This window comes from Salvelinus sp. IW2-2015, linkage group LG20, assembly GCF_002910315.2.
Source record: "Salvelinus sp. IW2-2015 linkage group LG20, ASM291031v2, whole genome shotgun sequence".
In the NCBI taxonomy this organism is placed as follows: Eukaryota; Metazoa; Chordata; class Actinopteri; order Salmoniformes; family Salmonidae; genus Salvelinus; species Salvelinus sp. IW2-2015.
Genome location: NC_036860.1, coordinates 696879 through 766632, shown reverse-complemented (window position 1 = coordinate 766632; position 69754 = coordinate 696879). Strand labels below are relative to the sequence as shown.

Genomic DNA, 69754 nt, shown 5'->3' with positions numbered 1-69754 from the left:
ATAGCTGCACATATTTACCTATAGTAGGACTAAATGCGCAGTGAACTTGATTGCATCTTTCAGCAGGAAAACCATTCAATTCAACATTTTGTTGAGTGTGTAGATGATGCGTGGGTTAAATTATGTTCAGAACTTTTTACCAAATTAGGGTAATTTTAGTTTGGCTGGTTAGCATTTCTCTCATAATAAAATTTTATTTTATTCAATTATATGATGTTTAGGCCTACATGTAAAACATGTAAGCCTATATTAAGTCAAATAAAATTCTTAAAATAATTGTTACATTTTGACGGTTATAGCTTTAAAAGTGTCTGTCGAAACAGCGACTGAGGATCAAGCGATGTGCGGAATCAAACGATATAAAGATCACATGAACGAGATGCAATATTGGGTTGACTCTAATCTAGGCTAAATCAAATATCCTGGAATGTTAGGACTACATGTTGAGGATTTTCTGATACTACAATTGAAACATTTTATTTTTGTCCTTTTTTTTATTGCTACAATATAGGCCCTACTGCAATTATTTATATATTATGAAAATCTCTCAATGTGGTTGTTCTGCAGCATCTCGCTGTCGTTTGCCATTCATCGCCAAAAACTGACGGTTAAACACATTGTAAATTAATGCTCTTTCTAAATTTGAAGTCTAGAAGTAACGGTCTGTGTAGCTGCGCAGCTTTCAGATTGTCAGTTGAGTTACACCACATCCATCCATTAGTTCAACATCGTATTATAATTGCCTGATTTTGCGTCATGGGGCCACACAGCCTGCTCGTTCTCAAACCAAAAATTGAACAAATCTGTGCAACACATTCAAAGACTTCATATTTTCATGTCAGATTGTGAGGTAATTTCTAAACCCGCATTTGGTTGTCTCTCCAAAGCATTCCTTATAAGAATTTTTTTATAGAAATATTTTAATATGTTTGTATGGGAGATGTAGCTTGAGCCTATAGCTTACTATTCAAAGAGGTATACCACAAACGAACCGTTGCCAGTTGAGGATTTATTCAAATATGTGGTTAAATAGACATCGACAAGACCTGATTTAACTCGGTTTTGCTACAACCAGATTCGTGGAATATAGATCTATTAGTCAGAAAATAAAAGCAATATTACATTCTAAGAAAGCCCTATTAAAGCCCTGAGAATTATGGATGTTTTAAAACAATATTTTAAAGTAATTAATAACAAATCTATCAAGTTATGAAGATACATCACAATCAAGTTAAATTGTGATACTGTGTGCTATATATTTGTAAACATAAAAGGAACAAAACATAAAAGGAATATAAGGTTTCCTTACCCTCTTAATATCGTTTGAAATATCTGGAGCCACATTGGAGATGATTCTAGTACCGTTTCAACCCAAAGTAACAGACATTTCTCATGGATTATAATGAAGATTGAGTATTTGAGACAGATTATTCATGTAAATGTTGAATTATATAATTAACCATATTTGTTGTTTTCTTTTAACATCCTTGTTTAGATTTATTGTGTTTTTCTTTTACTTCTATGCCAGACTGTGCTGTGTTACACTGAAAATGACAGGAAGAAAATAATGTTAGGTTTCATGGGAGGAAAGTATTTATTTCATTCTATTCTAAGTCTAGTTTAGATTGATGACTACTCTAAAGCTTTTGGAAAGGGCTGATGGATAGAAGTACAATATCCAATTCAGTCTAATGCCGTTTGGCAACCATTGAAGGAGTAACATTTTTWAAAAGATTGTTGCCTGATGGCGAATTGTTAAAATGCTTGAATGAGAGAGAAATACACATAGATTTTCTTTGTTGGTCCCCGTTGGAATACGTTTGATTCCTTAAATGTACAGACTCGCTCATACTGGTTCATACTGTTTATTTGATCCTTTTTGTGGTCATATATTTTTCTGCACATAAAACACTAAACGTTTATTATTGCTATTGATAATCTTAAACAGTGTGGTGGGAATTGTGGTGAAGTAGCCTTAATAGATCCAGCATGAGATTCATATAATCTGACAGTAAATATTTAGTGTTCGAATGATACTTATTTGCTTGAAAGAAAACTGAAAATGGGTAAAATTACCCACTAATGGGTCATTTTAGCCCATGTATCGAATAGAGACTGTATGATAACAGTGTCAGAGCCGTAATGCAATCTTTTATTATGTGGTCAGTCATGATTAATCTCAGAACTCTGATAAATTAGAAAATAGATCAAGTGTAAACTCTTGGACAGCCAGTGCCTTCATTGATTACACTAGCATCATCAGGCCTCGGCACATATAGAAGCTGCAGATGCGCGCCATTGAAACGTCTACATTTTAACCAGGCGTTATGGTTGAGAGTCACTTTCCCTGGTCAGGTATGAGACCTCAAAGTCAAGCGCTCCTCATGCGTCAGTCAATGGGTCTGTGTGAAAGCTTTGTAGATGAGGCAGAAGTCAATCCTCTTTTATCAAGAACAAATAGAGAAAGAGACAAACAAACTATCAGAAAAGCAGAGGAGTGCTGTTTATTGACAGAGAGAGAAAGGAGTGACATTTATCTGCGGGGAAAGTCACTGCACCTGACAAAATAAGCAAGACAGAAACTGTGCATGTATGTCCTCTTGTATGTGTGTTCAGCTGTCCTTTAACATACATGACTTCTCCACCCCAGTCGTAAGGGAAGAAGAAACTTGCCAATAATCAGTTGTGTTTGACTTTATTTTATTTCCTTCAAGATGGCTGTCTAACAGGATGTGAGAGAAACTGTTACTACCTCCTCTCTGTCTGTCAGTGGAGACCTGTTGCATTAACCCCTGGTCAGCACCACCTCTCTCCTACATTCTCTCTCTTATAGTCTCACTTTTGTTCTTGTTAAATGGCATGTGAAAGAATGTACCTTGAGACTGCCAATTCATTTAGATATTAAATATGTAAAAGGGCTCAGCAATTGTAACAACAATGACACTGGGCCTTAAATTGAATACATCACTACAGAAGACTCCAATCRATGTCACATTATGGTTATTCATRACAYTATGAACTTGATGAATGTAGGTTTATGTGACTCCYATCAGTGATGCGTGCCMYKTTACCGCTCCAGGTTTCTACTCAGTTCCACGTGGATKATCAGTTATGACTTATYATAACTCACATCTTCCCTCTGATGTAGAGGCCATTTCYTGGGMAAAGTCTGTYGATTTAGTCAGAAGTCCATTCATGCCTGACACGGTTGCTATGCCATGCTTTCATTCTAGCATTATTAAGGCCAAGCCAAACAGGCAAGGTAAACTCATTCCTCCAACACCCACCCTCCCCTTTCTTCCTTTCCACAGCCAGATCACGGTGCAGAGAGTGGTGCATTGTGGGATAGCCTTAGCTAATTCAGTCATTAGAGAAAAAACAATGTTTCAATGTTATTCCTACATTTGAAATGCGTCATTTGGAATGAGTTCCCTTGAATGTTTTTATTTTCCTGAACTGTTGAGAGTGGTTTGTAAATTACTTAAACTGATTGAATTGAAATTGAATTGAAAGAGACCAAAGACAATGCAAGCATTTAAGTGCAGCACAATTTCAAAGGGATTATCTGTTGGCTACAGTGATCAGAATTGAGGGGGTGGTAGTATCAATGTATAGAGGGGGAAGCTACAGTAAGTAGGTGGCATTTTGAGTTAGCCTTTGAAAAGCTAGCCCTTTGCTACGGCTGATCAGAGCGGAGGTTTTCTTCTCTCACTTTAATGGCTGACTTCCACAGGCCCGGCTTGTTGGCGTTTGCTTTTCCTGGCAGGGCTGATCCCTGCTGCCCCGCTTTTCAGAGTTATTCAATTATATATCTTCCACCCTCCGCGTCTCCCTCTCTCCCCTGCTTCATAGGTCTGTGCTTCACCCTGCCAGGCCCAGTAAAAAAGAGTGCTGCGTTGGTGCACCATTCTCCAGTCTCGTGCCCAAGAATTTATGTGTGTGGCGCGGTGGAGGGCAGTGTGTTTTCGGAAAAGGGACCCCCCCCCAACCCTCGGTGCCAGCAGATGACAGTGACATATAGCAGGAAAGCCACCCAGAAGGAGAATGATCTCACACCTCAGCCACGCGCTGAGAGAGAGAGAGGGAGGAAGAAAAAGAGGGAGAGAGTGGTAGAGAGAGAGGGAGGGAGAAAAAGAGAGAGAGAGCGGGGTAGAGAGAGGTAGCGAGAAGGCTTTACAGAGATGGAGATAAAGAGATTGCAAGACAGGAAAAGACTAGTAGACATGGGGTCTGATGGGTGCCTGATAAGACAAGGGTGAAGTTCTCAGAGTTGGTGTCGAGCCTTAGATTTCCTGGTGTTAATCATAGAACCCTAATGGACTTTGCCTCTATACCCATGAATTGACTAACCACACCCTCCACCCACTGACTATGTTCCAGAAGAAATACCCAACTTCTCTCACGAAACACCAAGATCAAAATATTCTCGCAAACAACATCAAAATATCCGCAGTTGTGCTCTGGGTTTTATTGTTAATCGAATCAGCCTCATTATAACATCTGTGAGACAAAAACACAGGCCCTCTAATGCAGCCATTATGCAGTTCAATGGGTGGCATTTGGTCATGACCCCCCTACTCTTCTCAATGCCCCCCTTCAATCTTCCTGGTACCCTGCTGCGTCCCAGCTGGCGACCTCATGCCCTCACCATTCTCTTGCAGCCTGGCACCTCTTAGGGCTGGTGGGTGAAGAGAGCTCTACCCAATGTGCCCAATGATTGGGCAACAAGAATCGGGCAATATCATGTACTCTACCTTCTTGTCATCATCAAGTCCAGACCCCAGGTATGGACCAACAGCTCTAACCCTAGCACAACCGTGGCCAACAAGAAACGCTAGCTAGCGTATCCTCAGAGAGCTCAGATCAAAGGCACTCTGAGGGGTGATGTCACCCACAGCAGCCCCTAAACCGCTTATTGCACCAAATGAGCGCAATTAGCCATACAAACAAAGACTGAAACCTGCTGTCATTTAATCAAAAAGAAGCAGGAAGCACAATTAACATCTGGTCCAAGACGTGTCAGAGTGGGGTCAGGCTAGCCGGGCTCTGATTACAGTTGTAGTAGGCCTATGGCTTAACGAGAATAACTCAGTAACCCCAACCTGGCCCAGGTCTCGCTCTGGCCAACTGATCTCTGAGCAAGACAGAGTGGCCTGCCTGCTCCACCAGACATCACCATGGAGACGTGATGAATTTGGAAACTGAAGTTAAAGGGTAACAGTAGGGGATAGGTCTCCTTACAACCCTCCTCTGTCCAGTTCTGGTTTTCTTTCTTCTCTCAATAACGTCTGCAGTGGCATATTACAACTTGGAAGTGGATTTTAAAAGGGCATTGAAAATGTTGCCAGAATGGGAAAAACATGGACTGGCTCAATCGAAGCAGATTAGGCAGGCGAGCCAAACCTCACGCTTTGTAAAAAAAACTTTACGTGGTGCTCAGACCAACCGCATAGCAGGGAAGCCAAACCTAGCCCTCTCCCTTTACTGAAAAATGGCATCAATGACATAAAGAGAGTACATCCATTGAATTGGCACCTCATATCTCTCACCCGTTGCTACATAATGTCAACAAAGTCACTGCATCCCTGAGGGTGCTGGTTGGAGAAAAGCTTTATTTGATCAGTGCTGCAGGTCTGGGTTGGGGAAATTACAAAGCTAATTCAAAGGCTTGTAAACAATGGAACAGTAACATAAGTCCAGTAATTCTTACTGTATGTAATGAATGTTGTGTTATACTATTTAGCAGTGATGTGATAAAGCTGATTGCTGTGAAGATCAGAGATTAGAGAGTAAGCGTAAAAGCACCGCCCTGCCACCCAATCTGTCGGCCAGCGAGCTGTTCATCCCATGTTGCCTCCGTGTGTGGTCCCTGGTGTAAGCTACATTTTCCCCTTGCTTCTCTCTCCCCTTTTTTTTTTTATAGCAAACACAAAATTGTTCCTAATTCGCTGCTGCTAGAGGGGGGTAATTTGCGGCTTTTGGCTGAGTGTCGCAAGCCCCAAATTTGAAAAAGCTGCTCTGGGGAAGGATTCTATAAGGCAGTAGAGCTACAGTAGGGAGAATCACTTCAATGCATCCAAAGGAAAACAGACACAGCAAAACAATGATGTATCTCCATACTCAAAAGGCATTTATGTATAATAACTTGGGGAGACTGAAACCCTTCCTTCTGAGCTTCTGCCAACAATCAGAGCTATTTTAATTCATTGATCATTGTAATATGTGCTCACTCCAAGTAACTCTTGTGTTTTAAATTGCATACACAAACATTGTGTTTGAAATGCAGTATGGACACCATTGTATGTCTGTTACTTTCATTTTCATAGCAGACTCTTACTTTTGACAGTAGAGCAGCAGTAGAGTTTGTAGATTTAAAACCAACTGGCGAAACGTAAAAATTCTGGTTAAGATACATTTGATATGTGATCGTTCCAATTTCCGGAAGGATCTATCAGATGCCAACTGAAGTCCTCCCTCATTGTGCTGACAAATGTGAGAAAACAGTTCTTCATATAATAGACTATTTATCATTTCTAGCAGGATACACTGACAAAATATGACGTCAATATCAATATTCAACATGTTGGAAAAGTAAGCAAAGAAGAGAAAACAATTAATACAACAGAAACCTACAATTGGTGGGGTGATATCTGTCTGTGTGTGCGAGAGAATCTGGATCTCTCTTCACACTCTGAGCAAGCAGGACTACAGCCCAGGGTTTCTGAGCGCTCTAGCTCAGTCGACACAAAGGCCCTAAGAGGTGCTCATTCATTTGATTAACAGGGTCCTCCTCTCTCTCATCCTCTCCTCGATGGCTTCCTCTCTCCTCAGGGAAAGCCTGCAGGGTGTTTGTCTTTTTATCCGGCATGGTTTTTCACTTCCACAACAGCACGTCATTACCCAGAGTGTTTAAACGCTTAAGTACGGTTTAAAGGAGAAGAAAAACACTTGCAGTGCACAGCTCTACATTAACTCTACATCACTCAGGGGAGAAAGTAAACCTGCCCTCTGAGCAAAATGAAGTCAATAAATAAAGGAGCGTTGTCAGATGTCTGGAACAGCTTGAGAGGATTTGAACAACAGGGTAGCCCACCGTGTTGAAATGAGCACTGCTAAGTTTGGGCGTCTCTTCAGAACTCCCCACTACCAGTTTGCTGAGCGCTATTGACTAATGAGGTTGGGCCTGGTGCATGATAAGATAGACAGGTTTAGAGGAGCATGTAATCCATTTAAAACACAGTCTGTTGAATGACACAAAGTCGCAAGCAGTGCAGAAAGGGAAGAGAGAGCAACATCTTAAAACAGATGGGGTAGGTAGAGCCTGATTACTCCATTGCAAGAATATAAGAGAACATAAAATGTGTTCCTGGGTTAGTTTGATGGGAATAACACTTTGATAATTAAACTGTGCTCAGGATGTTGTTCATCCACAGGTTGCTGGAACCACAGGCAGAACTCATAAAGCATGGGGCGCAGCTGCCTCTGCTACTATTTTCCCAAGTCAATGCGATTGATCATAGGTCTCAGGTAGGTCCAGAGGAAGCTGCAGGTGTGGGGAAGGGAAAACACAGTCACATCTCAAGTCAAACACAATGGCGTCTCCACTGATGGAGATGGATGAGGAGCAGCATTCCAATCGATGTGGAGATCTCCACTCCTCAGCCCTGGGTGCACTCGGCTGCATGGGCCAAACATCTGGAGAGGGAAGGAGGGAGGAGGATGAGGGAGGTGAAAGCTGTTAACTGATCCGCTGTGTTTATCTAAAGAGGCACGGGACTCCTGCGGAGGAGGGAGCCCACAGTGAGGAGAGTTCACGCCCTCGTCCCTTTTCTCTCTCTTTTTTCTGCATCCTCATCCCCCACCCCTCCTGGTCAGCTGAATGGAGGAATGCCAGTCGAAGAGGGGATGCTGTCTGGTCTCTGGTGCAGACACTGGTGGCAGGCTGCTGCAAAACACAGCATGACCACTTCCAGCAAACTGCTCCTCTCTTCTCCGCAGTCTTCCCTCTTCGTTCCACTTTCCCTCCCTCTATCACCCTCCCATGTCTCTCTCTGATGCTCAGGGAGCAGGAGACTAAACCATACTTTTCCTTTTTTGGGCCTTTCCCCTGTCTTTTCCCCAGCAGCCCTATAAAAGGCTGCCCCGGTCTTGTTTCTCTACAAGTCAAGGGATGAGCTGGGGCTCATAAAGTGGGAGCTCAGAGGGCAAGCGGAGGTCTCGGCTCTGTAAAAGAGTGCATGGTAGTGGGGGGGGGGGGGGTCTGGCAGAGGGAAAATATAGAGTTATAGTAGGACACCTTGGGAGCATTTGATCCCTGGAACGGGGGGTAGGACACCTCTGTAAATTTCCCTCCCATGTGCGTGTTCTCAGTAACGGCAGCCCGCGCTCTAAAAAAGGAAACAAAAAATATAGGGATGACAGGTCCAAAAGCGGGAATGTGAAAAAAAGTTAATGATGAAAAACTATCACTGTGTGTGTTTTCTCTCTGTGTGTGTGTGTGTGTGTGTGTGTGGTGTGTGTGTGTGTGTGTGTGTGTGTGTGTGTGTGTGTGTGTGTGTGTGTGTGTGTGTGTGTGTGTGTGTGTGTGTGTGTGTGTGTGTGTGTGTGTGTGTGTGTGTGTGTTGTGTGTGTGTGTGTGTGTGTGTGTGTTGTGTGTGTGTGTGTGTGTGTGTGTGTGTGTGTGTGTGTGTGTGATGTGTGTTTATACTGCTGATGGCACGTGGAGGATTTATTTAAACAGATGTGAACCCTCAGTGCCAGGTTGACCTCAGGTCCTACTTGGCTACACTGACTGATTATTTGCCCTGGAAAAATAACACTCCATTTAACAGACTGACCTGTGGAAAAAGAGCTCGCAAACACTGTAACAAGTCCAGAAATAAAGACTACATGTCGCTCAGTTTCACATTTTGCACATTCTACTTTTGTAATTGAATATTAATATGAACCAACATACAGTATACTGGATTGCAGACAGAAACAATATATGAGTCATTCTTTGTCCTTGTCCTCTGTACAGGATTTGAGCAGAGTTACAGTAAACCTGGGAGGTATATATCCTTTCAGAATCAAATATAAAACACTGGATTTATACACTCATTGACCGACGACAAACTTTATACCAAATGTACTGCACGTTAACCACACTGAGCATGAGAGTGGGTAGTGCAGGGGCTGCAGACAAGAGCCATAAAGAGAGGAAATTTATGTGGCGGTGTGGCAGAGGGGAGGTCAGAGCAAGAGTGAAGTGTGGAGGAGTCAAAAAGAATGGGGAGACAGCAATGTTTGGAGAGGAGACAGGAGAGAGCAATGCTAATTTATACCCTGCTAATTAGAAACAGCACAGCTCTCCACCTGAACCGCATTCCGGGGCCCTATGGCCAGCCCAGCACTGGGTCCGGGCGGGCAACGTGGGAGGGTGATGAGGACCAGGGGGATGGAGGGGTGGAGGAAGGAGGTTAGGGTCAGTGTCAATGGCGGCTTTGTTATTGGGGAGGATTGCTCCCTCGCCCTACAGATGAGACAGGGGTGAGTGTGTGTTGGAAATGTTCAGGGGGTCAMGTTGTTGTGACAGTCCCAGACACTAGGCTGTAGAGAGACCACCCTGCCTCAAATAAGGAAAAATCGTCACAATCTGTTACTTCTTCAATCTGACACGATCTAACAATCTACACGACGCAGTGAGCGCACTGACCAACCGACTTCAGCAGTCTAAAATTACTAGGCAAATAAATATGACAGCCTYCATAGATAATTACTGTTGTACAGAGACCATGTTGAACCACGTTGAGTMATGGCAATAGACGTGAATACACAGATGAATWTTTCAAACTATGGCTGTGAGTTACWGAGCTTAGTGTCTGTAATATTTCAATGAATGATGAAGTGTTCAGATGTTGGCTGCAACTCTAGTCTGGCGKTGTGATGGAAATGAAGTAATCTTGGAATGTAGATTGAAAAAACATTGAYGTTTCTTGATGTGCTTCATATCTGAACTGCAGTTCTACATGATCTGTTTACAGGGCTCTGTCTGTGTCTAATGTAGGCCTATGGCCCCATTTAGGCCCATTTTCCTAATAGTGCTRTATGTGCTATTGATAAAGCAAACCATACAGTCACTGCTAAGTGATGGGCTGTCAGCATCCACACAAMGACAGGCTTCACTTAATACRCTGGGTATATAAGAGCAAAGAATAGATAAMTAGATATGTGCAGAAAAGCCAAATTCCTCYAAAACAAAAACAAGACCRGAGTTGAAAGACACAACGCTRAAGTCAGACATATGGGGAGCATATTGGTCGCAGATWTCTGATCACACAAATACTACTTTTCCTTCTCCTTCTGGAGGGAACATAATACAACAAAGATTGAAATGTGGTGGAGGCTGTTTTGATGCCCTTTAAAGGCGTGTCGGTTGTCTGYCTCGCTTGAGGATATTTGGGAGAAAAAGGGTTTTCTTCTTTTCTTTTTTTTTCAGTTCACGTGATTGACAACTTGAGTCTGCACACATGGATGAGTGTGAGTCTCTTGTGAGTTATTGTGCGACACACACACAGTTCTACTGTAGTGGTCTGTAGACAAACATTTGTCCATTGAATCTGCGATGTGTGCTTTTTTTCTATCSAGCATCTATTCCTAGCAGCACCGAAGCACATCAAAGTAGCCCCGATCTGTCTGTTTCTCACACGGTTTGTCTCTCACACTCTGATTTCTCTCTCAAGCCCACGCCTTTAAACAAACCATATACAAACTGAAACACATGTGTAGGAATATGCTATGTGAGGGATTAAACATTTTCTTTAGATCATGTTTAGATTATATTTTCATATTTTCATGGCAGTCTTGCAAACGCTTTCTCAGACTGACACATTGATTTAAATGTGACCAAAATKAACGTGCCAAAGCATGGACATTCTATTTGACAAAATCAGGAATGACAGATTACTACCATATTGATTATTGACTATCACCAATAATGTCTTTAGAATGTTGCCTTAAAGTGATGCTACAGAGGTGTGTATCATTTCAGCCAGTAGATTTGAAAGTAGCGGTCACGAGCCAAAGTGGTTCCCTGAAAATTGTGCAGAATTGGTGTACCACCAGGACTCTAAAGTCAGCCATTTTGGTCGCAGATGCTCCTAAATATTTTGCTGTGCAACCTGGAATTTGAGTTCTACCGTTGTTTCAGCTCTGGCACTTCTCAGAATGGTGATCGATTAATAAAGTTTAGATCAAAGCTGATTCAGTGTCTCGCAAGATCACTTAACGATTAAGAAGTATTCTACATATGCCTAACATACCGAAAATAATAGTATAGTATAAAGTTACTGTTAGACCAAAAACACCAATTAATTTATTTTAGGATGAATAGGGTGACACTTTATTTGGATATTTGCTACTATCTTTAAGAAGTTAGGAGCCCAGTACTACCAATAAAAAATATAAATATGGGGTACAACTTCATCCATTTCGTATGATATGTTCCCACTAAGCACTTTTTTTTGGTGCAGTCCAAGGAAGTTGATTTTTGATGCGGTCCGGACCTACCTTTATTTGGCCCAAACATAGACGTCTATAATTTGTTCAGATTTGGTCCGGTCCGGACCAGCCTTGATTTGGCCCAATCATAGACATCTATGTTTCACAGGTTTGGACAGCATAGCACAATACAATACATTAGAGCATAGCAGAGTACCTACAGTACATTACAGAACGCAGTACRGTAAATAAAAGTAGAGTATAGTACAGTAGAGTAGAGTACAATACAGTAGAGCATACWAGAGTACAGTAAATTATGGTGTACTGTGTTGTACCCTACCGTACTTTACTCTAATGTAGGCTACTCTACTCTACTGAACTAAACTGTACTGTACTCTACCGAATTAAACTATACTTTACTGTAATGTACTCTACTGAATTAAACTGTACTGTTTGGTACCGTACTGTACTGTACTCTACTGTACTCTACTGAATTAAACTGTACTGTTTGGTACCGTACTGTACTGTACTGTACTCTACTGAATTAAACTGTACTGTTTGGTACCGTACTGTACTGTACTCTACTCTCTACTCTGCTGTACTAAACTGCGCCATACTGTACTGTGATGTTCAAACTTGTGAAACATAGCCTAGACGTCTATGATTTGTTCAGATTTGGATCTGATCAGCACCAACCAAATGTGTACTTGTTTGGGGGTGGAGCTCATTAGAATAATACCTAGCATTCTTTGCAGCTGTTTGTTTTTGCATTTCAATAATAGCAGACGCTATTATCCTGAGCGACGTACAGTCAGTGCATTGAACTAAACAATAAGTGGTCTGTTGGTTTATTTTGAAGGTTGGACTGTCAGTTTGAAAGATTCTGATAAAGCTAACATACGTAAGTGTATGTGTGACAAGTTGGAGCAATACTAATTATTCTGTTGTGTTCTTCAGCTGGCTCCTCTTCCCATATTAAAAATGATTATTGTGATATAATGCTTACTTCGTCTGGAAAAGACATCTAACGTCATTTTGCTTACTGGGTTGTGTCCTGCAAATGAATAAACAAATGCAATTTATATGATGTGTTACGAATTCCAATTCATAAAATATGTTACGAATTGTAAGTGCTTAAGATCCCCTTCAATCTCTTTAAAGAGAATACTATTCTAATTGCTATCAGAAACGGTACGTTATTGTGTTTTAACTGTACGTTATTGTGTTTTAACTGTACGTTATATTAGTTTATCACTCTCAGCTTGACTCCCTTGCCCTCTCTGGGGAGGCTGTGACCGAAGTGCAGCAATTGAAGCTCCATGGATTAAAACCTGTTTTCCCCAAGACCTGTCTCTGTCATCTTTTATTGTTTCCTTCTCTTCTGTAGGATGCATGCTATCAAAGGAACCACAGAACAAATCAGAGGGCCGTCCCTGAGTGCCGACGGCCTGTCTCTCATTTCAAACTCAGCTTAAAGCCCCCTCCCCCCCTCCGCGATTATCAGGGGCCTCAGTAGCACCCACCTCTCCGGGACCCCTGGTTTCAACTGCGTGGGAGCCGGACCGAGTCACACACCAAACGGCAACCAACCGCAACCACAACCGCCGCTATCCGCTGCCTGCTGCGCAGTCACTGGAAAAGCCTGCCTCGCCCGGGCCCCGTTCTCATTAGCTAGCTCAAGGTTGAGTGTGAGTATGTTTTGTGTTTGGCCCCTTTGAAATGATAATACAAGATAGGGCCTTTGAACAGGAGTTATTATGTGTTTTGGAGAAAGGCCTGTATTTCTGGGATGGAATTTGGATGTTTCGCAGAGTGCTCGGAGATGCCTTAGTTTAGTCATAGCTCACAGTAAACGCCTCATAAGGCTCTGCTGTTTAGGGACGGTTTGGCGCATTATTCCTGTGAAGAGGTGTGATGGGTCAGCCACTAGTTTATCTGGTGCAGTGTAGGCCTACAGTAGGCCTATGTGTGGTTGTGGCAACGCAACCTTCAGAATTTCTCCAGAATAATGGTTCCCCGTTTCTAAACAGTCAAATATGAATACCCCTGTCGAACGAAGTACGACATGTCAAACCGTAGCTCATGGTTTACTAGATGTTAACAGGCTCTTCGCACATTGCCTCTGGTGACAAGTACTTGCCATGTTAATACATCAACTTGCCACCAAGTAACTTCAGCATTGTAAAAGGCATGGACAGAGTGTAATCCACTGAATCTTGGGCTGGGTTGTGGATCTGTGCAAACAGCAGTCACAGAGCTCCAAGTTGATTCTGTGTCAATGTGGCGTGGCACCATTCGTCCTACTTGTCTGTCTTCTCCTCTCGTCTCTGTAGATCTCTGTTAAGCTCCCTCAACTTTCAGATGAAATGGTATCATCATGAGCCACATGACTTGCATGTGGACCAGAGTGACATTTGACGTATGCGGTAAGAACGAGTGCATCGCCCCTCTGTGTCTTATTCATGTGGTTGAGGCAGGATTATGACTTGATCCAATGAGTTGAACTGGAGAAGTGAGGCTGGGGTCAGATCTGCCTTGAATTAAACCAGTGTTGTAGCAGAAATAATACCATCACCTCCCCCAAGCCCAGTAATACAATTGGAGGAAAGTGTGTGCTTGTGTTGGCCTGYCGGAGCCCCTGATCRAACCACAGGTCGGTGTCCATTACAGAGAGCAGGGTCTCTGCTGATGGTTCAAACACAGCCCACGGCCCCAGCTTCAAAAGGCTCTGCTCACCGCACCCACTTATAGCCAACGGCGCATGTCAGTTAGTGTGGACCACACTATTCATCAGTTATGGCCAGCTCTGGGGCCATCCAGCACCCACAGCCCATAGTGAGTCGTCATTAGTTCGGAGTCAGGCCCCTCCCCCCCCTGTAAATTCTCAAGCACTGGCTTTTGTAGGAGATGTGGTGTAAAACCACAAACCTTTAAGAACTGTCACACAAACAACAACCCAGCCCTTTATCCCAAGTTCTAAAACTTTCACCGTTCTAAAAGTTTTGCCTCCTCCTTATGTAATTGCCTCTTGTCCATCCACACCCCTCTTCCCTCCTGTGGTACCACTCTCACACACATAAAACATTTCACAGTAGGACCATATACTGTACACTCCTCCTGGCAGAGATGTAGTCTCCTCTCTCTCACTCTCACTCTCACTCTCACTCACACACATATATATATATATTCAATTCAAGGGGCTTTATTGGCATGGGAAACATGTTTACATTGCCAAAGCAAGTGAAATAGATAATAAACATTACACTCACAAAAGTTCCAAAAGAAAGTCCTAATTCTCTCTCTTAATTTCTCTTTCGCTACACTCCCCCTCTTCTGTCTCCATCTCCGTCCCTCTCCGCTAGCGTCCTCTCCACATCTGGCTCAGGTCCAAGGCAGTCCAGCAATGTGTGAGGGGATGAATAGTGACTCTCATATTGGCTGGCTGCACCAGTCCACTTCCAGTCGTGCTTCTCCCATCCTAAACATCAGTCCAGCTGTTGGTGCATGTGAGGCTGACTGCGTGCGTGCGTGCGTGCGTGCGTCCGTCCACTGAATCGTGCTAGCTCCCCTAACCTCGGCAGATGTACGTGATTGTAGGCCTACAGTCATGTTGGCTGTGGTCTCTTCTTTGTCCTGACACTTACATTGATTTGCGTGAAAGCATGCACTAATTGTACTCTACGAAAATTAGTGCTGTCCTTGCTTTCAGTTGTGCATTATAATACATTTTGTTAATAGCTACAGAATATGTATTGCATGCTTTACCAATCATAGCAATGTCAAATGGTCTGGATAACTGAAATAAACAGATTCATTTGGAAGTTCTATGTTGACTGTTCCATGTGATTATTGACAGAGGTAGGCTTACCCCTTCTAAGGTAAAAGATGTCAAAAGCCATAATAGTAAATCATGTGTTTGGCATGACATATTACCTCATGAAGCAATAAACTGCCACTACCATTCAACGTCAACTACTTTAATATTGCCAGCCAGCTATAAACATCTTCAAACCCTTCACTGCGCCATTACAATGGACACATCTTCCTTGCATTATTATTTGCTAACTTGGCCGAAGCTTTCATCTTGGCTTTATGAGTTGTCGCACCAACCCACACACGGACAGGGCAAATGTTTGCTCCTCACAGTGCTCCGTAAACAACTGCAGACACACACACGCTCACGCTACAGGGAGGAACATGAAAACAGCACTAATAGGAAAAAGATGAGTGGACTTAGAGCATGTGCCGTGGAGAACACTTGGTGAGGAGAGAGGAGAGCAGGCAGGCAKGCYRCTGGACCTAACTTTTTAGGCCTTGCTCTGTTGGAAGGGGAACAGCATGGGCTGTGATATAATTATTACAGTATGCCTCGCTATATGCAAAGCAAAAAAWKMTATGAKGCAAAGTAACAATCAACCTTGAATTTCCAAGTTGGCATACCACTTGCTACCCACCCAGTAGGCTAGCCACCATCAAAAGGCCTTTCTAATATCTAGACACACCATATCACCACATTATTAGCCCAYATTTTTAATWAAAGTTTCTGTCTACCTTTCTCAAAACYTATTYTTGTAAATTCTGGTTGGMAYGYRTAGTATTTGTTATTTCCTCTGTGATTACCTYCAGGGATGAARCAGTCTCTTTTTATAYGGTCCAGATTAATTTAGCCAATGCCTTTGTAGCCTGCTGTATTTTTATTCAGATGTTCTTCTCAACAAACCACAAAGAGACCATACAGTATTTGATGTGTATTAGAGGGTATACCGTGGTTGTAATCAGTCCTGTCCTGGTGMTATTTTGAGCAGTTTACGGTGAGTGCTGTGTAAGCTAGCAAAGGGAGAGGCCTTGTCTGCGGTGGAGGAAAAAGTGTGTCATCCTGTTTATTTTCCTTTGGTTTGCGCGATGATAACAAAAAAATATTGCCGTGTCCACGACTCACAGCGAGCTGCCCCCACTTCAACGGGGGACCACAAGGTCTTTAGAACAACATCTTTGCTCTGAGGGAGAGCTTCAGAAGTTACAGCCGTTGTGTTAATGATGGGTCACTAGTGATTCCATGAGCTGTTTGTTCAGATTTCTGGCTTTGGTTATGCATAAAGGCACAAATCAACTCTGCATCCTTTGCCGTCCTGATGAGGCTTCAGCCTCTGAGGACCAACCCTGGGCCACAACTGTCTACACAGACGAGATACAGCCTCCCTCTGATTTAGGCCTAACGACATGGTTGCCTCTACTCACATTGTCTGCGTATGGAAATTAATCTCCCTACTTTCCACCCCTCTCTCATCCCTTCTTATTCTTTCTTCTTATCACCCTCTATCATTACTCACTGTCTTCTCGCTGATGCATATCCAATAAGACAGAGCAATATTTGGACAGGTGTTCCTTTTTTATATGCATTATCTTTAAGGGGTCTACTGGACGGGTGCACCACGTCATTTCATTGCAGTTTCGTAAGGAATAAACTGGCATCATACCCAGGTTCACTGTAGACCGCTATACTGTAGTCCGCACTGTACTGTATGCGTAATCCTTAACAATAAAAAACTGTTTAGCACCAATTTTCCTTTACTTTTAAACTTTCTTTTCCTGTTTCAGACAACTGTGGAGGCCACATCTGGAAGACAGATGTAATCCCTGAGCATGTTCTCTCTCTTTCTCGCTCTCTTTCTCTCGCTTGCGCACACATATTCACTCTCTCCTCTTTCTCGCTCTCTCCCCACTCTCTTTCTCGTTCCTTTCCTCCCTCTATTCTCAGGAAACATGAGAGCTGGACTAATTCTCTCTCCCTCCCACCCCCGGCGGACCACCCACATTCGGAAACGCCTAGCTGTTCCACAGGCAGGGTCTGTCAGCTTAGAGCGAAACTTAAAGAGAGAGATGTAAAGATGGGTTTGACTGATGGTTTTAACAGAGTATCAATTACATCAATGTCAACCCCGTAACCTACCGTTTTGCATAAAGAGAAGAGAGGAAGCTTTGAGAGCAGGCTTCAGTGTTTTCCAAAGTCAGAGGCACTTTCACTTAGGACTCCACACTCATCACCACTTATTAACGCCCTCTACACGCGCTCGCAATTGTCCTCAGCTAACACACACTGCTGCAGATGGTCCGTCTATAGCGGAGGTCTCCGTTATCTATCATGCATCATGTGAAAACCTTGTTTTCGAAAAGTAGCCTATACTCAACTCCTAAATTAAGTGCTTGAAAATGTTGGCCAATAAATGACTAAATTCAGTCTGAGGGAAATGTGTAATTGTGTGCTTTACAAGTATAAACTGTGTGACGTATACAGGACACAACAAACTGCCTTGGAAATTGTATTTTATTTCCTTCAGTTAGCAGTAAGGTATTTGTTTTCAGTTGAGCGCAAATATTTAATGTTCAACTTCAATGTTTTGGTCAACGTCTCCACCAAGTGGATCATGTATGTAACTTCCCCTTTATTTGAAGTTTTTAGTAGACCCTACCATACCTTCTATAATAATTGGTTTTGAAAATATGACCAGTCAATAGGCATGCCAGCAGTGAAACAACAAATATTATAACAAGTATTGTGAGGAATGTACATTGGTCAAATACAAGYCAATTGCACAATAAAATATAAGTGCAGTGAAATAACAAAGGGAAACTAAAATTGTTCTACTTCATATTCACCATTTCCAGCACCACCCCAACATCAACATATGTGAAAATGGTATGTTCCTATGTTTTGTAGTAAAAAAGAAAGAGAAATATGATTATGACTAATTGTGAGCTGGTATTGAATACAAAATGGTTGATGTCATTGGAAACACATCTTTCTCAATTTTTTTACTATAAAACAGAAATACACAATTTACACATGTTGATATTGGGGTGGTGCTGGAGATGATGAATATGAAGTTGAAAAATTGTGAAATGTCCCTTTTAAGGTTAATAACTGGAGCTATGTATCCCATTGCCATTATTTGTTTTTCTCTGTCTTTAGGGTCTTCCTTCTCCCCACTTCAGTGGCTACTGAGCCCACAGTGGCCCCCAGCATCCGCCCAACGGGCCCACCTACAAACAGGCCAACGAAAGCCCCCAGCAGAGACTCCATCCTCAGCATCTTGGGCAGCCTCCTCAGCCACCCTGTCAATCCTTGCCACAAGGACGAGAGAAATGAGGGAGAGGAGGAGGCAGGAGAAAGAGAGGTAATACCCTCGGTGTCTATGTTCAGGTTGTGCACACTCCTCTCTGCCTCCTCCCTAACTCTTGCCATCTCTTCATCGTCTAGCTCTTCCTCTGGAGGTGAGGCTGAGGAGGGCACCTCTTCATCTAGCTCCCCTCCACCTCCCTCTCTTCTCTGCCGCACTATCTCTGCCTGCTTCTCTCTTACCCTGGCCTCAGCCTCCTGGTAGAGGGGGCAGCTGTAGAACTCCACCCCGCTCTCTTTTACAGTCTGTTCAACCTTCTCCAGCAGCTCTTCCACACTCTTCCTCTCATCCTTCTCTCCTCTACTCCTCCTCTCCAGAGAGTGATAGCGGTCTCCACACATCACCACCAGCTCCAGTAGGTCTTTGCGTCTGGTGGCGATGTACTCGTCCAGCTGTTGTCCCAGAACCATCTGGTCTGTGTGGGTGAAGAGGATCAGGGTGTGTCCACTGACTGCAGTGGGGCCAAAAACYTTCTCCAGGGCCTCCAGGGCCCGCAGCTCCATGTCAGCCGGCCGGTCCACAGGGACACACAGCAGGAAGGCATGAGGCCCYGGGGCSGACAGGGCCACGCAAGAGGAGACATGGTGCCTCACCTCCTCCGGGGGGCGCTCTGAGCAGAACCAGTCTTGGGCGACTACCACTGATACCTGCAGGCAAAAACAGTGTGTAATGTTAGAWCCTCTGGTTGACATTTAAGTCATTTGATCAGTGTGTAGGCTACTGTCCTTTTAAAGTATCAACAAAGTATCTTACCCATCTCCCTGCAATGGTTCCTCTGTGCTTCTCACATTCCTGAGTGACAGCTGGCTCACTGGCAGTCTGGGTAAAGAAAGCCTGGCGGCCCAGTATGGCGTTTCCAGCTGCACTCTGTCCTGCTCTTGTCCGGCCAAGCAGAACCAGCCTCAGCTCTGCATTGGGACAAGGCGAGGAGATGGAGTGTTCTTAGAAAGGGAGGATTTAAGTAGCCCGCACACATCACAAGTTCTGTCATCTGATCTCTGCTTTCAGTTTCCGTTTACATTAGTACTGTTCAATAAGCAAAGACTTTTGTATCTCTGAAAGTTCTGCCAAAATATGTATTGTAACAATGGAGACATTGTACATATCTTTCCTGTGAGACAAAAAAAAATATGAATAGAACGAACTCGAATCACGAAACATCTCATAGGCTATACCAGGGTTTCCCACACTCGGTCCGTTTTGTTTTTTGCCCTGGCACTAAGTACACAGATGATTCAAATAACAAACTCATTATCAAGCTTTGATTATTTGAATCATCTGTATAGTGTTAGGGCAAAAAAACAAAACGTGCCACATGACCGAGTTTGGGAAACCCTGGGCTATAAAATGTAGCATACGATGTAAACACGTTTTATCAAATTCCAAAGAGACAGCTCAAACGAAATGCGGAGACAGCCTCCCTCACGTTCTAAAAACTGACAGGCCGTAAAGTGCGTTTGTGGCGAGTTAACAGCGCACAAGTGAGTATGAAATAGTCGTAAACAAACGCGAAGTCAAAGCCTACACTTCCTGGAACCTGCGTGAATAATTGGTAGGCTACACGTACCTGTTTGTGGGGGACCTGATGCCATCTCTTGATTGTGCGATATTGCCAGATATTATTGCCGTATTTAGCATGAACGCTAGTCAACTTCCTCGTGCCTACGTCCTGACTCATTAGAAGAAGGATCAGTCTGTGCCGTGTGCTTCTGCAGTCTTCAGGGCGTAGCCGTACAGTCAATGCTCTTCAAGTAAAGCCGGTTTTAGCCTGCTACGTTTTTGTAGTGTCTTTTGATGCAGTGACAAAAAAGTAAAGTAGGCTGACTTCTTCAATGGCAATTATGCATCAACATTCGAATCAATATGTTCATGGCATACTTGCTCAAACTTCCAAAAAATCTAATCTCCCGTGAGMACATTCTCTGTGTAGACTGATAATCTGCCAGAATTGAAAGGGATKCGCATTATATTATGTCAGGGGTATTCATCCGGAGGTCTGCGAATATAAATATTTGTATTTCAATGTTTTTATGACTACTGCTAGCAACAACAGAATAAACGAATTTTGAATGACATGCATACAATGACGTCAGTTTTATTTCTCAGTTTATTCATCACAATGACATGGTCGCAGATGTAATTGCAGGGTACAGTGAAATTCTTAAACTTCACGCTCCAACAGTGCAGGTCAAAATTATACAAAATGACACTGTCTTTGGATTTACATTCACTGGAATGTCTGACATAGGCATTGAAAAAGCACTTGCAAATAGACCACCAGTGCAGAAGTGCCACTGGCTTTCTGGTAAGCTTTTTTGATTTGGACATAAATGTTTGGCTAACCTTTGTTTAACCAGTTAAACAGATGCTCTTAGCGAAAATGTGTTACCGTTCTACCTAATATGATATGCTAGAGTTTACACTTCCTCTTCCAAATTATGTGGGGTCAAAATAATGAAAAACGATTTACCAAATATATTCATTTTAAAATGTTGATTACTTAATTCACCTGATAAGACGTGATATTTTTCGGGTGCTAATATAGGATGGGGGTCCCTGGAACACCGATTTGCCTGGAAGGCGGTCCCTGGGCAAGAACAGGTTGAAGACCATCGTTATATCGATACTGATTATTTGTCGCCATCTTCATATACACATACAGTGATTGGTCGCCAAAAATGGTTTGTTTACGTTTCTACCGGTTTGGCTAAATGGAGTAGGCCTACAGCGCTATCTAGTGGTCGCGTCGGGGACAACAGTTGTTGACAACGTTACGTTGTAACTGAGCGCTTTCATAACGCCTCAATCACACCAACAGACAAGCGCAAAATGGACGCAGCATCATCTGGATATGTGTGCCACAAAAGTTAAACATTCACCTTCTGCTACCATTTCTGTCAAGCCGTCTACGTTCAATAAATCCAACGTATGCTCCACATATAATGCACTGCAACGCAATGTTGCAAGTCAAACGCAGCGTTCCATCGGAAATGTACTTCTGGTGAACCAAAATGCAAAACAATGCCAGTGTGATCGAGGAGTAACCTTGACCTCGTTCTCCTAACCTGACACGTTTATTAGTTCGCTTAACTTGCCATGTAAATAAACCATTTGTGGCGACAAATCATCAGTATCACCAAACGTTCTCTCAATTTCTAACACGTATGAACACGAAGTTAATCACGCAGCTGACCAAATTACACTAGATTTTACTTCTCGGTTAACAGAGATGAACAACAATCCAAAGCACGTCATTAGGTAAGGTTTTGCATTCCTCCCTGGCTGGGGCAGAGAGGCATGTGGTAGCACAGACATAGTGTTCTAGTTGTTGTATGTGTAGAGAAAAGCATATCATCCTCAGTCTGACAAGGATCCTGAAGATTCACAGGCAGCTGCTGCAGTTCATGTACAATTCACTTTACTCACTTAAAAATAGCAATTTCAGTTGTAGGTATAACTGGCCTTAAAATGTAAACTATCTTGATACACTGCAATGGTTAGTTACAATAAATATAAGCCTTACTCATTCATTGGTTTGTGTAGGTGTCAGAACAACAGCTGTAGTTGAAATAAGGTGGTGTGGTAGATACCAGTCATAAGTCTGCTATGCTCAGTCTGCATGTTGCCACTGTCRTTTTTATTGTCAACATTTCCATACTGTATACTCAGAGGAAGAAATGTATTAATGAAAATGTGGATTACAGGTTTGTGCTTCAAAAGCTGCAAAACCCAGAACAGTAGTTTGATTGCAGTTGCCTCGAAATATTTCTACCGTATACAAATTTCATTCTACAATCAAAATCTAAACCTTAATACTCAGTAAAATAGCATATATACAAAAGAGCAAGTCATTATGTAATTAACTGGTAAAACAAACATGAATAGTTGTCAAATATATTATTTTCATGGTATGTTGATGGAAGAGGAACAATGGTGGACTTGGGCCCTGACTTGTCCTTTTGAGTAAAAACTAGYCTCTGGAGATACTGTATACACATAGAAAACACACACGCCCGCACACATTCACACAAGAACATACAGTTAAATCTGAAGACACTAACAGACATGCCAGAGGGAAAGAAAAGAGTCTTCATTAAAATAGGTTTCAGTAAAAAACAAATATAAAAAAAATAACACATTTTAAAATACATTTTAAAAACATGTTGAAAGTATTAATATCCACGTTTTCCAATGTCTTGCTGCATAAATAATAGTCTGCATCCCAAGCCACAAGCCACGCTTCTATAATGGGTACTCTCACTCCAAACGTTTTACTTCATGGCAAGGACACTCAGTAGACAGGAAAGGAATGTTTCTGTTGGCTTCACAGCCCTGGCATGATGTAGGCAATGTTGTCCAAGGTGTTGGACTGAAAGAGACATAAAAGGAGAGAAATGTTTCAGGCTGGCCTCATGCAACACACTTGCTGTCACACAATGTGCTGTCACTACAGCCACATATTTTTACTTTACAGCCCAAGTGGRAGATGAAACCTTTCAGAACAACATTTCAAATAGATGGCAAGGTGTGAGTGATTTACCAAGACTTGGCGGGGACATCCGTTGAGCTGGGGGATCTGTGCTGTGAGGCAGGTCAGGGGTCCMAGGGCACACAAGATGGAGTCCAGCAGTACAGAGAGACTGCCTGACACCGCCACCATCCCCTGAGTGAGGTGAGATCAGAGGCCGTTAGTCTAGTGGTCACACACACAAATCTTTGTTCAGTCTTTACTCATATGAACGTGATAATGAGACATTTCTGTTGTAGGTGAAGAGAGTAAGTTTGGACACAACAGCTAAGTTAAAAGATACAGGGAATAGTTGGTTGGTGTGTGTGTACCTCTGTCTCCTGTAATCGGTGGCCGATGAGGGACAGGGACTCTCCCAGTAGCTGCAGGTGGGCGGCCGCATCGATGGGGTCGACATCAGGGACCCGTGCTGGTGACAGGGACACACCCACAGACGCCCGGTTGGGGGACACCAGCCCTGCTCCCAGCCCCATGCCCTTCATAGAGCCTGAGACACACAAATACAACACACGCAGTGACCAACTGACCATGAGTGTCATGTGGGCTACTGAGAGAGAGATAAAGCAGCATAGAGAAGGGACAGGACTACTGATTGACTTGTAATCACTGTCAAAGCTGATAGAGCTGCAAGGCCAATGTGGCTGCAGATGGGCTCTTACTAGGGATGCGCCGATATCACATTTTTGACCGATACCGATATTTTCCTTGGCAAAAAAACCCCAATACCGATATTTAACATTTTAGCAGCCTTTTAAGCATTCTAGAACAGTTAAATAGTTAATGCACACACATAGATGCAGCGGTCTAAGGCACTGCATCTCAGTGCAAGAGGCATCACTACAGTCCCTGGTTCGAATCCAGGCTGCATCACATCCRGCCGTGATTGGGAGTCCCATAGGGCAGCGCACAATTGGCACAGCATTGTTACATTTCACGTAAACCCTGTTTGTCTGCATCGAAGTAGCGGTCCTTGTAGCTAGCATCGAGCATGGTGGTGACACAGTAAAGAGGCTCAGAGAGAATCGCTTGTTCACGGCCTAAGTTATAACCCCACGGTCGGTTGGCAGTTTTGTTGAGCAGACGTTTCAATGCCATGACAGAGGGTATCTGCTGCAGACGCAGTTGATTACCTTATTTCTCCAGTCAGTTGTTTGAATGGCACTAGAAGTGTGTTCATGTTTCCAAGTTTCAAACATGTTCTCAAGTGCCATTGAAATGGAAGCTGGTCCAAATGTCAGTCGTGACGCCCATAGCAAGTAGCATAATGAATTCCATTATCTTGGCGTTAGTGGATTTCGCCTTTGCGTTGTCTCGCTGAAATGTTCTTACTCTTTCAAATGACTGCTCAACTTGAACTTGTTTAGTTGTTGGAAGTGTGCGCTTAGTATGTTTCTGCTTTCGTTCTGTGTAGCGCTATTACGTCATCTACTTACGTTATATACGCATGCACGTCAGCTTTGACACCGGTTTTGCACATCGGTGTTAAACTAGACATTGAGCCGATGCCGATGTTGGCATTTTTAGATAATATCGTTTGATTCCGATATGCCTAGCTCCACCGATTTATCGTGCATCCCTAGCTCTTACCTTTGCTTTTGACTCCATCTGTGGAGCTCTTGCGTTTGACTGTGGTGGCCTCAGCTTTGTTCTGCTTGTGCTGCAGGTACTGAGCTTTCTGCTTCCACACCTACGTGTATATAGAAGCAATTTAGGCCATGAACCATGACTCATAGCATAGTGCTGGCGGGCCAATCTTAAATTGATTTCAAATGTTTATCAGAAATCAACTCTCTTCTTAAATTGGTAATTTCAAGTGAAACTTACCAGTTTATCTTTTTCTGGGAGCTGTTTCCACACCTCTGCCAACTTTTTGCTCAGCTCCCCGAACACTGCAAACACAGTAAAGTCTTTCTCTAAATCTTGTATAACATATGTACCACAATCATTAATAGTTACAATGTAATTATAAAAAAGGGATAACTCTGCCCACCTAGTCCCGGCTGCTCTGCATTGATGTTGACCCTGTACTCTTTACAGAACACCTGGTACGCTGTTGTGTTCTTCTTCTTGGGCTGAGAGAGAAAGGAGATGAGAAGAGTGTATATATATATATATAAAAGCATTTCGCTACACCTGCAATAACATCTGGACTTGGGGACTGTGTAGAGACCTCTGGTGACATGTCTTGTGGGGTATGCACGGGTGTCTAAGCTGTGTGCTAGTCGTTTAAACAGACAGCTCTGTGCTTTCAATATGTCAATACCTCTCACAAAGACAAGTAGTGATGCAGTCAGTCTCTCCTCTACTTTGACCCAGGAGAGACATGCATGTTATTGATGTTAGCTCTCATATACACTTAAGGGCCAGCCGTGCTGCTCTGTTCTGGGCTAACTGTAATTGTCCTATGTCCCTTTTTGTGGCACAGACCTCTCCTCATCTTAGCTACCGTTGCAGTAATGTTTTGACCATGACAGTTAATAATCCAGGGTTACACCAAGTGTAAATGCTTCTTCTTGGGCTGAGAGAGAAAGGAGATGAGAAGAGTGTATGTAATGTATATTTAATTATACTATACTAGTTATATTATATACTATATATATAATATTATATATAATAAAAGCATTTCCGCTACACCTGCAAATAACATCTGCTAAATGCTTTGTATTGTGACCAATCAATTTTGATTTGATCATTATTATATATATATATCACACACTGGACAAAATGCAGGAAAACACTGTCTAAAAGCCTAAACTACCAATCTGTTTGGTTCTTACCTTATCTTTCTCCTTCTCGTGGTTTCCCTTTCCCTCTCCTCCTTTTTTCTTCTTCTCCATATTGCAACTTCATTACTTTGATGATGGTAGTAAGGATGGGAGTAGGATGGGGCCCCCATGGCATACATTCCACCAGTTGCAGAGTGATTGCTGAGCCATGGGTATGCGTGTGCCTCTCGAGGGTCCCCTGGAGAAAAGCATACAAGGACCACATATTAGAATGCATAATAAAAGTAACTGTTGAAGTAACCAATGTTAAAAACATCTTTCTGCAATAGGACTAAGGCAGATACTGAAGAGCGCAGCGTTCCAAATGTTTCTAATCACCTCCATCTTTGCTGGCTTCTTCTCTCTCCCCTTGTACTTCTCTCCCTCGTCCTTCTCTTTCTCCCTTTCTTCTTGCTTTTTCTTGCTCTTCTTCTTTTCTTTGACAGATGCTTGTACGAGTCGTCTATCACCAGCTCTCCTTGCCTCCAGTTCACCCCCTGAGGAGGAGCCTGTCTCCCCCCATACCCCCACCGTAAGTGCCCTGAACACAAAGAAAGAGAGGACATAGGGTTCATGCAGGAATCAACACAATACAGGAAAAAGTGGTTAAGTGCACATACAAATGTGTTTCTAATTGATGTCTCTCATAGCGATAAATCTAGCCAAAGGCACTCTTACCCTCCACCTCTCCACTTCTTTCCCACAACAGGGCAGTGGATCTCGGCTCTGCTGAATCTTCTTGGGACTTTAGAGAGCTCGCTTCCGGTCTCTGTCCTTCTCCTTTTTTATCCCCCCTTTTGAGGATGAGGAGGAGTGGGAGCGGAAGGGAAAGCCCCTCTCTTCGCATTTCTCCTTAGGCGAGACCATGAGCTTCATCCTCAGCCCATCCGGCTCACGTATGTTCAGGAGATCTCCTTTAGGGGTACCGGTACCACCATGGACACGAGACGACGACTTGGAGGAGGAGTGCTTTTTGGAAAGAGGAGGATGAGGACATAGGACGGAATGAGAGGAGTGGCTGCCTTTGCTTCCTCGGTGCCTCCCATCACGTTTGCGGTCTTTGGAGGAGTGGGAGGAAGAGAAGGAGGGGTAGGAGGGCTTCTTGTGCAGTGTGGCGCTCGGGGTCTGACCACGTGGCCATAGGGGAGGTGTGGCCTGTAGGAAGCCCCATGGCTGTGTCTGTGGGATGGGAGGAAGACGAGGAGGACAGGGAAGGGGAGTGGTCCCGACGACTTTCGCCTTCTCTTGTGGGGAGGTGGGCCTGAGCTTGCTGGTCTGTAAAGAACATAGTGAAGGGAGAGTGAGAACATAATGAATCGGTTCAGCATACAATTCACGCAAATAATTCAATATTTTTTATTGACAGAGCAGAATTTCCTTCCTTCCTTACCTCTGTTAATAGTATCTTCACGTGCGCTTTTTCTTTCTTCTTGTGGGAGGTCCCCTTCCCAATAAGAAAAGTTCTGAGTCCTAAATGAAAAAGTCAGATTTGACTAAATTTACAACCAACAGAAACTACATGGGCACTACATTTTGAAACCAGTGTTCTGCTGTTACCTTGGGCCGTTTCTTGGAGGATGCTTGCGGACCTGTGCAGCAATCTCCTCCTCCTCTCTGAGCAGGTCCTTGTACGATCTCCTCTTCTCTTCTCTAGACTACGACCAGCCACAAGGCCCACTTCCCCTTCCATCCCTACCTCTGAGAAAGAGAGGAGTTGTAATGCACACTGGGAACTTCAGGCATTGCATGAAAATTGGAATAACGATTGATGACTTTTAATAACTAAAATGATTGACAGATTCTCTTCAAAAAGAACATAAGAGGTACTAGAGGAAAGAACTGCGCACAAATTACCAATTACTCCTTTCTTCTTGATCTCCGTCTCAAAGCCATGATTCTCTCTCTTTTCTCCTCAACAGGCTTGCTCGTCTCTCTGTGTCACTAACCATAGCAAGATTTAGAACACAGTTCATAAGGATATGGAGGAAACATCAGCCACTGACTCAGCCAATATAACAGACAAGCAACTTGTGACTTGGACAGTTTTACTGCACAAATACAGGAATATTTACATTTCACTGTGAATGGAAGAATGGCAAAAATAAGAGACAGACAACAATAAAGAAGTATTTTAACACCCAATTGCATCAAACTGAGTAAGCCCCTTCAAAAAGCAAGAAGTGGCCTTGTTACAACTCGCACACACATATTTGTTAATGAGAAGAGGGCATTCAATATTCTGTAATTGATGTCTCTCCTTTAAAGTTTGGATAACAGTATACCACTGATAAATGGCATGCTTGAGCCTATAGTAATAATAGATACATTATCAAAACTGAAGATTGTTTAGGCATTGAAGGATAAATTCCCGCCTACTTTCGAAAAAATACACAAACACACCCCCTTTCATTAGCTGAGAGTCCCTAACTCCAACATTTGAACCTCTTCTAACTCCTATTGCTGATTATGTGCTGGGTTATCCGGAAGGTACATGCAATAGCAGTCCGTGGCTTCTGGTGCAGCTAGGCCTATGTCAGTCTAAACGGACAAAGAAAGTAATTTTCATGCATTTGGTTCATAAATTCTGTTTAGCATGCTGAGGTGAGAATATGTGAAATTTACTGTCGCAAAGAGAGAAGAAATGTACAATTATATGTAATTTTACTACCTCTCCGGATTCACCAATTTACGCGTTCAGTCGCCATCTTTGATATCAGTCTACAAACGATGCGTGTCGGCAGGGGGAGGGACTTGACTGTGATGTAGCGAATCAGAACAATAGAAATCGTGTACGTTATTGTAGTGCACAATGTCAATTGGCTGGAAATATACATTGCGTCTATTAATTTGAAGATATTGTAACCAATATGTAACAATTACTTTTCATGTATTAATTATATGAATGGATAATGATAACTACATTAACTGACAATGCATATTGATGTTACACCGTCTTTTCTATAAGCAGAGGCACACAATATTTCCAAACATTTTATTAAATCCATTAACTCAGATTGTTACAACCATTTACAACATGACATGATTATTATTTTTTTTACAGTCAAACATTCATGTACAACACATGCAAGGCAACAGAAAAAAGGCAGTGACACAAAGATACTGAGAGGAAGACCAACACAACAGTCAAGCGAGTGAATGAGTTCATAAAGATTTTTTAAATTTACTTTATCACAGTAGTATTCCCATTACCCCGCCGTAAACAGAAGAATGTATCCACAAAGAGAGCCCCCTCTACCTATCCCCCAAATTCTGCTTCTGTAGACTGAGTGACGTGAAGCTGGCCAGCAAGTCGGTTACCTCATCAACCTGAAACAGAAGAGAAGCCATAATTGTCACCAATGAAGACTCATTAATTATTGTAATAAGAATGATACCAATTGGTTGTGTTACCATTTGGTTCAATGCCAAAAAAAACAGGTGTGTGTGTGAGAGAGAGTGAGTTAAACACAAATGTCTCTTACCTGTTCTTTGGTGCGTGTGTGCTGCAGCTGTGTTGAGATATGATCCAGTCTCTCTCTGGCCTCACTCTGTCCCATCACATTCAGGTACTCCCTCAGCATCTGAATGATCTACAGAGCCATGGAGAGAGAGAATTTCAGACTGCACAAATAAATGTTGGTATACTAATGTTTACATGGTGCTGTTGTAATAACCCCTTATTACCTGTGTGACCTCCCCTCTAAGAGTTTCTATACTTCTCGAGTCTCCATCCTGCAGGATGTTGAGTTTGGAGCGTGCCAGGTGCAGGGGGGTCCTTCCTGCTCGGTCTAGGGCATCCACACGTGCTCCTGAACAGAAAAACAAAATTAACAAGTTAGCAGGTGTACAAGTATGTATGTCTATGTGTGTTCATACCGTATGGCATCTCACCTCCTCTCAGCAATGTGGTGATTACAGGCACGTGGTTGGTACAGGCCGCTGCAGAGACAGGTGCAGAAGTGGAAAGATTGTGGAAAATATACATTTTTCAGACATGGAAAAGTTAAATAAAAATAAAATGTTCATCTTTTACTTTTCTACCATCGGGACCTAAAGTAGCAATGTTGTACATCCCTGAACTAAATGCTATACTTTCAGTGCCATGTGTTGTTCTTACCCAGATGGAGAGGGGTGTTCCCAAGGCCATCCCGCTGGTTAGGGTCAGCGCCGTAGCTCAGAAGAAGTTGCACTGGAAGGAAGGGGACGATTTAATCATTTGTTCACAGTAATGCTGCTGTGACTATTATTAGTTCATAACAATGTCATTACTGTTGAGTAATGAATCATGAGCCCCTTGCACTTCTCAGTTTGACTTACCGATGCTCTCGTTGCCATTACAGGAGGAGAAGTGGAGGGCTGTTCTTCCTTTGTCATCTGCTGCACAAGGGTCTATGTCTTCTAGAAGAAGCCTGCGCACTGGATAAAAAAAGAGACAGAAACGTTAAACACCTGAAAGGGATACCATATATTACTTAGTCTTGTTAAGTCTCACAATAGTTGATGTTCCAATAGTTATCTTCAGTGCCTACCTGTATCAATGTCGTTGCCATTGGCAGCCTCTCGGAACCTCTTCACCGCTAGAGAGAATGAACAAACAAGCCAAAGGTTAGGTAAACATCAGGTAGAATGCTAAACTCTGTGCTTTGAGTGTTGWCATGCCTATCACCGTCTGATGTACTGGCTAGTATAATGCATACTGATGATACTTTTGTCAAAGTTCAGGAGCCATAGGCAGATGCCTTGCATGACATCCCGTCCCTCCGCAACATTCACACAGCTTTAACACTATTCACACCTCATGTTTGGGTGTGGAATTCACCGCCAACTCTCTCCATCAACACAAATTTTTTTCTCTCCAATTTTGAGTGTGGAATTTCTGTACCATAAATATCTTTTCCAATGGGCCCCACATTTCGCCGGGCTCTCCCTTGTCGCCTCGCTCTACACCCTGTCACCTTCCCGGGTTTGCTGCTCGCCACACCCGACCCTGATCCAACTCGACTGGGTTCCCATAGCAAGTGGAGGTACCGAAGTTCTTGTTCAGCGGTCTGTCCTGTACAACTCAATCTCACGGTGCCCTCTCCAAAGCCAGTTATCCCAAATCCCTCAGCAGCACCTCCATCCATCCTCTCATCATTTATCTTTAGTTCACCCTCTTTCTCCTCCGCTTCTTTTGGTNCAAAGCCAGTTATCCCAAATCCCTCAGCAGCACCTCCATCCATCCTCTCATCATTTATCTTTAGTTCACCCTCTTTCTCCTCCGCTTCTTTTGGTCCAGTGTCCACCGTGTATTCACCCTCGGAGCTTGAACGTTCGTCGTCAGAAGCTGTTGCAACAATTGGACTCCACCCGTCCATGTTCACCGACTCATGTGGAAGATTTATTTAGTTTCTCTCTTCAAAATTATCCTCGTTCGCAAGCCAGTACTAGGAGCTACGAAAAGAGTCATTTATGTTGATGAACTAACTTGCAACTTTGAATACGTCGTTTATTTTCTCCGTTGMCATCGCTGGCTCTAGAACATCAATACAGAATCTATTCTACGCATATTTACCATTGTGGCTCATATGTTCATGCTTTGAATTCAAGATACGTCCCTGTTACAAGAACCAAAATGTCTCCTGTTTCATAATTTCAATTATCACGAGAACAAGCAGTAAAAGGCGGTCCTATTGTAAAGAGAAACGTTGACAATGACTATTACCAATCAGAGCCTACGTTGTTCGTTCTCTCATAAACAAAGCACCCACCCCCGTTCAAAAGAAGCAAATGAGCAAGCAGGACATGCGGGATGTGTGCTGCAGTATTCAATATCCGGTTAGTTCTATGTGAGCTCCTTGGGATAATAACCTTAACCCTTACCCTAACCATTATGCGTTTCAACTTCAATAAAATCATGGATGCTGTTACACTCAAGAAATCTTGAAAACAGATACAATTTAGAGTGAAGAAATTCAAGAAATATTATTTGCCCATAACCGTGTACGCCGTATAATACTACAAAAACATGGAAACATCTGAGCATTATGTTCTCTCTCTTTAATGTCTTACATCTGTTGCAACAGAAAATAAAGTAAGCAGATAAATAACAGCAGTAGGCCTACACAAATAGTATAAAAAAAWATATAATGCATAATTCATAGATCACAATGTAATTAAAACCCAACATCACCCATACTGTTTGTATACACATTCAAATCTAAAGTTCCATCATATAAAACATGCCACAATTTAGTGTAATATATAAATATGATTTAAGGAATAAAATGGGATAAGCAATCAACTCTCAAGAGGAATCAGAATGGTTGTTCAACCAAAATATTTGGAATATACAGTCAAAGTTTGGACACACCTACTCATTCAACGGTTTTTCTTTATTTTTACTATTTTCTACATTGTACAATAATAGTGAAGACATCAAGACTATGAAATAACACATATGGAGTCATGTAGTAACCAAAAGTGTTACAAATATAAAAATATATTTTTGATTCTTCAAAGTAGCCACCCTTTGCCTTGATGACAGCTTTGCACACTCTGGGCATTCTCTCAACCAGCTTCATGAGGTAGTCACCTGGAATGCTTTTCCAACAGTTTAGAAGGAGTTCCCACATATTCTGAGCACTTGTTGGCTGCTTTTCCTTCACTCTGTGGTCTAACTCATCCCAAACCATCTCAATTGGGTTGAGGTCGGCTGATTGTGGAGGTCAGGTCATCTTTTGCAGCACTCCATCACTCTCCTTATTGGTCAAATAGCCCTTACACAGCATGGAGGTGTGTTTTTGGTCATTGTCCTGTTGAAAAACAAATGATAGTCCCACTAAGTGCAAACCATATGGGATGGCGTATCGCTGCAGAATGCTGTAGTAGCCATGCTGGTTAAGTGTGCCTTGAATTCAAAATAAATCACTGACAGTGTCACCAGCAAAGCACCCCCACACCATCATACCTCCTCCTCCATGCTTCATGGTGGGAACCACACATGCGGAGATCATCCGTTCACCTACTCTGCGTCTCACAAAGACACGGCAGTTGGAACTAAAACTCTCCAATTTGGACTCAACTGTGGGAAGCATTGGAGTCAACATGGGCCAACATCCCTGTGGAACACTTTCGACACCTTATAGAGTCCATGCCCCGACAAATTGAGGCTGTTCTGAGGGCAAAAGAGGGAGTGGGAGGGGGWGTGGGAGTGCAACTCAATATTAGGAAGGTGTTCTTAATGTTTTGTAGACTCTGTATACTGTATATATTCATGGACATTATAATGGGAGGTAGAGAATGTCTTGGGACATCAAAACTGTCATAGGCTTAGTTTTRGGATCCTTGGGTAAACAATCAGAAGTCAAGGTTTATTGCAGAGGACACTGAGGTTCCAGCTCGTGTAAGGTAATCAGGGAACGATGGGTCTGTGTCTGGGGATGCAGAGTCCTGTCCTCCAGGCATTAGCCCAGCATCATGGGCATGCTGCCACAGCTGACTATTCCTAACAACCCCATGCTTCCTCAGGTATCCCTGACGACAAAACAGGGGTGGCTTTTGATTGGTAAGGGAAAAGCGAAAACATGACTCTGTGGGGAAAAGAAACAAGTTCAGTTTTACACATTGTAAAACAGTAATCAAGTAATAAAATGGCTCATTAACTGATTGGGCAGAACCGTAATAAAACAGTAATAACACAGATCCTGTATGAAAGTATGTCACAAGTGAACAAACAAATCGTGTGTGATATGAGAAGATGAGTAGGAGGTAATGTATATGGAAATATAAAGGACATATCCTAAGGGCATATTTACCCTAGTATAATAAGGTGTTGTAATGAGGGATCAGTTGAGTACATGCTCTACCTGCATAGAAGGCCCTGAGGTCAGTGTGGAGACAGTGTTCCAGGAAGCGCCGCAGTGGCTGGCTGTGGGAGATGGGCCCATCCCACTCAGTCAAGAAGTCCTCGATCATGTGATGCACTGCCTTGGGCCGTGGCARTGGCCAGCCAACAGGACGGTGTCTCATGTCCCTCTCTGTTTAGGATGGCAGACAAATKAAAGAATAACATGTATTTGTTTTTACATACATRCGTAGGTTTGAGTGCTGACGTCMTACCACAAAGATGCCTTGTACTATACACAGACATACTCTTCATTTGAATGTCATTACTTCACTTAGTCTTCAACACAATCATAAGGTCAAACTGTTTTGTACTCTTCATAAGGTTTCTAACATTCTCACACTCACCAGTGGGAAGTTTGTCGTAGTAGTATAGAACAGGGTGGAGGAAGTTGGACCTCCAGGCACGGGTCCACTCTGACTCTGCCCTGCCAGGGCCCAGTGAGTCTGTGCGGTTCAGCCCGTACTGTAGAACCAGAACCAGCAGCCCATGCTTGGAGAGCTGGTGGCCAGACAGAGAAGAGAACTGGGGCAGGGCCTGGAGGGGAAACTCCTCCAGGTACTCACAGTGAGAGCTGAAAGGAAAGGAGAAGATTATTCAAAGTTAAACTGGTTCAGAAATTGATTAATTTAGGCTGCGTTTACACAGGCATCCCAATTCTGACCTTTTTTACACTAATTGGTATTTTTACCAATCACATCAGATCTTTTCACATCAGATCGTTTTCAGAGCTGCTCAGATTGGTCAAAATACAGATTGGTAAAAAAAAATATCTGAATTTGGCTGCCTGTGTAAACACAGCCTTAGTGAACATAAATCGGGATATCTATAGGCAATCAATCAATGTGAGATTCATTGGTAGAGAAAGGTAAATTACCATGAGGGACAATTCTCATGAAGAAAAATGTGCACAGTGTTTCAGCACTACTTACCCTCTTAGTAAAATGATGTCTCCAAGTACCCCAAACATTTGGTATGGTCCGGAGGCCTCATTGACCCTCCTCAACAGCCAGGACTGCAGCTGACTGATTGACAGTTTGATTGCTGGCCAGGAGTTGCTATGGTAACGCAGCTCAAGGACTCTATGTACAGCACGCACTAGGGTGGAACACATAACAAAGTTAAAACACTAAATAGTCAAAAAACAAACACATTTTGTCTATAAAAACATTATTTTATAGACAAATTTGTAACTTCAAAGTCCCCCTCCCCCTTTACAGGCAGTTACTAACTATACAGAAGTCAGATTTACTCTTGTCTACGTTGTAATACCAGCAGTTTGAATGATTACCTGTGTATCGGAAGCCATGGATGAACCCCCCTGCAGAAGAGCGATAGTCTCTTGAGTGGGCAGCCGTCCCCAGAACAAAAAGGTCTGGGGTTCCCSGCCCCTCGTACCAGGCTGTCACCCCTGGCAACCGCCCCCTGGCACCCTCACTGCTTGGTGGGCGGGCCGAGCTGGAGAGATTAACGGTATCATTAGAACAGACTGACATTATCTGACTGAAACAGCCTGGCTTTGCCAATGAAAATGATAAAACAGAAGATCCACCACTTCCACAGAAAACAATAACTTTAACAAAACTCTTTTCGCATTATGTAAAGACATGCCACTGTAAAATTATCATTTACATACCCATCAAAGATGCTGAAGTTGAACCGGAACCCCAGGCAGCGGATCACACGATCATATGGCTGGCGGAGAGAGAAGTTGTCATTGTGGTACACAGGCAGGTTTGTCGCTGTGACCTTTGAACTGTTCCTCCCATCCGAACTGTCCAGTAACTCAGATAGAGTAAGGAACAACTTGCCACGCTTTTCCTTCCCACTGGATCTGCACTTCTTCTTTCTGCCTGAGCGCTTCTTTTCATCATCTCCATTTCTGACGATAGCAATGTCCTCAAGGCCTCCCTCCACCAGCYCATCAAGGGACTTTAGYTGGTACGTGTCTAGCAGCTCATTGTTCACAGCTCTGTGGAAGAGAGAAAATAGGTCACTTTKATATGAACAGATTATGCTAAGGGGATAGCAACATACTCYGATCTAAAACACTRMTGCAGGAGTACTAAATCAGTGAAACAAAAGAAAGATCAATTGGTAGGAGAGGACAATATGGGASTCAAAACCTGATGATGYCTCTCAGTACCTGAGGTCTCCGACGTAGTGTGTCTGCCAGGCTAGGCGGACCGGGCTYGGGCTGTAGAGATGGAYCCGGCTGGCCCGACCCAGGATGCTCTGAGCTGTTTCAAATGCTGAGTTCCCCTTACCCAGGATCAGCACGGCCTGGTCCTTATACTCCTCTGGGTCCACAGGGATGGACTCATAGCCCTCCACCAGGTCTGAGCCCTCAAACTGGACCTTCTGAGGATCCCACAGTCCTGTGGACACCAGTAGGACTCTGTGGGTCAGAGAGAGAGAATCATCTCTTTAATGGTATGCATAGTGGAGAATGTTTCCATATTTCCAWCCTTTTACATTAGATATGTGTATAGATATAACACAGTACCTGCATGTATAGTCCAGTCCACGCTGGTCAGTCAGTATGTATCCCCTGCCTCTAGGTGATTCAGACTCTGAGGCCCTGATCTTCCCGATGTCCACCCCATACTGGACCTTCAGCCCCAGCTCCTTCACATACATGGAGAGGTAGCGGGGGAATGAGTCTGCGTCTGGGTAGAGCTCCCGGCTGACTCGCTGAAGCAGCAGGTCGGGCCTGTCACTCAGGAGGGAGTTCCAATCGTGACGAAGGTTGAACTCGCGGTTCCGCCTCCCTGTGTAGATCTTGTTGATGCTGATGAGTTTCCTGTGTCGAGGGTATCTTTAAAGGGAGAAAAAAACATCCATAAGATACAACACATGTTCATGGTGTAGGTCAGAACATATTTCTATGAGCAGGGCAATAGAGAAAGTTGCATCATTGTTGCACTGTCACAAAATACTTTGCTGAGTTGGAAAATTGATTCAGCAGGTGCAATACCGATATAGTCGACACCCATTACTACAGAGGCACTCACATATTGAAGAAGCTCCCTGGCCCCGAGTTCCTCTCCAAAATGATGTAATCTCTCTGACTCTTGGAGAGAAAGTGACCCATCTGAAGGCCCGCGGGCCCGGCTCCAAGCACACAGTAGTCATGGTGACGGGTGCTGTTGTGACTGTGGTAGTCATCAGGAAAACATTGGACCAGGGCGACAAAGGGGGCTAGTAGAAGAAGGATAGGGGAATCCATGACCTATGAATRAGTAAAAGGCAATGAAGGCATTTAATGGTGAGAGAGTGGGTTTAGTGAAGGTCATTGCAATACCCTGGTGACAATAATCAACGGCAAATTTAAGTTTTGAAAGCTGCAATCTGAAAATATCCACTGACAAGCAGCAACCATATTATTGCCAAAGTTATGCAACTCTTTTCAATGGCTTTACCAACATAAGAAGGTCAATTGAAATGAAATATCAGATAGCATTGTTCAAGTGAGTGGAAGAACAGAGAAACTACGACAATAGCGGGCCTTCATGGGGTGTATCCCCGTGCTTGCTTGAAACTCTGTCCCGACATCATAACTCGACATGAGGGGATGCAGCTGCACTAGACCGCTGGTTGAGAAGCGCTCCACGAGCACAAAACACACAACATATCTATTAAAGTAGGATGTTTTACCTTTCACTGCAGTGGTTCCCTCTCATCTAATCCCATATCATTTTGCATTTGGTCTGTAAATAAAACTCTCCCAACAACCTATAGTCTGAATTTCATAACGGAGCCCCATCCCTTGATACGACACTACAGCATACCTCAGTATTCTGACCAATAAACGCTGCTCTATTCTGGACAATAAGAGCTTGTGTGTAAAATAGAGGGCGTGATAAAACTTAAAGTGATGGACAAGAAATGTTCCACACTTTTAATACAAAAGTGTCATGTAGCCAAAGTAACACATTTGACCTTCTTTATTACTTTCTTTATTACAGTGTTATAAACTTTGTAATGTTGCAATTTTTTAGATAATTGTAGTAGTTTGATAATGTTTTGGTGAAATACATACTAATCATTATAAAATGTTAATTAAGTGAAACATAGCATGGATATTATTATAATATCATAAACACAATGAACTATTCATAAAATTCTCATGCCTAGAAATTGCTCTTATTTTTGCCTTCTACAACTGCAACATACACTTCTGTTGAGTCATGGTATCCCCCTTCTCTATTTTGTTGAAACCTGTTGAATCAGGTTATCTATAGATTGGTAATAGATCAATAGATGTATATTAGACAAATGTAAGGTAAATCATACTAATTGAATGTTGAGGACAAGAGTTTACAATGTAATCCCCTGAAATTAATTTTGACCTGCAGTTAGTCATTTGTGGCTGAAACTTTGTACCAACACAAAGTTCAATGAACACAATGGGAGAGAGAATAGGATTAAATTGGATTAATTTAACCAGTGAGTCCTACCTGTAGTTAAGTCAGCATATTGAATCACTCTTGTTATTCTGATTTATCTTCAGAAAATTAAAAGGTACATACACTGAGAGCACAAAACATTAGAAACATGACATTCCAGGTGAAAGCTATGATCGCTTATTGATATTACCTGTTAAATCCACTTCAATCGGTGTAGATGAAGGGGAGGAGACAGGTTAAAGAATGATTTTCAAGCCTTGAGACAATTGAGACATAGATTGTTTATGTACGCCATCAAAGTGCCTTTGAACGGGGTATGGTAGTAGGTGCCATGCGCACCTGTTTGAGTGTGTCAAGAACTGCAACACTGCTGGGTTTTTCACACTCAACAGTTTCCTGTGTGTTTCAAGAATGGTCCTCCACCCAAAGGACATCCAGCCAACTTGACACGACTATGGAAAGCATTGGAATCAACATGGGCCAGCATCCCTGTGGAACGCTTTCAACACCTTGTAGAATTGAGTCTGTTCTGAGGGCAAAAGGGAGTGCAACTCAATATTAGGAAGGTGTTCCTAATATTTTGAACTCTCAGTGTTTATAACTTTGTTCTCGCCTGTAGTCAACATACTCTCCCTCAATAGCAGAAGGAACACATTCACTACCTGTGGTTCATGTGACTCTGTGTTTAATGATTTCTACCATCCCATCTGCTCACTCATGCTCTCCCCTCACTGGTAAATCTGCCCTGTCATGTTAAGCTTCAGCATAAGGGAAATGAGTCAACACTCTCACTTCCCATTTGATTTAGCTGACAAACATTGGGAGAGAAGGCGAGGGAGTCAAATATAAAGACAGGGGACAGGTAAGAGGACAAGCAACTCTAAACTCGTTTGAGAGGGAGGCAGCTTTTGTTTACCAGCTGTATAACAAGACATCATCAAGGAAATACCCCACAGGTAAATTATCAACTCTTTCACTGACTTGTTTTTTAATAAACTGTAACAGTTGTTCACATTTGGGTAATAATGTTATAACCACCATATAAAATTCTGGATTACAGACATGGAGACAGTAACTCGGCATGGAAAGATGATATGCAGAACCCTGGCAGGTACAGTAATTTTGTAACGAATGGTCGATATGTTTAACTAGATTATTATTTCAGACCAGGTCAGTGCTGAATATAGTGAAATGTTATATTTATAGCGTATTGCATAACTCAGAACTATTCTAATTCTGACTAAATCATGCGGACAGATGGTCGTACAAATTATTTAGCTGTGACAGTCTGGTAAATCAGGATGTCCTCCTTCTAATGTTCTCCATCTCTCCTCAGTGATTTGTCAGAACAGATAAAAGCAGCGACTAAAGAGATCCATGTCAGGGCAGAAAACACCCAACTGATGCTGAGCTATCAGAAGGGACAGATAACTCTTCCGCAGTACAAGGTGASAAAAGCCAATCTGAGAGTRAATTAAAAACCACTTGCCAAAATAATTKAYAGTGGTTTTCATAWTATGAAYKRCCTAGAATGCCTTTTSTTWMACTTYCTACATAGTCATGGAAAATGAGCACTCACTGTGTACTAAGTATTAATCTGTAACCCSTCTTTTCCATGGCAGCTTCTTCTKTGTTCCCTCTACGAGATCTACAAAGCACTGGAAGAGGAGATGGACAGAAATGCTTCCCACCCAGGTGTTGCACCGATATACTTCCCYCAGGAACTGGCCCGACTGGAGACACTAGAGAGAGATCTGGAACACTTCTTTGGACAGGAGTGGCGAAAGAGAGTCATCATTCCTGCTGCAACACACAGATATACACAGAGACTTCACAAGGTACAKGCTATAGATATACCAACATGCAGGGTAGGCACACTATCTTAATTGTGTACCTGCTTAGTAATAACAATTTATTTGTYTCCCTCTYCAGATYGGTGAAGGCAATCCTAAATTGCTGGTGGCCCACGCCTACACCCGTTACCTAGGTGACCTGTCAGGGGGACAAATTTTGGGGAAGATTACCCAGAAGTCAATYGGGTTAAGCAGCGGAGAGGGACTKTCSTTTTTCTCCTTCCCCGGAGTGTCAAGCCCTAACCGCTTCAAGCAGCTGTACAGGAGCAGAATGAACAGCATCGAGCTGACCAAGGAKGAGAGGGAGGKGGTGCTKGAGGAGGCTATCATGGCCTTCGAACTCAACATCCAGGTGAGTGAAAGRGAAGASGGAGGAAGGGWGRAAGCAAACTGGGTAAGAATATAGGTTATGGGAACTAATACAGTAATGAAAAGTCACTATGAAAAGTTATACAGCTGTACCATTGAGAGCATCTTGACTGGCTGCATCACTGCTTGGTATGGCAATAGCACCGCCCTCGATCGCATGGCGCTACAGAAGTTGGTGCGGACAACCCAGTACGTCACTGAGGCCGAGTTCCCTGCCATTCAGGACCTCTATATCAGGCAGTGTGAAAGGAGGGCCTGGAAAATCGTTAGACTCCAGCCACCCAAGTCATATACCGTTCTYTCTGCTTCTGCACTGCAAGCGGTACCGGTGCATCAAGTCTGACACCAACAGGCTCCTGAACAGCTTCTAACCCCAAGCCATAAGACTGCTAAATAGCTAACTACATAGCTAACAAAATGGCTACACAGACTGAGTTGACCCTTATATTTTATTTTTGCAGTCTGTATGCACACTCACTGACACTAACATAGACACAAACTCACTCCATAATTTGCTCACACACAAATAATATGCACATACATTTATACTGACTACACACACTGCTGCTACTCTGTTTATCATATATACCTACACATTTCTACCGATATCACTCCAGCATCCATGCACATTTTAAATATGGTTCTGGAACTGACTGATCCTGTATATAGTATGCTTTCTCGTGTTCTTTTTTCTCGTGTTTTGTTCTACTTTATTTTTAGTATTACATTCTTATTTATTACTGCATTGTTGGGTTTAGAGCTTACAAGAAAGGCATTTCACTGTACTTGTGCATGTGACATTAAAAGTAGCTAAACATAACTGTGCAGAGGAAGTGAAACTGGGAAGGTCAAGTCAACGATGCAGTGTAAACCGATGCAGTGTAAACGGGTTACTGGGTGCCATTGCCATAGCATATTGCTGATTGTGTACGTCTTGTTCAATGAAGACATCCTGTGTTATTTCTYGTACAGGTCTTCAATGATCTACAGAAAATGTTGAGTGTCACAGAGGACGCTTATGGTAAGTACAAGCTCATATGCTGATTGGAAATGGGATCTTTCACCTTCCTTGTGTGTTATAAAAAAAGGTATTATTTTGCTTTTGCAGGGGACCAAGTAAAGGCCAAGACGCCAGCTCTCATCCCTTCTTTGTCCATCAAGCAGGTGTCACTGGGTATTTGTGTTGCTTTAGCAACAGTCGGGATGGGTATCTATGTGTTCTAAAGCCTTGAAATAAGTCCTTAAATATGTAGTTGACCTAATCACTTCACTAATCATGACCACCTAAGGGTGTGTGCACTTACAGCACTTTGTCATGACTGTACTTTTTTAAATGCATAAGGCAATCTTAAAATGAAAATTGASATGCTGTATTAATTGCAATTCTGTGTACATAGTATGTTTCATTAAAGATTATGCACACCATTTCAACATAAGAAATGTCTAAATAAAGAAGTTTGCTATTTATTTTCAATACAAAATACCTTACACAATTAATGATTTAACATTAACAATCTTAAAGGCATTCTCTTGTCAATTTTCTTACCCCAAACAATTCAACACAGTTAATCCAAATTGCCTCCATAACATCATTTGTTTAACTAAAAAGAATAGACACCAAAATACTTATGAGAGCAATAGAAGAGCAAATAACTGTTGGCTTAACTTGGCAAAGCAACACATGAAAAGGTAGACATCAGTGGCTCTGTAGGCGGACCATGGCCTAGGATGGAGTAGACGTATCGACGTGACTTTATGAAGATGTCCACTGGCTTGTGAGGAAGTGAATTGAGGAGACGCCTGTCCCTTCTACTATTTACAAAGCCCATCGTGACTTAATCTTTGTGCGTATGCATCTTTTTGAGAGACTACTTGACTCTGTAGAGCACCTTCCTCTGCATGCGGTGCTGCAGCTCTCCCCTCCTCATCATCAGGTGAAGGACCTTGTAGATGGCCTGCTCTGGATACTTCTGTATATGGGAGAGGGTAGAGAGATTCTGGTCAGTGGACAGATAAACAGGCTACAGGGCAACACGTAGGCCAACTGAGGACAGCACTGAATCATATAGACAAATGCCAAACATTCCAATGCCCAAAGTACTTTAATGTAATTGACCAAGTGGTACCGTCTTCTGTTCAAAGTAGACTAGTGTAACTGACCTGCTTGGTGAAGTCCTGGACGATGCTGTGCTCGGACACCTGGGAGCCAATGGCAAAGCGTCTCTTCAGCTGCTTCTCAACACGGGAAATCATCTCCTGGTCCTCCTGAGTGGTGAAGCCCTCCACACCAGAGAGGCTGCCGGACAGCGCAGCATCCAGTGTGGACACCTGGAAGAGCCGCAGGGCCTCGTCCACCTCCTCCTCTCCAGCCACAGCCTGCAGCTTCATCTTGGCCAGGGACTCAGAGATGCGCACCACCGCCTCCAGCTGCCTGCAGGGGACCACGGAGTACAAAGCATTATGACACTGAAGATGGACAGTATCCTGACTGGTAATGATGTTGGCAGGTGAAGTATCATATAGGTACCTGACAGTGATGGGGATGGAGGCTCTCCTGTCGCTCTCCCTCTCATGTTCCCTCGCTCCACTCCTCATCACCACATATCTGTTCTTCAGCTTTTCAGCTGCAGCCGCAGAGAGACGTGGGCCGCATTTCCTGTCAGGGCACATTTGACCGCTACAAACCAAATCCCTCCACGTGTACATACTAGTGTCTAGTATTGTTTCTCTGCAAGTAGAGTGCATGAACTCAATCTAAACAGAATCTAACCTACACAGAATAAATCTGCTGAAATAAAGGAGTTCAAGACTCACGTTCTGGCATAGGCAATGTATTTCTTCAGTGTGGCCAGTGTGATCTCTCCCTCCACACCCTCAGTCTGAGTATGAGCACTGAGATGGACGTTCATCACGTGGCGGGCCAGAGTCTGAGAGAGAAAAGAAGGTCAATAGTGTTAACACTGTGCTAGCCTGGGCCGTGTTCAGTATCCCTGTGCATAAACCTTCCCACACACAAACAAACCCAGAACAGACTAAAGTGTGTTCCCTCACCATGTCTCTCTGATGGTCGTGGATGTCCTTGATGATAAAGATCATGTCAAAACGGGACAAGATGGTAGGCATAAAGTCAATGTTGTCCTCTCCCTTGGTGTCGTCCCAACGGCCAAACACAGAGTTCGCAGCGGCCAGCACCGAGCAGCGGGAGTTCAGGGTGGTGGTGATGCCAGCCTTGGCAATGGAGATGGTCTGTTGCTCCATGGCTTCATGGATGGCTACTCGGTCATCCTCTCTCATCTGAGAGGAAGGAGAGATACGGTTAAGAGTCTGCAAACAAACTAGTCAAGTATTCAGCAATTGATGTTCTTCTGTCCATGTTTCCATACCTTGTCAAACTCATCGATGCACACCACCCCACCATCAGCCAGCACCATGGCTCCTCCCTCCATGATGAAGCCACGGGTGACGGGGTCCCTCAGGACAGAGGCCGTCAGACCAGCAGCACTGCTGCCTTTACCTGAGGTATACACCTGACAGAGGAAGAGAGAGAGGGAAGATACAGGTTAGCGCTTTCGATAGGGGTCACTAGCATGCTGATTAATTGTCAGCAAATGACACTTCTGGAATCCATCTTTGTAATTCTGGTTTAAATCTATGTTGAGGGAGTGTCATGATTGCTCCTTGTGAAGACTTACAGAAAACGTTTGACCTCTGTCATTGCCAACAAAGGGTATATAACAAAGTTGAGATTAAGTATTTGGTCAATAACAAAAGTTTTTTTCCACCATAATTTGCAAATAAATTCATAAAAAATCCTACAATGTGATTTTCTGGATTTTCTTTTCTCATTTTGTCTGTCATAGTTGCAGTGTACCTATGATGAAAATTACAGGCCTCTCTCATCTTTTTAAGTGGGAGAACTTGCACAATTGGTGGCTGACTAAATACTTTTTTGCTCCACTGTACCTNTACCTGACAGTGATGGGGATGGAGGCTCTCCTGTCGCTCTCCCTCTCATGTTCCCTCGCTCCACTCCTCATCACCACATATCTGTTCTTCAGCTTTTCAGCTGCAGCCGCAGAGAGACGTGGGCCGCATTTCCTGTCAGGGCACATTTGACCGCTACAAACCAAATCCCTCCACGTGTACATACTAGTGTCTAGTATTGTTTCTCTGCAAGTAGAGTGCATGAACTCAATCTAAACAGAATCTAACCTACACAGAATAAATCTGCTGAAATAAAGGAGTTCAAGACTCACGTTCTGGCATAGGCAATGTATTTCTTCAGTGTGGCCAGTGTGATCTCTCCCTCCACACCCTCAGTCTGAGTATGAGCACTGAGATGGACGTTCATCACGTGGCGGGCCAGAGTCTGAGAGAGAAAAGAAGGTCAATAGTGTTAACACTGTGCTAGCCTGGGCCGTGTTCAGTATCCCTGTGCATAAACCTTCCCACACACAAACAAACCCAGAACAGACTAAAGTGTGTTCCCTCACCATGTCTCTCTGATGGTCGTGGATGTCCTTGATGATAAAGATCATGTCAAAACGGGACAAGATGGTAGGCATAAAGTCAATGTTGTCCTCTCCCTTGGTGTCGTCCCAACGGCCAAACACAGAGTTCGCAGCGGCCAGCACCGAGCAGCGGGAGTTCAGGGTGGTGGTGATGCCAGCCTTGGCAATGGAGATGGTCTGTTGCTCCATGGCTTCATGGATGGCTACTCGGTCATCCTCTCTCATCTGAGAGGAAGGAGAGATACGGTTAAGAGTCTGCAAACAAACTAGTCAAGTATTCAGCAATTGATGTTCTTCTGTCCATGTTTCCATACCTTGTCAAACTCATCGATGCACACCACCCCACCATCAGCCAGCACCATGGCTCCTCCCTCCATGATGAAGCCACGGGTGACGGGGTCCCTCAGGACAGAGGCCGTCAGACCAGCAGCACTGCTGCCTTTACCTGAGGTATACACCTGACAGAGGAAGAGAGAGAGGGAAGATACAGGTTAGCGCTTTCGATAGGGGTCACTAGCATGCTGATTAATTGTCAGCAAATGACACTTCTGGAATCCATCTTTGTAATTCTGGTTTAAATCTATGTTGAGGGAGTGTCATGATTGCTCCTTGTGAAGACTTACAGAAAACGTTTGACCTCTGTCATTGCCAACAAAGGGTATATAACAAAGTTGAGATTAAGTATTTGGTCAATAACAAAAGTTTTTTTCCACCATAATTTGCAAATAAATTCATAAAAAWTCCTACAATGTGATTTTCTGGATTTTCTTTTCTCATTTTGTCTGTCATAGTTGCAGTGTACCTATGATGAAAATTACAGGCCTCTCTCATCTTTTTAAGTGGGAGAACTTGCACAATTGGTGGCTGACTAAATACTTTTTTGCTCCACTGTACCTATATTCATTCATCAAGCCCATCCTTACCCCAATGGGAGAGCACCTCTCCACAAACTTGAGCAGCTGGGACTTAGCAGTACCGGGGTCTCCCAGCATTAGCAAGTTGATGTCTCCTCTACGGGTCAGCCCGTCAGGCAGCCTGAGACAGGAAAGGTCATTATACATACACACTGGAGAGAAATGTACACGCATCAAATCTAGTCGAATTCTACATGCCATTTCCAATGGTTATGACTCACCTCTTCCTGGAGCCGCCAAACAGCAGGCAGGCAATGGCCTTTTTCAGGTCATCACTGCCGTAGATGGAAGGAGCGAGGGAACGGGCGAGGGAGCCGTAGACGTCGGGGGAGGAGGCCAACGCTCTCAGCTCCTCCTCTTCCTGAGGGGAGACTGACCCTGTGGCCCCGCGACCTGAGAGACAAAGATAGCATTATATCTATAGTACTATCCCACATAGGACATAATGTTGGATAAGTAATCTAACCTCTAGTAGCCTTATCGTGCCTACCTGCTCCCTCTGTGTCCTGCTGAATGCCCACCACACGGAGGTAGGAGGAGCGGATGCCCACACCTGCACTTTTATCTCTGCCCTTGCCCTTAGCTTGGGCCACCTTCTTGATGGAGTAGATCCCCATGATGGTCACTCTGTTCCCAGGGACCACACGGTCACACAGGTACCTGAGGGGAGGCAGAACATGAGCTGTAATGTACTTGTCGGTCTCACTTTGCACTCTGTGTATATTGGGCATGTGTTAATTGTATTTAATTGAGAATATTGAGGCACACAGACGATGCTGTGTGTGTTACCTGTCACAGTAGAGCTGCAGGTGGCGGGGCATCTCTCCGTGTGGCACAGCATCTGGAGACTCCTGCAGACGGAGGGTCTGGAAGTCCACACAGACACAGCGGTCTGGAATGATGAAGTAGGGATCTATAGGACACCTCACCCTGCCTGCCTGCTCACTGAGAGAGAGATGTTTAAGAATGAAATCACACACAATGATAAAGCAGATGATTTCACACACACACAATGACTTATTGCGTTTTTTCATGCACTGGAGTGTACACAAACACTAAACTCAGAGGGTTGCACTCACGTGTTGCACTTTCGGGGAAGAGCGTAGCCCTGCAGGCCTGGGGGCATTGAGATGTTACTGATGACGGAACGACAGCCACGACACTGCAAACACACCCTGGTGGCCTTGGCCCTCACAGCCGTGGCAGAGATGACGATCCCAGGGACCTTCACCAGCCTGGACACCTGCTCCGACTACCAGAGAGAAAGAGATGGAGAGTTCAGAGTCATGGCATGTTACATGGATGGAAAATTTAGGGAATCTTTCATGCCACCTTCTACATGAGCCAACTGAAAGGTGAAAGGCCCAGTATTGCATCCTCAGAGTCTCTTACCTTGAGGTTGCGAATGGAGGCAGGATGGGCATCACTCTTCAGCATGACCTGGATTTCCTGCACTGTCTCCTCTCCCAGGGGCCTGGGGCGGGTCACCTCGTCAGCCACCTCCTGGGCAGCCTCCTCCAGCTGTCAATCATAATGCCAGGGCTCAGTTTAAAGGGATAATGTTCAGATATAATTATTTGCCAAATAGAATATAAGATTAGCATGATAAGATCAGCAACAGAAAATATAGGAATCCATCAAATACATTAATTATTCAGCCTGCAATTGCTCCAATTAAAACTCCTCAAATTATTTGTCTGTTATTAGTCTATTCAATCGTCTCACCAGCGGCAGGTTCTCAGAGGGCACCTTGTACAGGCAGTCTGACAGGTCCTCGTCAAAGCTGGCCAGGTCTTCCATCTCCACCTCCACCCAGTACTCCCCCAGGGTGTAGTGTCTCTTAAGAGCATCTCTACACAGCAGAAAATGTCAACAATACAACATGAACAATAAGATATAAATAGCTTAATAAAACAGAATGCGAACATAATCATAGGGCAAACAAAAACGAAATACAAACTCAATCACAGGACGTTGAAGAGTCAAACTTGATTCCTTCAAGACCATTGTGGTGATCAGTGTTAGTTAGTTAGCTAACGTTACAGTAACTGGCTAACTAACTGTTAGCTAACTGGCTAGCTAACTTAACGTTGGGCATCTGTGGAACATCACACCAACAGGCGGTAGCCATCGACAATGACTTCGTGGCACTTAATACAATCTCGATCTTACCTGTATTTATAGGTGAAACCGGTGCGATCCGTCCCAACTCTGAACTGCCGAAGAAATTCACGGAATCGTTTCTTGATCTGGCTCCGTTTCACTCCACCTTCATCCCCGGGTCCATCTCCACCGCCGAAGCTGTCACTGTAATAAACTCCAGGGTCGTCAAAACCAGACATAATTCACCGATTATATCTACAAAGTGCTGAAAATTATATGTATTATCCTAAAAGCAACAGTTTTGGTGATCTTCTGTGGACAATGGATTCCACGCTGACTCTTTCGCGGCAAATAAAAATCGTCACTTTCCCGCGAAGTCGAACAGTGACGCTTTGCCATTGGTAGATATGATCGACGAGTGATAATGATTGGCTGAATACATTGCAGGAGGCGTGTCCTGATTGTAGGAAGGTGGGCTTGCAAGAGTTTGTGGCGGGAAAAGAAGGATTTCTTTTTAAATATCAAAAAGAAATATGACTAAGCCAGGTACATTACATTGTGGTGGCGTTACAACAAACTGGAACAACAACCCTGTTCGTTGTGTTTACAAAGTTACTGTTGATGCAAGCACACGTGTATTGCTCTAAATAAAAACAAGACTTTAATATATCTTCTAGCTTACCCAGTATTACAACCATATCCTGCTAGCTCCATAGGAAAATACCAACGTTTTGTTAACAAAAGTATTTTATTCATTCAACTGCAACACAAAAGCAACACAAATAGCATTGAGCTTCATCTGTAATACATTACCCTGTATGTAATAAATTATCTTTGTCGCACTGTCATTCATAGGCCTCCTGTGTAATCTGTAACCACAGTCCAAACTCTGCAAGCTGCTTGTCTTTTTAACTTGCTTATTGGCAGCAAAATTATCCACAAGTCCTTCTATTTAAGACACAACTCCATGCTTCCTGCCTGTCTGTATGAAAGCATCTACAGCGCGGTCAATGTCCTGGTCAGTGTGGGCCGCTGAGATCTGGACCCGGATTCTGGCTTTGCCCTTTGGTACCACTGGGTAGGAGAACCCAATCACATACACTCCTGTGGGAGACAGAATAATGGGTACTTGTAGTAGATAGACATAACACTGAAGACTACGGTTCTTCAAGAAAGGCCAGACTGATTCAAATGAATATTTTTTTCCAGCCCTAGTATTCAAGCAGTGTAGTTTGCAGCTAATAAACTATTAGGTCATTGATTGTTGTCAGCTCCCATTTTGTGAGACAAAATTGTTGAATACAAAAAAATCTATGAGTATATCTCTGTCTCCCTCTACAGGTTGATGTGTGTCCATTCATTTGTAATTCCACAGAAATCTTTTTGATCAAGCTTTTCAAAAATACACTGCTCAAAAAAATAAAGGGAACACTAAAATAACACATCCTAGATCTGAATGAATTAAATATTCTTATTAAATACTTTTTTCTTTACATAGTTGAATGTGCTGACAACAAAATCACACAAAAATTATCAATGGAAATCAAATTTATCAACCCATGGAGGTCTGGATTTGGAGTCACACTCAAAATTAAAGTGGAAAACCACACTACAGGCTGATCCAGCTTTGATGTAATGTCCTTAAAACAAGTCAAAAGGATGCTCAGTAGTGTGTGTGGCCTCCACGTGCCTGTATGACCTCCCTACAACGCCTGGGCATGCTCCTGATGAGGTGGCGGATGGTCTCCTGAGGGATCTCCTCCCAGACCTGGACTAAAGCATCCGCCAACTCCTGGGCAGTCTGTGGTGCAACGTGGCGTTGGTGGATGGAGCGAGACATGATGTGCCAGATGTGCTCAATTGGATTCAGGTCTGGGGAACGGGCGGGCCAGTCCATAGCATCAATGTCTTCCTCTTGCAGGAACTGCTGACACACTCCAGCCACATGAGGTCTAGCATTGTTCTGCATTAGGAGGAACCCAGGGCCAACCGCACCAGCATATGGTCTCACAAGGGGTCTGAGGATCTCATCTTGGTACCTAATGGCAGTCAGGCTACCTCTGGCGAGCACATGGAGGGCTGTGCGGCCCCCCAAAGAAATGCCACCCCACCACCATGACTGACCCACCGCCAAACCGGTCATGCTGGAGGATGTTGCAGGCAGCAGAACGTTCTCCACAGCGTCTCCAGACTCTGTCACATGTGCTCAGTGTGAACCTGCTTTCATCTGTGAAGAGCACAGGGCACCAGTGGCGAATTTGCCAATCTTGGTGTTCTCTGGCAAATGCCAAACATCCTGCACGGTGTTGGGCTGTAAGCACAACCCCCACCTGTGGACGTCGGGCCCTCATGGAGTCTGTTTCTGACCGTTTGAGCAGACACATGCACATTTAATTCTAATTGCCTATAATTTCCACCTGTTGTCTATTCCATTTGCACAACAGCATGTGAAATTTATTGTCAATCAGTTTGATTTCACAGAAGTGTGATTGACTTGGAGTTACATTGTGTTGTTTAAGTGTTCCCTTTATTTTTTTGAGCAGTGTAGTTCAGTTCTATAAAATGAGTGGACAAAAAATCCATAGAGTATTTCAAACCAATATACAGACTGTTGTAATGTTTGATAATGCTTGAAATGTGCTTGTGCTCCATTCATATTCAGCCTAAACTGTTTCCTCACCTAGTTTCAGCATGTCATCAGCCATCAGAGAGGCTAGTCTAGCATCTCCCAGCATCACAGGACAGATAGGGTGGTCAGAGCCTGAGATGGTGAACCCAGCACCGGTCATTTTGTTTCTGAACCTACGAGAGAGGGAGAGAATAATGACATTACAGAAATGGCACTCGTTCCTTATACAGTATCAATGCCTTCAACTGTCATTGTTGCTAACTGGGTTCTCTGGGAAACATGTAGTGCTCTTGAAACTGTAGACATGTGTGGAAGGACACCAGTGGAGGCTGCTGAGYAGAGGACAGCTCATAATAATGTCTGGAACGGAGCAAATGGAATGATTGATACTATCCCACTCCAGCCATTACCACGAGCCCATCCTCCCCAATTAAAATGTCCCACCAACCTCCTGTGAAGGACACAGTACAGATAAGAGATGAAATAAGCAAAAGTGTTGAATGCAGAATAAATACAGATCTTGTGACTTTTTCAGCACAAGAAAATAGTCAATCTCAAGGTCATTCAATTGCTCTTTTCAAACATGTCCCATTCATGATTTAGCTCATACGCATTTTTCACAAAGACCAACACAAAAAGGCTTATCTGTTTTTGTCCGTGCTCCTATGTTAACCGTTCCATAAGCTTAGATGGTGTCTACCACATTCACCAAAACAGAGGCCCCAGTCCCTTCCCCGGTTCCCACCTCGTGGTTTTGTCCCCGACACTCTGGGCAATCTCATTGGAAGCGAGGAGCAGCTCGACAGCCCGGGTAGCGCAGCCCACGACAGGAGGGGGTAGGGAGTTGGAGAAGAGGTACGGACGAGAGCGCTGCCTCAGCAGGTCAATCAAAGGTTTAGGACCCACTGTGTACCCACCTGAGAGAAAACAGATAGAAAACCCATATCCACCTTATACAGTGCATTTGGAAAGTATTCAGACCCCTTGACTTTTTCCACATTATGTTATGTTATGTTACAGCCCCGCCCAAAAAAATCTGAAATATCACATTTACATAAGTATTCAGACCCTTCACTCAGTACTCTGTTGAAGCATATTTGGCAGCGATTACAGCATTGAATCTTCTTGGGTATGACGCTACAAGCTTGGCACACCTGTATTTGGGGAGCTTCTCCCATTCTTCTCTACAGATGCTCTCAAGCTCTGTCAGGTTGGAAGGGGAGGGTCGCTGCACAGCTATTTTCAGGTCTCGCCAGAGATGTTCGATCGGGTTCAAGTCCGGGCTCTGGCTGGGCCACTCAAGGACATTTAGAGACTTGTCCCAAAGCCACTCTTGCGTTGTCTTGGCTGTGTGCTTAGGGTCGTTGTCCAGTCGGAGGTCCTGAGCGCTCTGGAGCAGGTTTTCATCAAGGATCTCACTGTACTTTGCTCCGTTCACCTTTCCCTCGATCCTGACAAGTCTCTGCCGCTGAAAAACATCCCCACAGCATGATGCTGCCACCACCATGCTTCACCATAGGGATGGTGCCAGGTTTCCTCCAGACGTGACACTTGGCATTCAGGCCAAAGAGTTCAATCTTGGTGTCATCAGACCAGAGAATCTTGTTTCTCATCGTCTGAGAGTCTTTAGGTGCCTTGTGGCAAACTCCAAGCGGGCTGTCATGCGCCTTTTACTGAGGAGTGGCTTCCGTCTGGCCACTCTACCATAAAGACCTGATTGGTGGAGTGCTGCAGAGATGGTTGTCCTTCTGGAAAGTTTTCCCATCTCCACAGAGGAAAGGAACTCTGGAGCTCTGTCAGAGTGACCATCAGGTTCTTGGTCACCTCCCTGACCCAAGGCCCTTCTCCCCTGATTGTTCCGTTTGGCCAGGAGACCAGCTCTAGGAAGAGTCTTGGTGGTTCTAAACGTTTTCTATTTAAGAATGATGGAGGCCACTGAGGAGGCCACCTGCCTCGTGGGCCCATGGGGACCTTAAATGCTGCAGACATTTTTTGGTAGCCTTCCCCAGATCTGTGCCTCGACACAATCCTGTCTCGGAGCTCTACGGACAATTCCTTCGACCGCATGGCTTCGTTTTTGCTCTGACATTCAATGTCAACTGTGGGACCTTATATAGACAGGTGTATGCCTTTCCAAATCATGTCAAATTAATTTACTACAGTTTTTTTTTAAACCATTTTAGAATAATGTGGAAAAGGTCAAGGGGTTTGAATACTTTCCAAATGCCCTGTATCAATGTATATTTTCAAGTTAGTTTTGTCATCCATTTATGGAGTTCAATTACACAGCCTACATTGTCAACAGTGACATTTCATAACAATTGAGAACATACAGTACCGTTATTAAATGTTATGCAATTCCATATACGAGTCAAAACAGAGGGAAACCTACCAGCTGCACCTCCCAGTGCTTTTCCCAAAGTAGAGTTGACAATGTGAACCCTGTCCATCACTCCCAGGAGCTCATCTGTGCCTCTGCAAACAAAATGTAATAACACTATTGGTCGGCATAATCCTTTTTAGTTATCCTAGGCATAACTACATCATTAAAGTTCTAGCATAATTTCTCCATCTGTCCTTTTTTCTCTCCACCCGGACCTTCACTCACCTGCCTCGTGGGCCCATGAAACCTGTAGCATGGCATTCGTCAATGAAGACCATGGCTCCATACTGCTCTGCCAGGTCACAGATCCCCTTCAATGGAGCCATGTCACCATCCATGGAGAACACGCCATCCGTGACAACGAGGCGTAGACGAGATGACTGAGGACAGGGAGCCATGATGACCAGTGAAGCAAACACAGCCCACTAACACTAAAATCAATTCAGCAACCTTAATTTACCCATCACTATGGTTTCAAGCTTCATGGATTTCAAGAGGATTCAGCATAATAAGCTTCATGAAAGGTGGAGCCCTTAATTAAAAAAAATATACTGTGCAATCATATTCTAAGAAATATGTGTAATGGCTGAAAGTAGTGCAGGTATTAGGATGGGGAGGACAGGGTTTAGAAATCCTCCAGCTGGAAGATGGACAGCAGATGATGCCTGTCTTACTCCTCACCCCGCTGTCATTATCCCACATAATCACCTCAAGGAGATTCTTATTTCAATGTGTGTATAGCACCCTCTTTACCTGGGACTCTTTCAGCTGGGTCTCCAAGTCATTCAGGTCCATGTGTTTGTATCTGAACCTCTTGGCCCGACACAATCTGATCCCATCAATAATAGAGGCATGATTCAGCTCATCAGAAAGAACTGCATCGTCAGGGCCCAACAGAACCTGACGTAGAAAAAGAGTGCATTACTACTTTAGGACTGTTTAATACAGTGGCACAGAAACTGTAACGACARACCATGCAACATAATGTATAAAACAGTTAATCACATGTTAATGTATTCAAGAATCACAAACCTCAAATAGCCCTGCGTTGGCGTCAAAACAGCTGGCATATAGGATGCAGTCCTCACGCTCATGGAACTGAGCCAGCTTCTGCTCCAGATCTTTGTGAATGTCCTGTGGATCATATGGTAATACGAGAATGAGAGGAGACACAATCACAGAGTAATGTGAACTCACACAGAACCACCAGAAACACTTGAGCAAGCAGTCTTTAGGTTACCTGTGTGCCACAGATGAATCTCACTGAGCTCAGCCCAGCACCATACTTCTTCAAGGCCTCAATCCCTGCCTCCACTACCTGGGGATGGCTGGAGAGGCCCAGATAGTTGTTTGCGCAGAAATTCAATATGTCTATATAGGGGGAGAGAGAAACAATAGGTAAGCATATATAAGTCAGGTTCTCCAGAGGACATGCACATCATAACAATACTGACCCAACCGCCAGAGAAATCTTGATTTACCAGTAACAATTACCACAGTGACCTTGCATGACTGCTGGAGGGAGTATGAGTGAGGGATTTCTACCATTGTGTACTTACTGGCAAATACAGAAGAGTGCCAGCTGTACACGAGAGGACATAAGCCATTCATAAATCAGCACTAGGGGTCAGTCTTTCTCTGGTACACAAAAGTGAACAGTAACAATTYAGTAGWTACGTTGGTGGCAGAAATATGGGTTTAACAACACCAGCAGCCACCACAAATCACGATAACACTAAGCACACGTATAACTTCCAGTTGCCAAGTAGGGCAAGTCTCGGTCATGTAGCTAGCTACCCCAACACCACCAGGCTGAGATGAATTTCCTCGAAGTTCAGATGGGGCGAACAAGACTAAACTAGTAGGTAAACTTGCTAGCGAACTTAGCTTGCTACAACTTTTAGCTGTCTGTATGCAACAAGTTCGACCTCGTTAGACAACGTGGGTAGGCTAGACTTAAATTCCAMGGTGCCAACTTTTGCCATGTTTTTCATGTCACTTGAGGACAGCAATACATAGGTAGGCAAATMAATATAATTGAAAGTTGGTGAGCTGACCCCTAACTATAACGTCAGGCYACTCACCGCCACGACTGCCGTCCACGTTGATATGAGGACCCTGCTTGGACGTGATTATTCTTTCTCCTTTCCACGTTCCACCAGTTCGGATCGTTTCAAGTTCATGCTCCAGCACCGATCTAGCYTCGGCGATAGCTGCATAGCCCCGGTTTGAGGTGGTAGTTGAGGGTCTCAAAATATATCTTATTGGGGCACTAAGATAACGGACAGCTGTTCGAAGAGGCATGGTGAATTTCTGTCAAATTCTTTCCAAGCAGTTAATAGGTTGTGACTAGACAGGATAACAACGTAAGGCGTGGCCAAAAATACTGTAAGTGACGTCAGAGTGATATGTAACGCACGTGGGCGTATCATGGAGCACCAATCAGAAGCGATGGGAGTATAGAGGTGCTTTCTGAATCTAACYAAATCTCGAAACATATAGCCAAAGACAGTACAGTATGAAGACAGTATATCCGATCACACTTGTAGGCGACGTTGGCTGRCTAAACTCATGCGTAGAATCACGTCATCGGGTCTTAGTGGTCGTCTGGCGCCTAACTACGCATGTGCAGGCAGTCAAATCAAAGGCACTCCTTTGATGTAAAATAGTTTTTGACGAAAATAAAAACGTTTCAGTTTGTCACTTTCACGAGGTTGGAGTAATAACATGTTAAACTACTGAAGACATTGGCTCGAATCTAGGTTGTGCCTTTAGATTTCGAGAAAATGTACAACTAAGGAATAATGTTTTACATCTCAAAACCCAAATCCCGGGMTGGAAGTCTCGCGATGTTGCACTTCTGGGTTTAGAAACTCCGTGGTATAACCACACTCTGGGCGAGTTCGTTTCACATGGCCAGTTGTCCGGTAAGCGGGGTTCGCACATTTAATTTGCAAGTAACAGAAAGTAGCCTACTTCAAATAAAACATTTTAATTTTCAATTAAACCTGTAGAAAACCAAACCACTGATAAAAAAGATTAGCAACCAAATAAACAAAGCAGTCTCTAAGTCCGTGATTGGGAGTCCCATAGGGCAGCGCACAATTGGCCCAGTGTCGTCCAGGTTTGGCCGGGGTAGGCAGTCTTTGTAAATAAGAATTTGTTCTTAACTGACTTGCCTAGTTAAATAAAGGTTAAATAAAGGTTAAATAAATAAAACRGCTTATTCTGAAAAAGGCCAAGACAGCAATCTTGATTTATACTGAACAAAAATATAAACAACACGTAACGTGTTGAACTGAAATAAAAGATCCCAGAAATTCTCTCATATTTTGAGCAAAAATTGGTTCACCTCCCTATTATTGAGCATTTCTCCTTTGCTGGGGACAAAAGGACACAAAAAATGTGCAGTTTTGTCACAACACAAGGCCACAGAGGTCAGTTAAGGGAACATGCAATCAGCATGCTGACTACAGGAATGTCAACCAGAGCTGTTGCCAAATAATTGAATGTTAATTTCTCTACCAYAAGACACTTCCGACATAATTGTAGAGAATTTGGCAGTACGTCGAACGGGCCTCACAACTGCAGCGTGTAACCTGCGCCAGCCCAGGACCGAACAACGTGTAACCTACAACGTGTAACCTGCGCCAGCCCAGGACCGAAACAACCGGTGTCTTCACCTGTGGGATCGTCTGACACCAACCACCTGATGAAACTGAGGAGTWTTTCTGTCTGTAATAAAGCCCTTTTGTTGGGGGGGGATCATGCTGATTGGCTGGGCCTGGCTCCCAAGTGGGTGGACCTATGCCCTCCCATGGTTGCACCCTTGCCCATTCATGTGATATCCATAGATTAGGCCCTAATTACATTTACTGATTTCCATATGAATTGTAACTCAGTAAAATCATAATTTATATTTTAGTTCAGTATAGTTTAGATACCATGCAGAATAGAGATTTACAGATCAAAATGCAGTATTTCAGAGAACCAAACATTGGCMGAGTTTATGCTTCACAACGCATTTCTAAATTGCCTCTTCCATACTTTGGTTTTAGGCACGTTCGTTTTTAAAACGTTGAACTTGGGATATCAATTCCTTATGTCAGGAAAAAATACATAGTTCAACTTCCCCTTGCCCCAGCTGTTTGGAGCTCCTCTCAGCCCTTCGCTGTTCCRTGTAAAAGCTATGGCATCCCAGTTTCTTCAGACACCTTTAAAGTTGATATGACAAAAGCATTAACACTCCTGTAAGTACTTGACAGATTCAACATGCTTTTTTAAATGACATTGGAAACTGCAAAACCTTTTGTGTTATTCACAGTCACAGACTAGTGGAATTATGGTATACCAATTTTACAAACACAGAAATCAGTCATATTTGCAGAACCATGAAATCAGACCACACGCTGAACTCCTCATCTCCCAGAGTGAATAAAAGCAAACTATGTTTAAGACTTCATCTGTGTTTAATATTAACGTATTTCATTTAACCTTGTAGGCCAGTTGAGAACAAGTTCTTGATTGACATTGTTTAACATTTGATAAACTTCAAGTACTCCAGAAACAATTAGGTTTGTATTGCTCTTCCTAAAAGTGTTCTGTATTACAAATGGGATTCATCATGAGCATCACATAATTCATTTCCCCTAATTATATCTTATTGCAATCTACTAACATTGTGTTTATCATTCCTGCATTTTCTGGAATGCACACCATTCAATGTTCATCTGAAAATATTGGGCATATTCCATTCTCTTCTAAGAAACATAACAGGAATTAAACTTAATCATTGTGCAAATGTTTGTATACGCAGCCATACCAGAGGCTGGTGGGAGGAGCTATAGGAGGACAGGCTCATAATGTCTAGAATGGAATAAATGGAACAGTACCAAACATAAGGAAACCACGTTTGACTCCATTCCAGCCATTATAATAAGCCGATCCTCCTATAGCTCCTCCCACCAGCCTCCTCAACTGGATATCCATATACATAGTGGCACTGGACGACTTAAGTTCTTATCATAAAGCACTCTTTTAGTGTAAGTTAAAAACACTTGGTCCAAGTTAATTTASCCTTAACATAAAAATATACATTAAACATACTAGATGAAGACCTTAACCCAGGAGAGTTGAACATAAAGTAGTTCTGTAGTGTACCTGAGTRTCAGTAGCACAACCCTATTGTCAGGAGGAGTTGTTCCCACCAGTCATTTGCTCRCTGTATGTGCCAATCATACATTCAGACAGTTCAGTCCTCTCACACTATTTGGGAAAATGGCATTGGTTATGTGACAGGTTGCRGCTTGGCCTATGATTCTGAGTGGTTGTTGTCGTCACGAGAAGAAGCTTTCAGGGACGGGAGTCGCTCCGCTGCTCTCACTCTTTCTGCCAGAAACCTGTCAAACTCTAAAAAGGAGGGAGAAGGAGAAGTTGCCTTAGGCGGGCTTTGTCGGTCTCAAAAAGGGATTACTCAGGACTTTGTAATAGTACAAGGAAGCAAACTAAACTGTTGTTGGATCTACATAGCGATACCCAGGGAGTGGATGAGAGCTGGATGAGGAACTAAGAAATAGAAGCTCACCCTCACTTGTCACACCCTCTGAATCAGCCATGTCGTCCTCCTGTGATACACATAACACACATGAAAGCCATGACTGTTGTGTTCACGCCAAAAGTTACATGTCCAAACAAAATWGAATATTTTCAAGAATCCAGGAATGTTACATTTGCTGGGGTAAAAAATAAAGTCCATAAAACCAAATTAGAGAGGGGGTGCAAGGACTGGCACTGGTATAACATGGAACCAAGTTGGACTCTGCTTGTACACCATGATATTGAGTGAATGCTAACAGTGACCCACCTCGTCCACATCCAGCCACTTCTCAATGTCATCCATCACAGACGTCTGACTCACAGGGATCTGGGGGAGTTAGGCAAGAGGTTACTGTCAGGATTTACTGTAAACCACTGTTTTCTTGTGATGACCAGACTCTGGAGTACCATTACCATTAGATTTTTCTTGGGCAATCTACACAACCACCATTCAAACATGCTGACCCCTAGTATTCTGATTGAAACCAGTTTATTTTAGACAGGGGAAACTAGGGATCCATCCACCACACCAAAGGTACGGCAGGGAAAACAGAACAGAATGGGAGTAAATTAGCAAGTATAGTAATGATTCAGAAGAGTTATGATTTAAAAGGGATACTTGGAGATWTTGGCAATGAGGCCATTTTGGACACAGACAAAAATGGTATTCACGAGTTCATATGGCTCTGGGGAAGTAGATAAAGGGCCTCATTGCCAAAATCCAGAAGTATCCCTTTAAGATGTGCCAATACACACCATCTATCAGTTTCAGAAATGAACACTTATAACACTCAACACATGAATGCAAAAAYCAAAGTAAGCTAAAAATAACCAGATCAGGCACACAGGAAAAAAGATCATACAACCATCTCAGTACAAAGACGGAAGGAAACAATCATTCATTAAAATACACACTAAACATGCTTGAATACAAAACATCCCAGCATAAGCCCCAGGGGTAGAATGCAAATGGTTGGCACTGTGCCAGCCAATCAGACCCACCATTCCCTTTTCCATCATCCAATCAAACTGTGTCGAGGAGCTGAGGGTGGTGGAGTCTGGGCTGTCACCCTTTACACAGATAGACATTTTTATTTATGAACAAAGATACCGGTAGACATGTATGCCATAACACAAAACCATTGGGTTATGAACAAGGAGACAAAACAGAGACAGACAATCTTATAGCACTAACAAAATTGCCAATTTTGCACGTGAAATTGTGGCAGGACACAGAACATTGTTTACACATATAGAGGCAGGGCAGACCAACACATTACCTAAGACACAGGGTTATTGTACATATTAGTGACGCTTAGTAACACTCCACAGGGCATAAGGACTCCATGGACACAAGCAATGCCCTTCCTAAACAAACATCCTTTCAAATCTGTCCTGGGTTAAATCATTCTGGGGTTACTGACCGTTTCAGTGTTCTGTAATCTGGTGTTCTGTGCTTGAGTCAGACTGTCGGCAACACCTTCATTCCGCTCACTAAAACACACATCTCACTGCTTAGAAAATTATGCCGTTTACAGTGTACATACAGTAGTAGAATAATAGCCATCTCCACAAGTAACCATTGGCCAAAGTATGAACAACTTTATTGGAAAACCAAATACAGTGGAGGAACATTCCTTCAACATTTGTATTGCAAATGTTTGCAGTTTTCTCACTAGCTATGTAAGCTTTCAGTTCATGTCAGACTCCATTCATAATCCTTATTGACCGAATGAAGGGCACAAATATCTTGAGAGAGATAAGCAGCCATCCTGAGCCAGTCAGGTTCACTTCCGGTCTAGACTAGTGCACCAGCTTAGCTGGAGCAGGACTGTTATTACCTAAACAAGCCAGGGAGTGACAAGACAACAACAGCACTAGTCCAATTGTTATACCTCGGGAGCTGTCTATTACCTCGGTCTCAGTTGTGTCTGTGAGATGCTCCTGTTCTGTGCAAAGTCATCGAATTCCCTCATACCTATGTGGAAAACAGGGTAAGAGAATGAATTGTACTATAGAGACACATTGAGAACCTCTATCAGAGGAACACTGTAGTTACTTACTGAGTCCTGTCATCTGACTAGACACTGTGTCCACTGTTGATCGGCTGAGATGGCTGTGGGTGGGAGCTGTAACAACAGGCTTGATTGCTGCGCTGAGGTCAATAAGGTTGACGTAGGTCGGGCTCTAGGCGATTGGGAAAAATGTGAAGAACTTGAACAGTACATATTTCTCTTCCAAACATGCATTTGTGATGAGGGTAAAGGACCACAGATCCTTAAGAAAAAACACTTACCTGCTGTGTAGCTCTTTGTCTCTGAAACCTGGAAAGGAAATAATGAAAATCATACTGCTATCATAGCAAGAATTATTGACTGTATCTGATGTTGAGAATTTAGGACAATACCTCTGGTAGCGAGTGAATGTGGCATTGATTTCATCATTGACAACCAGCAGCTCCTCGGTCAGTTTCTCCTCACTGAGTCTTGGGACCAGCTCCATTATCTTATCCTGCATGTCTTTACATGCTGCATACAACTCCTACTGACAGACAGAGAGAGCAGGAGATACAGAGTCAGTGAAAAGACAGCAATGGACAAAAGAGAGATGGATACAAACAGATGACATGTGTCACAGCCACAGATGGACAGCCATAGAGAGAGCCCAGCGAGTGAACCAACTAACCTGAAGCAGCTCTGTGTCTGAATGCTTGGCTGTTGCTGGATCCAGTTGAGACATCATATCTGACATCACTGTCAGGTTACCTCGAACCACTCCCAGGTCGGTCTTCAACTTTTTAACCTGGAATAGGAGTCAATGGCATCAGCACTCATATGCTAAATTGTGTGGGGTGGGGTTGGCATAATACGGTAAAGCATCAACTTTTATTATAAATTCTGAATGTGAAACAAGTAACTGTGAAACATCCACAGTGCACAAGGTAATTGGATTTTAAAGTAATGCCCTGGAGTGAATTCAGCCTGCATGCAAAAGATTGTTGTGTTACTAAAATAAAAGCCATGCCATTTTAGAGGCCCCTGTATGACGGGAGCGTTYCAATCACCTGATAAGGTGTGAAGGTGAGGGGTCCCTGCTCGCTCTGTTGGGATGCAGGAAGCTGTGGTGATATGGGGACAGGCCTGGGGGATGAGGGTGCAGCAGATACAGTGACAGTAGGCCCGTTATCAGGCCCAGTCTGGTGGACAGAGCACAGGGACCAATTGAGTTAGAGACTAGTGTTAGGGAGTAGGGAGTTAAAACAGCTTTAGAGAGGTTTAGCAGAAAGTTGTACTCTGTATTTGTCAGTGAGGAAATGCATGCATGCATTTTCACCAGTCATTGTTTGAAGGTATACCCTATTTGGAGTGTGAATGGGGGAGTATCCGTCTAGTTCAGTCATGGGGAACTCCAGTCCTTTCCGTCTCAGGTCCTCGTATACAGAGACCACGCCCGTCAGAGCTGGCGAGCTGCGGAATGCGTCTGCCCATGCCTGAACAATAGACAAACACATAAACAGCACACACCCGACAATAGCTAGCAGTCAATTCCAACACAGCTCTGTGACTTACTGAAGGTATGAGTACCAATGCCATCTCTCACCTGTATAAGGCTGAGCACCCTGTCATGCAGGACCAGAGGGGGATTATTCTTGGGTAAGATGGACCTGACCAGAACCCCCTCAACAAACTCCCTGGTTGAGACTAGCACATGGAACCTGTGGCCACAGTTCTTCACACACGCTTCCAGTACCTGAGAACCAACATGACATAAGATAGATGGAGAGAGAAAGAAAGTTAGGTTACAAGTTCATGAAGAAAAGGAAAAAGTATGGTGAATGAGAGAGGTAAATGTGACACTCACAGTCAATGCCAGCATGACCTCTCTGAAGTTCTTGTTTCCAACAATCCTCTTCTTTATTGCTTTGTATGCATCTCTAGGCCTGTAATCATTGTAGGTAAACAATCAACTTCAAACAACAAGAGCACAATACAGTAAGCTGTCAAAGGAAAAAACAGCCCATTATGTCAACAGAGGATACACACCCCTCCTCTGTCTCGTTGATGATGTCACAGATGTCCATGTTGAGGGCCCAGTCCTCCGACTGCAGACTGGAACTGGTTGCATATTCTGAGAACAAAAACAATTGAGACATTGCACTTCATTTTGCATAAAATTATCTGGAAGACATAGTCACTGTGAAACGGTCTCTGCCTCATAACACAACTCTCAATAGTTGTTTATTAGCCTACTTTGCTGATGCCTCTACTCATCCATGCGAGTTAAATCCCTTTTTGTTTGTCAAACTCATTCTTTCTCCATCCAACTGACTGGTTCATGTGACCAGCATTAGGTTCCTTAGCAGACGCTTATTAAACAATTTAAAATGTTCTGTCTTCATTCCTCTGAAAGGGAGGGGATAGAAAGAGGATTTAGCTCAGTTGAGAAAGTAGAACAACCTCTCCTACTTGTACCGTCTCATTGTGGTCATATACATTAAAGTAGGCAGATTGGTTTTCCATCTATAATTACATCACGGGGGAATTTTCAAGCTTATAAGATAAAATAGTAGGCCACTTGTAGTCTACATAAAAACAAGTTGGCAAGCAGATTAATGATTAAATCAGCAATGTTACTCACTATGAAACATCTACAGTATGCATGTTATTCTATTATTTCTTAAAGGCCCAGTGCAGTCAAAAATGTGATTTACCTGTGTTTGATATATATTTTCACACTATTAGGTGGAAATACAGTGTACTATTGTGAAAATGATAATGACCTTTTAGTGTAATAGATGTTTGAAAAGTCTACCTGAAATTGTTGCCTGTTTTGGTGGGATGGCGTTTTGGTCTACCTGGTAAATTAGTTAATATATCAATAAGAAAGAGTTCCAAACCTCTGCAAAAAACAGCTAGTTTTCCTCTCCCAGTCCTAGCAAAATTATTGYTTGAGAAATTGCTCTTTGCTACGAAGTAAATTGTTTATTTTTGACCATTTTAATTTAAAACATTCACAGTAAGGTACTGCATGGTTACACGGAAATGATTTGATATCGAGATAAAAATGGCTGCATTGGCCCTTGAAAAAATGCCCCTTTATTAAAATTAGGTCACAAAGGAAGGGAACAATTTTTCACCGCCCCACCCAGAGCTTKCCAAACGATTGGTCTATAGACCACCAACAATACCCAAACTGGCCAATTAAATTGAGGATTAAAACACTGTAAACCCGCCTCTAGGGTATTATTGTGCGGCGCAAGTGTCAATAGCGTAATCTAATCTCTTCTTGTACTGTCAATCTTGATCAATTAACGAACTATAAACAAGCAATTGTCACAGTTTCGTTTCTTATGAAATACATAACCAATAACGCCAATTTCCCTTTCGATAGCCTACGGATTATCTAGTGGCGTTTTATGGAGTGATAGCGTCTGTTTTCCAACAGTAGCCTACCAATGTCTTGTAGCCTGTCATGTCCGATGCAACAATGTAAACTATTTACAAACTCACCTGCCAAACCACTATAAACCTACTTTATTAGTTAAAATGTAACAATTACCTATTCGCTGGCCCACGGGTGTAGTAAACGGGTTCCCTGTCAGAAACTCCATCCTTCTTTCTACCAGTCAAACCAAAATCCAGAACTGCGYTTCBKTCGTTTCCACAGCAGAGGAGTTCTTGCAAAAAACTGAAGCGGCACAAATTGAATTAAATTAGGTTACGTCATCTGTTAAAGTGAAAGTTACATTCACTGAACATTATTGTCTACTAATTGGGAATTTATACATTGCATAAAATGAGACCRTATTAATACATTCAGAATGATAGGGTAGCCTACAATAGGGCCACCAGAACATTTGCACAGAGAGGGACAAAAAAAAAAAACTTTAGCTATGGACTAAACGATAAACCATCTAAACATTCTACCCCAGCCATCAAAATACGTGGACTATGAAGCTACACTACATGAGAAAAAGTATGTGGACACCTGCTCGTCAAACCTCTCGTTCCAAAATCATGGGCATWAATATGGAGTTGGTCCCCCCTTTGCTGCTATAACAGCCTCCACTCTTCTAGGAAGGCTTTCCACTAGATGTTGGAACATTGCTGCTGGAACTTGCTGGCACAAAAGCATTAGTGAGGTCAGGCACTGATGTTGGGCAATTAGGCCTGGCTCACAGTCGGCGTTCCAATTCATTCCAAATGTGTTCGATGAGTTGAGGTCAGGGCTCTGTGCAGGCCAGTCAAGTTCTTCCACACCGACCTTGAGAAACCATTTCTGTATGGACCTCGCTTTGTGCATGGGGGCATTGTCATGCAGAAACAGGAAAGAACCTTCCTCAAATTGTTGCCACAAAGTTGGAAGCACAGATTTGTCCAGGATGCTATTGTATCCTGTAGCGTTAAGATTTCCCTTCACTGGAACTAAGGGGCCTAGCCTGAACCATGAAAAACAGCCCCAGACCATTATTCCTTCTCCACCAAATTTTACAATTGACAGTATGCATTGGGGCAGGTTACATTCTACTGGCACCCACCAAACCCAGATTYGTCCGTCGGACTGCCAGATGGTGAAACGTGATTCATCACTCCAGAGAACGTGTTTTGACTTCTCCTGAGTCCATTGGCGGCAACGCTTGGCATTGCRCATAATGATCTTAGGCTTATGTGCTGCTGCTCGGCCATGTAAACCTATTTCATGAAGCTCCTGACGAACAGTTCTTGTGCTGACATTGCTTCCAGAGGCAGTTTGGAATTATGTAGTGAGTGTTGCAACCGAGAACAGACCATTTTTACACGTTACGTGCTTCAACACTCTGCGGTCCTGTTCTGTGAGCTTGTGTGGCCTACCACTTTGCGACTGAGCCGCTGTTGCTCCTAGACATTTCCACTTCACAATAACAGCACTTACAGTTGACCGGGGCAACTCTACCAGGGCAGAAATTTAACAAACTGACTTGTTGGAAAGGTGGCATCCTTTGACGGTGCCATGTTGAAAGTCACTGAGCTCTTCTTTAAGGCCTTTCTACTGCCAATGTTTGTGTATGGAGAATGCATGGCTGTGTGCTCAATTTTATACACCTGTCAGCAACGGTTGTGGCTGAAATATCCGAATCCACTAATTGTGTTATTGTTTTCTTGAGTCAAGTAAATTTTAAAGTAACAATATTGTCGGCTCTGCGCTTTACAGCAATTTCAACTAATTCATTTTTCTGCCACTGGGTCGCACTGTTTCATTATAGATCATGTACATGTTAGGACATGTTAGGGTTATGACAGAGATGTTAGATTTACTACAGTCAGTCAGTCGCTAGTTATGTTATGATATGGTTTCTATTTCATATAGGCCAATTCACTTCATTTACTGTGCACTATAAGGAGTTATAGACATGTCTATATTATTTTATTCCAGTGTTTTTAGATAGTAATGACAATATGTGCAACAAAGGAACAAATAATATGTACTGTGGATGCTATGACATTGTAATGTCATAGCATAGCTAAAATATTGAATAGTTTGTGCATTTAAACTAAATAACCTGCAAATTACATTCCTTAAATGTTGTTTTCTTCCTCAAAGAGGCTGAGATATACAGGAGAAAAGCCCAATAATTGACTTGTTATGCCGCAAAGTTGCTAGGAGTGACTCAGAATGACTCATGTGAGACGAAAATGAAAACACTTTAGAGGTGTTACTCTCACCGTCTCTGCCTTTACTGTTCTGTACCTCACAGATATGATTCCATAATATCACTAATAAAAGTGTCATATCTTCCTGTGTGTGACTGATTTGGTTGCAGGTGCTTTGAGGTTGCGAGAGTGTTTCAGAGCCGKTCACTGCATGTGTGAGTGTGAATATTGAACATGCAGAAGATAGTGTTTGAGAGATGGTCACTGTCTGTGGTCATCAGATGTGAGTTGCTGTGTTGCACCTGGAATAGTTGTTTTGTTCATTAATGGTCTCATGAGTCTGGGAGTAAAGAGAGAATCAGGGTAACCACCACTGTGGTCTTCTCTGCTGCTGGCCTGTCACACCCAGGGGCTTTCTGACATCACTGGGTTCGACAGCACAGAGACTGAAAAGGCACTGGCCATTTACTGTGACATTTTGCTCCACATACAGTATGTGTATTTCAATGGCATTCAATTGTCCATCTGATTCCAAGTGTTTTTCAACTGTACCAAAGGAGGTTGGTATCACCTTAATTGGGGCGGACATGCTCGTGGTAAGGACTCGAGCGGAATGAGTGGAATGGTATCAAATACATGGTTTCCATGTGTTTGATGCCATTCCATTTGCTGTCCAGCCATTATTATGAGCCATCCTCCCCTCAGCAGCCTCCACTGAACTGTACCCATTAAATTAACACTAACAAAAACTATCTGGATGATTACAGAGAGAATTAACCATTATGGCCTTTGTATACCATAATCATAATGCAATGGGGAATTCTTATTAGGACATGTTGGTATAAAAATGTTTACGGAGTGATAAACCATAAGCATGGTGGCCCATGCTATCTTATGTTGAACAATGGGTGTGAGAAATGGTCTTTCTTGTAAGGAAGGGTACCAGTGTGTTCCAATGCAAAGTCTTGGTGACCACTGCAGTGAACCAATAGCCAGCCTACATGGACCTGTCCAATCCACAGCTGAAAGACAGTCGCTGGCACAGCGTGATTTGTTCTCTCAGAGGAAGCTCATGGGTTCAATATAGGGACTGCAAAATGCCAGTGGTCACCAATACTGAGCCCAGCTCTGAGCCAATAGACAGAAATGTCACATAAAATTATGTCACATCCTCACTGTCAATGTGATAAAGATGAATCGAAAATATAAACAGATTCCATGCAATTTGGAAGCAAGTCAATGTCTGGCCATTGTAATTTCTCCTATCTCCGGTTATTGAGCCAATGGTTTACAAGATCTTGCACATCACATATTGAACTGGGAACTGAGACATAATCGACAGTAACTTGATACATTGAAGATCATTATTTAGCTGTTGTACACTAGATCATCCAATTGTTAGATTCTTTTCAGAATACATGTTGTTATAAATGCAAATACTGTTCAAGTTGATCTAGAAAAGGTTGCAGAAATGCATAGAATGTGATGGAGGAAAGGGTCTCAACTCTCATCAACTCTTCCTCAACCCTGAGTCAGATAACACAATTCCATAGAAGTATTATTTTACAGCTCTATCAACCAGTATTGATTCAATCTCTCATTGTCACACTTCAACAGTTTTCTAATCCTCCACTAATGAATTCAATTAAACCAGTCACAGTCACAGGGCACAGGTCAATGGAGATACAGTAGAAAGACAGGCAGCAACATGCAAGGTTGGAAAGGCCATCTCTTGCAACTTGTGTTCACCTATGCTTCCTAGGCAAATTTGCAAAACCACATGATTCAAATGCCCTTTATATATAATTGAGATGCCATTATGAACCTATACTTAATTTCTTTAATGTCACTAAACGCACAGTGCTTAAGTTATTACTGGATTAATGTTGTAAAGCATATGAATTTGATATGATGTTGACTTAGATTCTAACACCTCTATTGTTAACTTAAACCCCCTCACCTCAGCATGCTATCTCTAACACCATGCTTTCAATTATAAAAAGAATCATCTCACAGCCTTCATTTCTACATTCATCAATAACAACAACATTACATTGAAAGGCAAGGTGACATGTTGCTAGGGAACAAAACTGTGAAGAGTGGCTGCATCCAGTTGGAGCAGGACGCATGTTATTAAGGCATGCTGGGTTATTCTTCTGGCCCTTTGTGAGAGGYCTGAGATATTCCTCCACTCCACCAACAGCTTCCAGTGGGCAGCCTCCTGATCCCTCCCAATGTGCCACCTCTCTCCATATCTGACATGTACACTGAGATCTCTTATTTAGTTTCACTTGTGTAAATGTCAAAATCATTTGTCAAGGGAACAACATACATACAGCAGGGGAGCATACAGCCCTGACTATGGGGTTGTATTTACAAGGARTTGATTTGTCTGAACCTGCTTTGAGCTTTTCTGTCATAACAACTCACAACCAGAGGGGAAGTCCAGGTGGGGAGAGGAGGGCAGGAGGAAGAAAGAAAAAGAGAAAAATGTGTTTGCCAGAAATGGTCTCTAATTGGTGAGGCGTGTTATCTTCTGTGCAGGGATTGTTTAATGTCTCGGCCCACGCCGCATATGAGAACGAGCTAGCTGAGAATCAGCAGCTTCCAATTAGGATGGGTTGGAAGTAATGTGTCTGAATTCTCTCTGTGCAGCTGCTTGATTGTATGCTTTTTTGGCCTGCAAATGAAATGCAKTGAGGTGTCTTCACTGACGCAGAGTCTGGTAATTTGCAACCGGCTGTGCCTTTCTCTCAGCTGTCAGGTAAATGCCACAGAAATTATTGAGTCTTCAAGTATCTTCAATCCACAACAATATCTTGCAAAACAATAATTACATCTAAAACACCCATATCAYTAGGTCCAGTAAACCAAACTCTTGAACAGGGTATAGGCTACTGTATTGTCAATTGACAGTTTTCCATTCTGAAGCCGTGTGCATTATTATTTGTTAAGATCAGTTTTCCTTTGCAGATGGTCCCCCAGTGGTGGACTTTCTATGGAGTGAAGGATTTCAGAGAAAGAAAAAGCCAGTGGATCATAATCCATCTCCCCCTGAGTCCCTTGGATGAGTCATCTGTGTGAGCAGCGCAGGGGGGCTGAGGTGAGGAGGAACGTGTTCTGGGGCGAAGATACAAACAGTTGGTTCTCACTAGTGTAGAGCAACACCATCGCTCCCATCATGGGCTGTTGTCATGACAGTTGTCATGACAGTAATATGTTAGATGTTAAAGCCCAAACCCCACGCATTACATTTGCTTTGTGGTGACAGTTCAGTAACGCTCCTGTCACAGGAGGTTGGTGGCACCTTAACTGGGAAGAACGGGCTCGTGGTAATAACTGGAGCTCAATCAGTGGAATGGTATCAAATACATGGTTTCCAAGTGTTTGATGCCATTCCATTTGCTCCGTTCYGGCCATTATTATGAGCTGTTCTCCCTTCAGCAGCCTCCACTGGCTCCTGTGTCTTTGTTTCCCATGTGCTCGACACCCACCGATGTCTYTGAGATGTGAGCGGGGAAGA

General features: G+C 43.2%; 8 protein-coding genes and 1 pseudogene across 15 annotated transcripts in view; 2 read left to right on the top strand and 7 right to left on the bottom strand.

Annotated features, from left to right (window-relative positions):
- Positions 1-2223, top strand: part of LOC111980217 (forkhead box protein D2-like) — a 3951-nt gene extending 1728 nt beyond the window's left edge. Inside the window, exon 1 of the mRNA XM_024010903.2 lies at positions 1-2223. This exon is cut by the window's left edge and continues 1728 nt beyond it. The gene's annotated coding sequence lies outside the window, so the exon portion shown is untranslated.
- Positions 2224-17785: 15562 nt separating this feature from the next.
- On the bottom strand, positions 17786-21284 carry si:dkeyp-69e1.8 (GTPase IMAP family member 7). 2 transcript variants are annotated; one of them, XM_024012309.2, is made up of 3 exons: positions 20224-21284; positions 19410-19597; positions 17786-19303 (listed from the first exon to the last, which is right to left on the bottom strand). In XM_024012309.2, the coding sequence occupies exons 1-3, from the start codon at positions 20246-20248 to the stop codon at positions 18425-18427; spliced, it is 1092 nt and encodes a 363-aa protein (XP_023868077.1). In that variant the 5' UTR covers positions 20249-21284; the 3' UTR covers positions 17786-18424. The 2 variants fall into 2 exon arrangements, with proteins under 2 accessions (XP_023868077.1, XP_023868078.1); XM_024012310.2 differs by having other exon boundaries at positions 19410-19564; positions 20224-21279.
- Positions 21285-22265: 981 nt separating this feature from the next.
- Positions 22266-27843, bottom strand: LOC111981124 (HMG box-containing protein 4-like; annotated as a pseudogene).
- A 1261-nt stretch (positions 27844-29104) lies between these two features.
- Positions 29105-31572, bottom strand: LOC111981888 (ankyrin repeat domain-containing protein 54). Of its 3 annotated transcripts, XM_070433738.1 has the most exons (9): positions 31162-31572; positions 30832-31065; positions 30479-30526; positions 30267-30365; positions 30067-30138; positions 29841-29888; positions 29634-29758; positions 29432-29539; positions 29105-29276 (listed from the first exon to the last, which is right to left on the bottom strand). In XM_070433738.1, exons 1-9 carry the CDS (start codon positions 31304-31306, stop codon positions 29202-29204), a joined length of 954 nt encoding a protein of 317 aa, XP_070289839.1. In that variant the 5' UTR covers positions 31307-31572; the 3' UTR covers positions 29105-29201. The 3 variants fall into 3 exon arrangements, with proteins under 3 accessions (XP_070289839.1, XP_024003566.1, XP_070289838.1); XM_024147798.2 differs by lacking the exon at positions 30832-31065 and having other exon boundaries at positions 31504-31567; XM_070433737.1 differs by having other exon boundaries at positions 30832-31499.
- A 411-nt stretch (positions 31573-31983) lies between these two features.
- On the bottom strand, positions 31984-37609 carry LOC111979886 (FAD-dependent oxidoreductase domain-containing protein 2-like). Of its 2 annotated transcripts, XR_011473754.1 has the most exons (11): positions 37492-37609; positions 36849-37066; positions 36341-36652; positions 35981-36232; positions 35471-35806; positions 35126-35292; positions 34767-34932; positions 34182-34408; positions 33797-33967; positions 32899-33520; positions 31984-32743 (listed from the first exon to the last, which is right to left on the bottom strand). XR_011473754.1 is itself a non-coding variant. In XM_024010558.2 (10 exons), exons 2-10 carry the CDS (start codon positions 37061-37063, stop codon positions 33288-33290), a joined length of 2079 nt encoding a protein of 692 aa, XP_023866326.1. In that variant the 5' UTR covers positions 37064-37066; positions 37492-37609; the 3' UTR covers positions 31984-33287. The 2 variants fall into 2 exon arrangements, 1 of the variants encoding a protein (XP_023866326.1); XM_024010558.2 differs by having other exon boundaries at positions 31984-33520.
- A 1409-nt stretch (positions 37610-39018) lies between these two features.
- On the top strand, positions 39019-42088 carry LOC111980210 (heme oxygenase-like). Its single transcript, XM_024010893.2, has 7 exons — positions 39019-39199; positions 39304-39354; positions 39580-39691; positions 39866-40081; positions 40176-40448; positions 41438-41486; positions 41574-42088. The coding sequence occupies exons 2-7, from the start codon at positions 39338-39340 to the stop codon at positions 41687-41689; spliced, it is 783 nt and encodes a 260-aa protein (XP_023866661.1). The 5' UTR covers positions 39019-39199; positions 39304-39337; the 3' UTR covers positions 41690-42088.
- Positions 41914-48377, bottom strand: mcm5 (minichromosome maintenance complex component 5). The gene is made up of 14 exons (XM_024010891.2): positions 48063-48377; positions 47616-47742; positions 47283-47411; positions 46970-47142; positions 46680-46835; positions 46381-46550; positions 46112-46283; positions 45900-46011; positions 45291-45434; positions 44959-45201; positions 44722-44834; positions 44435-44563; positions 42626-42896; positions 41914-42435 (listed from the first exon to the last, which is right to left on the bottom strand). The coding sequence occupies exons 1-14, from the start codon at positions 48230-48232 to the stop codon at positions 42334-42336; spliced, it is 2211 nt and encodes a 736-aa protein (XP_023866659.1). The 5' UTR covers positions 48233-48377; the 3' UTR covers positions 41914-42333.
- Positions 48378-48722: 345 nt separating this feature from the next.
- gcat (glycine C-acetyltransferase) lies at positions 48723-55381 on the bottom strand. The gene is made up of 9 exons (XM_024010892.2): positions 55090-55381; positions 54246-54376; positions 54038-54139; positions 53759-53905; positions 53231-53385; positions 53015-53097; positions 51368-51539; positions 50674-50795; positions 48723-49097 (listed from the first exon to the last, which is right to left on the bottom strand). Exons 1-9 carry the CDS (start codon positions 55307-55309, stop codon positions 48946-48948), a joined length of 1284 nt encoding a protein of 427 aa, XP_023866660.1. The 5' UTR covers positions 55310-55381; the 3' UTR covers positions 48723-48945.
- A 2086-nt stretch (positions 55382-57467) lies between these two features.
- On the bottom strand, positions 57468-64292 carry LOC111981563 (target of Myb1 membrane trafficking protein). 4 transcript variants are annotated; one of them, XM_024012887.2, is made up of 16 exons: positions 64160-64292; positions 62644-62728; positions 62462-62540; positions 62201-62350; positions 61956-62090; positions 61665-61796; positions 61286-61402; positions 61008-61141; positions 60897-60924; positions 60664-60787; positions 60515-60578; positions 60025-60094; positions 59603-59671; positions 58869-58928; positions 58590-58629; positions 57468-58414 (listed from the first exon to the last, which is right to left on the bottom strand). In XM_024012887.2, the coding sequence occupies exons 1-16, from the start codon at positions 64209-64211 to the stop codon at positions 58317-58319; spliced, it is 1437 nt and encodes a 478-aa protein (XP_023868655.1). In that variant the 5' UTR covers positions 64212-64292; the 3' UTR covers positions 57468-58316. The 4 variants fall into 4 exon arrangements, with proteins under 4 accessions (XP_023868655.1, XP_070289837.1, XP_023868656.1 ...); XM_070433736.1 differs by lacking the exon at positions 64160-64292 and adding an exon at positions 63498-63656; XM_024012888.2 differs by lacking the exon at positions 59603-59671.
- Between the last annotated feature and the right edge of the window lie 5462 nt (positions 64293-69754).

What these genes read in the sequence shown, in the direction of transcription:
- mcm5 (XM_024010891.2), bottom strand. Translation starts at nt 48,232, where the DNA reads ATGTCTGGTTTTGACGACCCTGGAGTTTATTACAGTGACAGCTTCGGC. An exon ending in CTGCAGCTCTACTGTGACAG is followed by an intron (nt 46,551 to 46,679) that starts GTAACACACACA and finishes GCCTCCCCTCAG; the next exon opens with GTACCTGTGTGACCGTGTGG. An exon ending in TACATTGCCTATGCCAGAAC is followed by an intron (nt 44,564 to 44,721) that starts GTGAGTCTTGAA and finishes GTGCCCTGACAG; the next exon opens with GAAATGCGGCCCACGTCTCT.
- LOC111981563 (XM_024012887.2), bottom strand. Translation starts at nt 64,211, where the DNA reads ATGGAGTTTCTGACAGGGAACCCGTTTACTACACCCGTGGGCCAGCGA. An exon ending in GGGTGCTCAGCCTTATACAG is followed by an intron (nt 62,091 to 62,200) that starts GTGAGAGATGGC and finishes TCTATTGTTCAG; the next exon opens with GCATGGGCAGACGCATTCCG. An exon ending in TAGTCAGATGACAGGACTCA is followed by an intron (nt 60,579 to 60,663) that starts GTAAGTAACTAC and finishes TTTTCCACATAG; the next exon opens with GTATGAGGGAATTCGATGAC.